At 41.2% G+C, this 72,089-nt stretch overlaps 2 protein-coding genes across 2 annotated transcripts; one reads left to right on the top strand and one right to left on the bottom strand.

Moving 5' to 3' along the window:
- Positions 1–16,266: 16,266 nt before the first annotated feature.
- lye (lymphocyte antigen-6, epidermis) lies at positions 16,267–62,670 on the bottom strand. The gene is made up of 3 exons (XM_079878109.1): positions 62,508–62,670; positions 19,109–19,219; positions 16,267–16,671 (listed from the first exon to the last, which is right to left on the bottom strand). The coding sequence occupies exons 1-3, from the start codon at positions 62,557–62,559 to the stop codon at positions 16,445–16,447; spliced, it is 390 nt and encodes a 129-aa protein (XP_079734235.1). The 5' UTR covers positions 62,560–62,670; the 3' UTR covers positions 16,267–16,444.
- LOC307162650 (uncharacterized protein) lies at positions 49,898–56,013 on the top strand. The gene is made up of 7 exons (XM_079878108.1): positions 49,898–54,438; positions 54,527–54,618; positions 54,763–54,867; positions 54,962–55,155; positions 55,260–55,424; positions 55,564–55,808; positions 55,897–56,013. Exons 1-7 carry the CDS (start codon positions 54,261–54,263, stop codon positions 55,935–55,937), a joined length of 1,020 nt encoding a protein of 339 aa, XP_079734234.1. The 5' UTR covers positions 49,898–54,260; the 3' UTR covers positions 55,938–56,013.
- Positions 62,671–72,089: the final 9,419 nt, after the last annotated feature.

The following is a 72,089-nucleotide window of genomic DNA, read 5'->3' as shown; positions in this document are numbered from 1 at the left end:
TGAGACCAAAATAGAACTTTTTGGTCATAATTCCACTAAACGTGTTTGGAGGAAGAAGAAGGATGAGTACCATCCCAAGAACACCATCCCTACTGTGAAGCATGGGGGTGGTAGCATCATGCTTTGGGGGTGTTTTTCTGCACATGGGACAGGGCGACTGCACTGTATTAAGGAGAGGATGACCGGGGCCATGTATTGCGAGATTTTGGGGAACAACCTCCTTCCCTCAGTTAGAGCATTGAAGATGGGTCGAGGCTGGGTCTTCCAACATGACAATGACCCGAAGCACACAGCCAGGATAACCAAGGAGTGGCTCTGTAAGAAGCATATCAAGGTTCTGGCGTGGCGTAGCCAGTCTCCAGACCTAAACCCAATAGAGAATCTTTGGAGGGAGCTCAAACTCCGTGTTTCTCAGCGACAGCCCAGAAACCTGACTGATCAAGAGAAGATCTGTGTGGAGGAGTGGGCCAAAATCCCTCCTGCAGTGTGTGCAAACCTGGTGAAAAACTACAGGAAACGTTTGACCTCTGTAATTGCAAACAAAGGCTACTGTACCAAATATTAACATTGATTTTCTCAGGTGTTCAAATACTTATTTGCAGCTGTATCATACAAATAAATTGTTAAAAAATCATACATTGTGATTTCTGCATTTTTTTTTTTTAGATTATGTCTCTCACAGTGGACATGCACCTACGATGACAATTTCAGACCCCTCCATGATTTCTAAGTGGGAGAACTTGCAAAATAGCAGGGTGTTCAAATACTTATTTTCCTCACTGTAATTGTATTTGTGAAAATGATTCAGTACTGAAACAGCATTTATCTTCTGCTTGTTTCTGCAGTTCGTATAGGCCTCTAAGACTATAAATTACTAAAAATTATTATTGAATAACTTGAATTTTGTTGACAATGTAAAAAAAAATTGACTTTACATACCATGAGTCGAACTCCCAGGCAGCCTGGATGAAAACCAGGAATCCTAACCGCTAGACCATATGGGAGGCAATAATACTCCCCCGGCACATTTGAAAGGCTGCACTGCACAGTACATTATAATGCAGGATCATACTTATGCCGAGCCACGGGAGAAGGAATCCTCATCGCCAAAAAGCTAAAATTTTATTTATCGGGATGTAAATAAATATCGGGATAGCTTTTCCCAGGTGGAAAGAGCTAATGAAGGAGAAAGAGGGACGCTGTAGGTGCCTGCTTTCTTCTCGACAGGTAAGTCAAAGGTATGGTCTAAATTACAAGCTTTTTTCATTGCTTGGTTGTGTAAATCATTATATAGCTGCCATAACAGTAGAACATGTATCGTTAAACTCAATGATGTGCTATTGGAAGCCATGTTGTCATAGCTTCTTGACACATTACCACTATCGTAGTTGCAACACGCATTTGAAAAAGCGAGGCGCTAGAGAGCACTATTCGTTTAAGTGCAAAATAGAATTTCACCGCTAGATGGGAGAAATTCTTTTGGGAGGACTAACTTGTAGGGTCTTTAACAAAAAACAAAAAGCCTCCACAATCGAAGAGGTCAAAGGGCATGCTTCCTGCTATAGATAGTATCATCAGTCAAGTCAAGTCATCTTCATTTATATAGCGCTTTTAACAATGTAGATTGCTTCAAAGCAGCTTTACAGAGATAAGCGTATAATTTAAGGTAACAGAGATTGTTTTGGCTTTATAGCAGAGTTAAGTTATTTCCATCTAAAGTTAGTTTTGATTGATTTGCTTCCGTCGCAACGATCATTTGTTATTAAATTAGGGGCCGCTAAGACGACACCATTCCCTCTACACAGACTTTAAACGCGAACCTGTGAGAAACGCTGATGGCGTTCACATGCGCATTTAGAATGGGTTCTATAGTTATGTGCGTTTGAATATACGCAGGTTTGGAATTCCCTACAAGCCAAGCCTAAACAAAGTACTTGTCTTTCCTTATAAATTTTGATACATTTTTAATTTCCTTATTTTATTTTGTTGCTTTGGGGAAGGAACGCGAAACGAATTTTTCCGACAACGCCTTATCTGTATAGTGGTAGTGGGATCCTCCATAGGGAGAGACTAGTTGGCACTTCAGCACTGCGTTGTCATCGGTTCAGGCGAAGGTCCTTCGTCAGATCTGGATACGGCCTGGATCCGGCAGGCTGCAGGAAAACCTCGGGATAAACACAGACACTAAAATTAGCGTAGATGCCATTCTTCTCATGATGTAACGAGTACATCAGGATTTTTGGGAAGTGTTCCCGGTTCCGGCTGACCTAATATATGCAGCCTAACATTAAATTATAGAAGTCTATAATGTATTATGTGAAAGCTAGGTCAAAGAGATGTGTCTTTAATCTGGCTTTGAACTGACAGAGTGTGTCTGCTTCCCGGACAATGTTAGGAAGACTGTTCCAGAGTTTTGGTGCTAAATAGGAAAAGGATCTACCGCCAGCAGTCGATTTTGATATTCTAGGTATTAGTAACTGGCCGGAATTTTGAGATCGCAATAGACGTGACGGACTATAATGCGTTAAGAGCTCGCTCAAGTACTGCGGAGCTAAACCACTTAGTGCTTTGTAAGTGATCAGCAATATTTTAAAATTGATGCGATGTTTAATAGGGAGCCAATGCAGTTTTGACAGAACTGGGCTAATATGGTCATACTTCCTGGTTCTGGTTAGAACTCGAGCTGCTGCGTTTTGGACCAGCTGTAGTTTGTTTATTAAGCGTGCAGGGCAACCACCCAGTAGGTTACAGTAGGTCACGACGAAGACTTAACAGAGCAGCCATAAAGTGTTAGACAGTATTCTAGGTTATTACGTGAGGAAGTTTTTTGTCCAATAATTAGAAACTCTGTTTTTTCAGAATTTAGAAGTAGGAAATTACGAGTCATCTAATTTTTTATATCCGCTATGCATTCCGTTAATTTTGTGAATTGATAAGTTTCGTTAGGTTTTGAATAAAAATATAGAGCTGAGTATTGTCAGCATAACAGTGAAAGCTAATGCCATGTTTCCTAATGATATCTCCTAATGGTAGCATGTACAGAGTGAACAGCAGCGGTCCTAGTACTGAGCCTTGTGGTACGCCATACTGAACTTGTGATCGATGAGACATCTCATCATTTACTGCTACAAACTGATAACGGTCAGATAAGTATGATTTAAACCATGCTAGTGCATTTCCCGTAATGCCAACATAATGTTCTAATCTATTTAAAAGAACGTTGTGGTCAATGGTGTCAAATGCAGCACTAAGATCGAGTAACACTAATAGCGAGACACAACCACGATCGGATGATAAGAGCAAATCATTTGTGACTCTAACGAGAGCTGTCTCAGTACTATGGTACGGTCTAAATCCGGACTGGAAATCCTCGCAGATATCATTTCTTTCAAGAAAGGAACACAGTTGTGAGGATACTGCCTTTTCTAATATCTTTGACAGAAAAGGTAGATTCGAGATCGGCCTGTAATTGACTAATTCTGTAGGATCAAGTTGCGTTTTTTTAACAAGCGGTTTAATCATAGCCAGCTTAAAGGTTTTTGGTACGTATCCTAGAGACAAAGATGAATTAATGATATTAAGAAGAGGATCTAGGACCTCTGGAAGCATCTCTTTCAGTAGCTTAGTTGGTATAGGGTCTAACATACATGTTGTAGATTTAGATGATTTAACGAGTTTAGTAAATTCTTCCTCTCCTATAGCAACGAATGAATCAAATTTTTCCTCAGGGAGACTACAATGCACTGCCTGATGCGATACTGTAGTAGACGGTTGCATAGTTATAATTTTGTCCCTGATATTATCAATCTTATAAGTGAAGAAGTTCATAAAATCATTACTGCTGTGTTGCTTGGAAACTTCGGTGCTTGAAGCTTTCTTTTTCGTTAGTTTAGCCACCGTTTCAAATAAATACCTAGGATTATGTTTATTTTCTTCTAATAGGGTTGAAAAATAAGCAGATCTAGCAGCTTTTAAAGCCTCTCTGTAAGTAATTGAGCTCTCCTTCCATGAAATGCGAAATACCTCTAGTTTTGTTTTCTTCCAGTTGCGCTCCATTTTTCTGGCTGCTCTCTTAAGGGCCCGAGTGTGCTCGTTGTACCACGGCGTTGGACTATTTTCTTTAATCTTCTTTAAGCGCAACGGAGCAACTGTGTCTAAAGTGCTGGAAAAGAGAGAGTTAAAAGTTTCTGTTGCAATATCTAGTTCTTCTAAGCTATCCGGGATGCTGAGATGATGAAACTGATCAGGAAGATTATTAATAAAGCAATCTTTAGTGGCAGAAGTGATAGGTCTCACATATTTGAAACACGGAGTCGGCTTTGCAGCCTTGGCTAAATGCAAATTACACGAGACTAGGTAATGATCTGAGATGTCATCGCTCTGCTGCAGAATTTCAACGGCATCAACATCTATTCCGTGTGATAATATTAGATCTAGAGTATGATTACGACGATGAGTAGGTCCTGACACGTGTTGTCTAACTCCAATTGAATTTACAATGTCTTTAAATGCCAATCCCAATGCATCTTTTTCATTATCGATGTGTATATTAAAATCACCAACAATTAGTACTTTATCTGCAGTCAATATTAATTCTGATAGAAAGTCCACAAATTCTTTGATAAAGTCTGTATGGTGCCCTGGTGGCCTGTATACAGTAGCCAGCATAAATCTCAATCGTGATTTATCGTTTACACTATATATTTTTACATTAAGCACCAATGCTTCAAAAGAATTATATTTAAAACTTGATTTCTTAGTGGTTTTGAAACTATTACTATAAATTACAGCAACACCACCCCCTTTGCGTTTCAGACGAGGCTCATGTTTATAACAGTAATCTTGCGGGGTTGATTCATTTAAAGTAATGTAATCGTTTGGTTTTAGCCAGGTTTCTGTCAAACACAGCACATCTAGGTTATTATCTGAAATCATATCGTTAACAACGAGTGCTTTAGAAGTAAGCGATCGAATATTCAGCAACCCAAGCTTTAGCATTTGCTCATCTGTAATATAGCTGTTTTTTATTTGTTGATCATCAATTAAATTTTTAACCTTAGATAGGTTTAAACGTTTTTTGGATTTCCAAATTCGGGGAACAGACACAGTCTCTATATGATGATAGCTAGGTGAAAGAGGCTCTATGTGATAGGATTTATCTGACCTTGGTGACGCGAGGCCGCTAAGCCCCCCCAAAGTCTATTCATGCGGCCACCAGACAGATTTTAAACACCGATTTACACTTCTACATATATTTTGAGTAGATAACCGAGAGTATATTCTCAGAAAAGGGATTCACCCTGTGTGTTTCCACACTGATTAAGGATAGTTCGGGAGATACAAGTAAAAATGATCTTATACGATCTTACACTTATACTTTGAATTAAGACGAGTAAAATTAAATATTCGCTCAAGACCAACTTTACTTATGCCGTGTCAGTGATTTTCCAAATGATAGTCTAAATAAGAGCAATGTGGAGTCCTCGGATTTCTTAAAAACAACACAACAACAAAACTTTGACAACATGTTGTATGGACAAAAGATCTAAGATGCCCAAGCACAGTTTTTCAACAATCTAACAAACGCTGTTTTGAACAAACGCTGTTTAGTAAAAATAATACATAAGTCTTCTTAGAAGATAAATAGAAGATATGATTTTAATAAAACTTTAAAGATTTGATTTAAACTTTTAAGGTTATGCTTTTAAATGAATTTAGTATAAACTCTGGATGTACTCTGGAAAGGTGTTAGCAGACTAGATTTACTGTGGCATTGTCCCCCAAGACTCATCTGGTCTGATACCCCTATTTCCTGAAGCTTCAGTTCACACTGTGGTTTATCTCTGAAGGATCTGGGGCTGTAAGGTGTTTTTGTTTATTTAACTAAAATTTTGTTTACATTTTTTAAATACATTTTAGTAGCATATGTTATTATTCATTGGTTATATATTTTATTAATAATAATTTAATTTAAAATAGAGATTAGTTCATTTTTTAGAACTGTGTGTGTGCGCAAAATGATATTAAATGATTTATTTATTTATTTCATTTTGAAAAAATGCAGTTTTCTGTGATGGTCGTGTTTAGGTGTACGGTACAAAATGCATTATGGCTATGCAAAGCCCCCACCATAAAAATTGAAACCCCGCATGGACAAAAAAATGCCGATTGAATCTTTTCATATAAATGAGATTTAAGACGACTAAGTACAGTTTTTCTACAATCTAAAGTTTTTTGAACAGACATTGTTTAATAACAATTATACTTTAGGTCACCGTTAAACAAAATCATTTATATCATACATAAGTCTTCTAAAAGATAAATAGAAGATATGAATGTATTCAAACTTTAAAGATTTTATTTAAACAGTCTTTTAATTTTAAAAGATCATATTTAAACTTTTACGATTATGCTTTGAAATAAATTCAGAAAGATGGCGACACGCTAATTTACCGGAACCTGTCACAGACACACGTACGCACACACACACACACACACACACACACACACATACCATTTGGCTGGTGCTTCATGAAATCTTCAGTCAGCAGACTTAGATGAATTTTATTTTTATCTAAAACTGAAATTTCAGTAGATTTTTATTTTTTTTATTTTTTTATATATACTTTTAAAGAACAGAATGTTCCCTTTCGAGGGAACTCGAACTGCGTCGGTGACGACACTAGGGGAACGCCCTTCAGCGTAGCACGTCTGAATTCATGAATGAAAACTAATCCAATCCTATTGGCGTTGCGTGATGACGTAGCGTGTGACGGCATAAACGGATGTGTACAAAAGCACGCCGGCACACAGAAATGTCAGCTTTTTGCTATTCAGCAAGCGCTCTGTGTGTGTGAAACAATTCTGTCCTATTTGGTGTTGTATGTCCTGTTAACTCTGCATTTCAATACAGAATCTAGTAACTCGGATCTCGCGTTTGCCGAGGCAGCGCGTTGATTACGAGTGTACTTTGCAATAAGATTCTGTGGCTGGGATCTCGCGTTTGTCGAGGCAACGCGTAGATTTAAGGTCTGCTTTGCAATACAGAATCTAGTAGCTCGGATCTCGCGTTTGCCGAGGCAGCGCGTTGATTACGAGTGTACTTTGCAATAAGATTCTGTGGCTGGGATCTCGCGTTTGTCGAGGCAACGCGTAGATTTAAGGTCTGCTTTGCAATACAGAATCTAGTAGCTCGGATCTCGCGTTTGCCGAGGCAGCGCGTTGATTACGAGTGTACTTTGCAATAAGATTCTGTGGCTGGGATCTCGCGTTTGTCGAGGCAGCGCGCAGATTTAAGGTCTGCTTTGCAATACAGAATCTAGTAGCTCGGATCTCGCGTTTGCTGAGGCAGCGCGTTGATTACGAGTCTACTTTGCAGTTTGCGATACGATTCTATGACTGACATCTCGCGTTTGCCGAGGCAGCGCGTAGATTGAATGTCTGCATTGCAATACAGAATCTAGTAGCTCATCTCGCGTTTGCCGAGGCGCGCGTTGATTACGAGTCTATTTGCAGTTTGCAATAAAGATTCTGTGTGGGTGCTATAGGCATGCAGTTAGTCCCTGAAGGGTGCTGGCTGTGTTCATTGAGAAATAACTCGCCGCACACAGTGCGTTTCGGGTGTCTCAGCCGCGCCTGTTGACTTTCTTCTCGAGAGATGAAAGCCAAATTTATTGTGAACGACTCGAATCTCGCGTTTGTTGAGACAGCGCGTTAAGGGTCTGCAATAAAAGGGACACACGCGATCTGAGAAATAATACTGTTTGGGTGCGAGGCATTCACAGTCAGCTCCTGAGGGTGCTGGCAGGCTGTTCATTGTGAAATAACTCGCCGCACACAGTCGTGCGTTTCGGGTGTTTCAGCCTCGCACCTGTTGACTTTCTTCTCGAGGGATGAAAGCCAATTTGTAACGGCTCGCGTTTGCCGAGAGCTTGCGGCCAGGCAGCGCTGGCGTCCGCACACCGAGAGTCGTTTTCGATTATTCCCTGTCGGTCCTCCGCTTCAGGGTATCGTCAAGGGCTCTCACAAGACACTTGACACCAACCCTTAGGGGCTGGTTCCCTTGCTGAATTTTGTCGAGGCATGGCAACGTCTCCCCAATATTTCTCCATGGGTCCTGCGCACTGTAGAAATAGGGTACAGGCTGCAGGTCCAGGCTGCCCACCAAAAAAGAGGTAAGTATCAACGGGGTGGTTTGGACTGCAGTAGACCCAGAGCAGGGTCTGGTGTTAGAACAGGAAGTTTACTCGCTGCTGGCAAAAGGGGCCATAGAGCATGTTCCCCCACCAGTCAGGGAGTCCGGATTCTACAGCCGGTACTTCATAGTTCCGAAGAAGGATGGAGGGTTGCGTCCACTTTTAGATCTGAGGCACTTGAATCGGTCTCTGAGGAGGTTCAGGTTCAAGATGCTCACTATTCCCATCATCGTGAGTCAAATTCAATCCGAGGATTGGTTTGTCACGATAGATCTAAAGGACGCCTACTTCCACATCTCCATCCTTCCATCTCACAGGAAGTTCCTGAGGTTTGCTTTCGGGGGCGAAGCTTACCAATATCGGGTTCTTCCGTTCCGCCTAGCACTTTCCCCTCGCACATTTACCAAGTGTATGGATGCAGCTCTAGCACCCCTGAGGCTCGAGGGCATCAGGGTGCTCAATTATATCGACGACTGGTTAATAATGGCCCAGTCGCGAGAGCTGGTGATTCGGCATCGAGATGTCGTCCTCGCCCGCATCCAGAGCCTGGGGTTAAGACTCAACACGAAGAAGAGCGTGTTGACACCAGCCCAGAGAACCACGTTCCTGGGAGTGGTGTGGGACTCAGTCACGATGCGGGCTCAGTTGTCTCCTGCTCGGATCGAGTATATCCTGACCACAGTGTCCAGGTTAAAGCTAGGCCAGGCCGTCACTGTCAAACACTTTCAGAGAGTGTTGGGTCTCATGGCAGCAGCGTCCAGCATGATACCTTCTGGCCTGCTACACATGAGAGCTTTACAGTGGTGGTTAAGAACCAAGGGGTTTTCCCGAGGGGAAACCCATTCCGCTTGATAAGGGTTACGCGCAGATGCCTTCGTTCCCTGTCAATTTGGAAGAAGCTTTGGTTCTTGTCCCAGGGTCCCAATTTGGGAGCGTTATGTCGCCGAGTATCTATTTCGACAGACGCCTCCCTCACGGGCTGGGGCGCGGTCATGGACGGCCGTTTTACGAGAGGCCTCTGGCAGGACCATCATTCCTCTTGGCACATAGATTGCCTAGAAATGTTGGCGGTGTTCCGGGCTCTGAGGAGCTTCCTGCCAGACCTCCATGGTCGCCATGTCCTTGTGAGAACCGACAACATGTCGGTGGTGTCTTATTTGAACCGCCAGGGAGGTCTGAGGTCGCGCCCTCTGTGCAGACTGGCGCATCAGATCCTCCTGTGGTCCCAGCGGAGACTATCGTCTCTCAGGGCGATGTATGTCCCGGGGGACCAGAATCAGGGAGCAGACGTCCTGTCGAGGCAGGGGCTGAGGCCCGGGGAGTGGAGACTCCATCCAGAGGTGGTGGAAGCCATGTGCGTGAGATTTGGCCCAGTGGAAGTGGATCTTTTCGCGTCTCAAGAGACGTCCCACTGTCCACTGTGGTTCTCTCTCAGGCATCCAGCTCCGCTGGGGCTGGACGCCATGATGCAGACGTGGCCGAGGCTGCGTCTGTACGCATTTCCCCCGATCGCTCTGCTCCCAGCAGTTCTGGAAAGGGTCCGTCGAGACGGAGTCAGTCTACTTTTAGTAGCCCCGTTTTGGCCGGCCCGAGTATGGTTTTCGGACATCATTTCACTCCTGGCAGGCCCGCCATGGCAGATCCCTCTGAGGAGGGACTTGCTGTCCCAGGCGGAGGGCTCAGTTCTCCACCCTCGACCCGAGCTGTGGAAACTGTGGGTCTGGCCCCTGAGGGGGCACAGTACCTAGAAGCCGGCCTGTCAGCTGGAGTGGTCGAAACCATATTAACTTCCAGAGCTCCCTCCACGAGGAAGTTATACGGCCTTAAGTGGAATGTATTTTCCGTTTGGTGCAGAGAGCGTGACTTGGACCCAGTTAACTGCCCAGTGGCTTCAGTACTGGAGTTTCTCCAAGACTGCTTTTCTGCCGGGCTTACCCCGTCCACACTCAAGGTTTATGTGGCTGCCATTGCGGCTTTCCACGCTCCTCTGAGTGATGGCCCGCTGGGGAGGCATCACTTGGTCGTACGCTTCCTACGTGGAGCCTGGAGGATGAGACCTGCGACTCGCACCAGAGTTCCCTCTTGGGACCTGGCTGTGGTTCTCGAAGGGCTGGCTGAGGCTCCCTTCGAACCACTGGAGTCGGCTGAGGCCAAGAACCTTTCGTTTAAGGTGGTCTTTTTGTTGGCCATTACTTCTCTGAGGAGGGTAGGAGATCTCCAGGCGCTCTCTATTTCCAATGGGTGCTTGGAGTTTGCTCCAGGCAACATTAAGGTCATCTTACATCCCAGGCCCGGCTATTTGCCCAAGGTGCCATCTAATATGGCACGGCCTATGGTTCTGCAGGCATTTCATCCTCCACCTCATGTGACGGCGGATGAGGAGAGACTTCATCTGCTCTGCCCTGTCAGAGCACTGCAGTGTTATATTCAGAGGTCCTCCTCATGGCGGAAGTCAGACCAGTTGCTGGTGTGTTTTGGGTCGCCCAAGAAGGGGCTTCCCGCCTCTAAACAGACCATCAGCAACTGGATTGTTCAGACTATTTCCCTGGCCTATCAGGTGCGCAAATTGCCTTCACCTATGGCCGTGAGAGCTCACTCCACCAGAGGCATGGCGTCCTCTAGAGCCCTCCTTTCAGGGGTTTCTATCCATGACATATGTGAGGCGGCTGGCTGGGCCACTCCGCACACATTCATGAGGTTTTACAGTCTGGACCTTCCCTCTACACCCGGTGCACGAGTGCTTTCGTCCTAAGTTGTGCCTGAAGACAGCTTCACACTAGGATGAGCGGGGTTCGTTGTGGTATAGTGGGTATCTCGTTCCCCTAGTGTCGTCACCGACGCAGTTCGAGTTCCCTCGAAAGGGAACGTCTCGGGTTACGTATGTAACCCTTGTTCCCTGAGAAAGGGAACGAGACACTGCGTCGGTTCGCCACACCTCACCCCGCCTGGAGCACTTGCTTCATAGCAAAAGCTGACATTTCTGTGTGCCGGCGTGCTTTTGTACACATCCGTTTATGCCGTCACACGCTACGTCATCACGCAACGCCAATAGGATTGGATTAGTTTTCATTCATGAATTCAGACGTGCTACGCTGAAGGGCGTTCCCCTAGTGTCGTCACCGACGCAGTGTCTCGTTCCCTTTCTCAGGGAACAAGGGTTACATACGTAACCCGAGACGTTTTTCAACTTTAGTTAAATTAGCAAGATAACCATTTTAATATATACCCTTATAAAGAACGGAATGTTTTATGTAATATGATTTTTATTCTTTTGTTTATCAAAAACAATTGAATCAATAAGATATTTATTTTATAAGCATTTCATTATATACTGTTATAAAGAACTGAATGGTTTTCAACTTTAGTTAAATTAGCAAGATAACTATTTTATTTTATATACTTATAGGCCTAAAGAACGGAATGTTTATGTAATTTGATTTTTTATTCTTTTGTTTATCTAAAACTGAATTAAATGGTTTCAGTAAATTTTTAGTAAGATATTATTGTATATTATTTGTGTGAAATATAAAACATGATTAGGGCAACTCTCTTTTTCTCACTTTCACTGTTACCTCAGGAATGTGGAGGGGATCATGTCAGAGGACGCACACACACACACACACACACACACACACACACACACACACACACACACAGGCACACTACTCTGGCTGGTGAGGCATTCAGGAAAAACAGTCTTTTTCTTCTCACTTTCCACAGGGGCCCACAATGGACCCTGGAATGCGGAGGAAATGCTGACACACATATCCTATATATAACAGCGCCTTCAAACTTTCTGTCATACAAACACCCGTCAAAATCACATGATCTAGGGCTAAAAAGGTTAAAATGCAAAATGCTTCAAAACACATGATCAAAGACTAGCTAGGTCAATAGGGCAAACCATAACAACATATGCCGGATAGACACCGGAAGGCCAACCTGTCAAAACACATGATCGAGGGATAGGAAGGGTCAATAGTCAAGTCAAGTCAAGTCATCTTCATTTATATAGCGCTTTTAACAATGTAGATTGTTTCAAAGCAGCTTTACAGAGATAAGCGTATAATTTAAGGTAACAGAGATTGTTTTGGCTTTATAGCAGAGTTAAGTTATTTTCCATCTAAAGTTAGTTTTGATTGATTTGCTTCCGTCGCAACGATCATTTGTTATTAAATTAGGGGCCGCTAAGACGACACCATTCCCTCTACACAGACTTTAAACGAGAACCTGTGAGAAACACTGATGGCGTTCACATGCGCATTTAGAATGGGTTCTATAGTTATGTGCGTTTGAATATACGCAGGTTTGGAATTCCCTACAAACCAAGCCTAAACAAAGTACTTGTCTTTCCTTATAAATTTTGATAAAGAATTTTATTTTATTTTGTTGATTTGGGGTAGGAACGCGAAACGAATTTTTCCGACAACGCCTTATCTGTATAGTGGTAGAGGGATCCTCCATAGGGAGAGACTAGTTGGCACTTCAGCACTGTGTTGTCATCGGTCCAGGCGAAGGTCCTTCGTCAGATCTGGATACGGCCTGGATCCGGCAGGCTGCAGGAAAACCTCGGGATAAACACAGACACTAAAATTAGCGTAGATGCCATTCTTCTCATGATGTAATGAGTACATCAGGATTTATGGGAAGTGTTCCCGGTTCCGGCTGACCTAATCTATGCAGCCTAACATTAAATTATAGAAGTCTATAATGTATTATGTGAATGCTAGGTCAAAGAGATGTGTCTTTAATCTGGCTTTGAACTGACAGAGTGTGTCTGCTTCCCGGACAATGGTAGGAAGACTGTTCCAGAGTTTTGGTGCTAAATAAGAAAAGGATCTACCGCCAGCAGTCGATTTTGATATTCTAGGTATTAGTAACTGGCCGGAATTTTGAGATCGCAATAGACGTGACGGACTATAATGCGTTAAGAGCTCGCTCAATTACTGCGGAGCTAAACCATTTAGTGCTTTGTAAGTAATCAGCAATATTTAAAAATTTATGCGATGTTTAATAGGGAGCCAATGCAGTTTTGACAGAACTGGGCTAATATGGTCATACTTCCTGGTTCTGGTAAGAACTCGAGCTGCTGCGTTTTGAACCAGCTGTAGTTTGTTTATTAAGCGTGCAGGGCAACCACCCAGTAGAGCATTACAATAATCTAGCCTTGAGGTCATGAACGCATTAACTAATTGTTCCGCATTTGTCAATGAGAGCATATGGCGTAATTTAGATATATTTTTAAGATGGAAAAATGCAGTTTTACAGATACTAGACACGTGACTTTCAAATGAAAGATTGGTATCAAAGAGCACACCCAGCTTCCTAACCGACGACGAAGACTTAACAGAGCAGCCATCGAGTGTTAGACAGTATTCTAGGTTATTACGTGAGGACGTTTTTTGTCCAATAATTAGAAACTCTGTTTTTTCAGAATTTAGAAGTAGGAAATTACGAGTCATCCAATTTTTTATATCCGCTATGCATTCCGTTAATTTTGTGAATTCATAAATTTTGTTAGGTTTTGAAGAAATATACAGCTGAGTATCGTCAGCATAACAGTGAAAGCTAATTCCATGTTTCCTAATGATATCTCCTAATGGTAGCATGTACAGAGTGAACAGCAGCGGTCCTAGTACTGAGCCTTGTGGTACGCCATACTGAACTTGTGATCGATGAGACATCTCATCATTTACTGCTACAAACTGATAACGGTCAGATAAGTATGATTTAAACCATGCTAGTGCATTTCCCGTAATGCCAACATAATGTTCTAATCTATTTAAAAGAACATTGTGGTCAATATCATCATTCACTTGACCCACTTCTCACTGTTCATCTCCACACTCGCTCTCCCCATGCAGACACCGCTTTACCCCCTACCACAGTGCATAAAATAACTAATTTTACATTCTGGCATTTACGTGCTGCCTGCTTCCGCCCTTGCCATGTTCACATTGCACATGGAGATTCAACAGATTGTCTAACTGAGAATTGTAGAAGATTTTGTAAGGATAAAAAAATAAAGACTTTTGCTTTCCTGTTCCAACCCACTCCATGGGCCATTTGGAGTTTCTGAAGGCAAAGAGGTGCTGAAAGTGATCAAGGCCTGTAGGCCAAGATGTGTGTACATTGCGTACATAAGCAAACCCTTATTGTCACACCTTTAGTATGGTGGGGGAAGTTGTAATCTTCTAATTGTCAGTTTGAATGTCTCACATTTGGGTTTCAGTTATGGCCATGGTTAAGGAAGGGATAAAAGAAGATTGTAACTGTCTTTTTCTTGGGGCACTCTATCTTTGCCTCCTCTTTTCTTTGTCTCTTCTTCTTTGGGGCTTTGCTCTTCCTCTCTACCTGAGCTCTGCCTTCCATTTCTCTTTCTCTCTACACTTTCTCCCTTTCTCACTATTTCTCTTGCTTTATATCTCTCAGGTAATATTCTACTTATACGCTGGGTACAATTAACTGTGTTTTATAGAATTGTATACATCTAATTTGTAACCAATTCAAGTGTAACTAAAACCAAATACTGTTATTAAACCTGTGCTAACTGTTTTGATTCAGTATTAACATTAACATGCTACCTATTGCAATACACTATTGTCACAGTTCTGTCACCCTTGTCTGGGTTTTCTCTTGGTTTAGTGACAGAGCTGTGACACTCCCGGTTTGTCATGTGTTTGTGTTAGTCTGGTCTGTTGTGAGCACATAGCTGTCATGTTATTTCCTTGTGCCATGTGCTCTCCAGTCAATTGTCAAACCCCACCCATCTTGTTATCTCGTTATTGTTTAATGTCCCTCACCTGCCTGCCTCGTTACCTTCCTTGTTTGTTCCCTATTTAGTCCCCCTGTGTTTGCAGTCCTGTGCTGGTTTGTTGTCTATGTTCCCTCGTGTTCTTCTTGATTCCTGCCTGAGTGCGCTCCTGTTTTTCCCCCCACGGGGTTGTTTTGATTGTAAAAGACTGCTTGCTAAAAGATCCTCACCTCTCCTTGTCCCTGCTACACCCATAACAGAACTGAGATGACTGCATCTGTTTATTGTGTTCCTCTTTGTAATGTATAAGCATTTAGTTCATTCTGTGATGACATCAGAAAGCAACGCCCGCACACACAGTGTACGTGTGTGAGTCACCTGTATGCAACCAGAGAATATGAGACATAAATAAAGTTTGAAAAGTGTTCTTACATCCATGTCTACTGGCATCCTTATAGACGGCTCTACAAATATGCATGTCAGAGTGATTACAACAGGGACTGACATTACACTCTTTTTAAATTAGTTTTAATGGAAGATCTATGTGTCCTGAAGGAACTGAAGTTTCACCATTTTGAAATGAAGGGATTTAATAAAAAGTACCTTATTATTATTATTATTAAAAGTAGTAGTAGTATTTTACTGATTGTCCAGCATCTCATTTGGCCACTCTGAAGCTCAGGAATGACACTGACATCAATAACAAAACGCAGTGAAACTAATTAAAGTGAAACTAATTTATTCCATATTTTATTGTCTTATATTTGCAGTGACAACACACATTTTGTTTTGACAGTTTGTTAAAGGAGGGCCCAGCACCTGATCCGTGCTAGCTGACATCATCACATGCGTGCTTGTGTTTCATTCTATGATGGCACCCCTACAAAAGATTTTTTTCCTCTTAATCCATGCTCTTTACACTCATTTATTCCAACGATATCAGCTTTACAAAAAACAAAAAAAACAAAACAAACAAACAAACAACTGAACAACACATGTTGACAGCGTTACAAATTTTATAAAAATAGAGATACAAGATAACATCCCCCCCCCACCCCCACCCCCACCCCAACATTTAAATGAAATGAGACATCAGGAGAAATAAAATCATAAAAATACTATTACTCAATATTACTCAAACTCCCCAAAGAAGAGTAAAGAAATTTGTTTGACTGCATGCAGACGTGTGTGTGTGTGTGTGTGTGTGTGTGTGTATATGTGTGTACCAATACAACCATGTGTACCTATGTACCAATATGTATTATATTGAAATGAATATCTGCCCGGTTTCTTTTTAGTAAAAGTATTTTAAGTAAGTTATTCGATGGTATGTTAAAATTATCACTACTGGCAATCAAGTAAAAACTTGAATTTATGATTGAAAGCTATTCAAATTCAAGTAGGTGACCCAATTTAAGTGTTAATTCTAATAATGCATTAAATTAAAACCTTAATTATTTCTTGTGTATGTGTGAGTGAGCTGATATTATCCTCCTCAAATGAGGATTTTGACCATGAACACAGAGGTGATGGCAGTGAAGGCCATGCTGACAGCAGAGAAGTGAAAGTGACCCAGAGCTGAGTTACACAGGTCAGTAGAACAGCATGTCTTCGTCATTTGGTATAGGCTTGAATTTGAGTTGGCCGGGAAATTCACCTGCTCAGTTTTATTGCATTGGGACACATCAAGACATCCTTTCATCTTGATATCCACTAAAGTAGCTGAAATTGAGATGCAAGAAAACACAGATTAAGCTTAAAAATATAGAACAGAAAAAATATATGCTAACATAAAAATGGTCTTCATATATAAATTACAACAATAAATTAATCAGTTTTAGAATATTAAATCTTATAATTTAAGGAGATGCAAAAATAATAACTGTTTAATGAAAATGTATGTCCTTAAAGTTTGGTTCCCCTTCAGTCGCTCGCGTTCGACGTAGTCGTACGTTATGATTACGTTAGGATCACGCTTAGGGAGCCTGTCATCTTCGAGTATTGAAAAAACGAGCCAATGCACATTATCGTGCGTGAATTACATCACACGCTCCGCCCTGCAGCCCGGATATAAATACGGAAGTGGATGCATGCTTCGGAGCCGATCGGATCATTTTGATGTCTCTGAAGAGTGTTGTTTTCTTCTGTGTTCTTCTGGAAGACTCTTCCAGTGCTGGTGTGTGACAGCGAGTGCAGCAGTGATCGCGAGCTACGGAAGCTCTCAACTGCTGTTTTAACAGCATTTCTTTGAGTGTTTTGTTGGTGGCCGGTTGAGGGCGGAAGTAGTGAGTGCTTCACTGTAAAGTGTTGCCGCAGTTGTTCCCCTGTGTGCTCCGGCACTGGTGACGGGTCCCATTTCCTGAAAGAGCAACACGGGTGTGTTTGCGTCTTTTTCAAGGTGCCATTCCATCCGTGCGCTTCTGGGTGCGGTAGGGCTCTGTCCCCCTCTGACGGTCACAATAGATGCATCCCGTGTTTGGGCTTACAACACGCTGAAGCAACTCTCGTGGATGATTCATCTTCTCATTGTGGGAATATGGTCATCTCGGTGTTGAGATCAAGACTTGCCTTCGTTAAACGCGAAGTCCCCACTCCTATGGGTTGGGTGATCTGAGGATTACGGTGAGGAGAAATCCGCCCGGCAAGGCCCCGTGGATCTCCTCTCTCACACCGCAGCCGGTGGAGCTCCCCGAGGAACGTGCTGGTCCCTCTGTAGTGGACCGACCGGCCGTTTCGTTCGGGCCCCTCCAGAGGACAGGATGTCCATCGCAGACCGTGAGCTCAGAGCTCCGCACTGCGACCTTGCCCTCCGGGGTACGAAGGATGCAGCTTGCGTGATCATTGTGGCAATGTCCACCTCAGTGGTCCAGGAGCACCATCTCTGGCTCAACCTGGCGGATATGAGGGATGCGGACAAGGTTTGATTCCTGGACTCGCCCATTTCTCAGGTTGGGCTATTCGGTGATGCAGTAGAAAACTTTGCCCAACAGGTCTCAGCTGTCCAGGAGCAGACGAAGGCCATCCGGCACATTCTGCCCCGGCGGCCCGCTGCTGCCTCCACCCATCTGCCCGGGTCAGATACTCTGCCTGCTCATCGCCGAGGGCATCTGTCTGCCTCCGCCTCGGCTCCCGCTGAGTCATCGCAGCAGTCTCCACCCAGGTCTCAACGTGGACCCGGTCGCAGACGGGGCGCCCCGCCTGCTCCAGGCGCTACCAAGCCAGGTGGTAAGCGCAAGCGCAAGCTCTTGGTTTAGTAGAGAGCTCTTGGAGATGGTCACCGATCCACTGGGCTGAACAAGTGTCTACTAAACACCAGCTCAGGGGCCAAGTATAAAGTGCATGCAGTAAAAAGGGGTTTGGGCGAACCTCCCACTGCATTGGCATTCATTGCCTCGAGTTGTTAGCAGTTCCCTTGCTTGATGCTGCTGCTCAGCAAGTTTGCACTGCCCAGTACAGCGACCCCTGTGTTTGGCTGGAGCCACCTCAGTGACATTCCATATGTTGTACTGCCCGCTAATTTCTCTCAGTCCATATGTGTATTCTCCACATGTTACCTCCCTTCGGGCAGGATGTGGCTTCCGCAGCGTTTGCCTTCCAATGAAAGGTAAAGCTTTCCTAGTGGTCCTGTGGAACAGCAGGGCCTGAGCCCTGTCCTATGTCCGCCTCAATATGCGGGAGGATCAAGAGGCTTTTGTCTAGGAACTAGAAGGTGGCAGCAATAGTGGCGTTTTAGTTGGGACCCCAATCAGTTGTAACATATGACTACGTCGAACATGAGTGACTGAAAGGGAATGTCTCGGTTACGTATGTAACCCTCGTTCCCTGAAGGAGGGAACGGAGACGTAGTCCCGTAGCCACAATTGCTGTACCCCCACTGACCTGGCTTCCGCTCGGCTCCTCAGCAAAAAACAACTGGTGCGTGCATCCACTTCCGTATTTATACCCGCGCTGCGGGGCGGAGCGTGTGATGCAATTCACGCACGCCAATGTGCATTGGCTCGTTTTTACAATACTCAAAGATGACAGGCTCCCTAGCGTGATACCAATCAGTCGTAACGTATGACTACGTCCCCTTTCATATGTAACCGAGACGTTTCTCATAACTTATGACCTAATTGGGAAAAGGGTGTTCAATGGCTTTTGCACAGCATAAACTTACCAGCTTTCCCTAATCCACTGAAGCACTGCTGACCAGAATCACATGTCGTTTTGGTTGTGAAGCAAAGACTCCAGACACCCACTTTACAGTCATAACACTGCAGGGCCTGACCTGAGAGAGAACAGATTCACACAAAAAAAAAATAATAATAATTAAGCTGTTAGTGACATGGTACCCCTCATGGAATTTATTAAAATCTTTTTTAAAAAGCATAAAGAATTGACCTGAAGAATTCACATAACAAGAAGAAATGCTTGAAAATTACTATAAAGCCCTGCTGTTCTGGTCTGGTTTCTTTAAAATACACATCCGTGTTAAATGATGTCATTTACGGCAACAGGGGGATGAAGAATTGCATGCACATAAACTTAAACATGCAATTGAAACACAAAGAGTTCATCTACAACAATAGTTTACCCAAATATATATATATATATATATATATATATATATATATATATATATACTTATTCTTATTCTTATTGTCTCCTTTTGTAACCCATGGATTGAGTGAGTGAGTAAATGTTGACAGAAATTGTATTTTTTTAATGAGATAACATGTTAAGGTTATATACTTTAATATCTGGAACACATACAAATTTACCCTTTGTATTAAACACACACGCACGCACGCACACACACACACACACACACACACACACGCACACAGAGAGAGAGAGAGAGAGAGAAACTAAATATGAAAAGAAAGAAAAGAAAATCTACACAGGCTGGTTTCGGTCACACCCTGGGTGGAAGTTAAAACCTTTCAGGGAAGTCTCCCCTCTTATCTACCACACCCAGCCACCCACCCACCCATGTTTATCTTCATATCTATGAGGGACCTAAACCTAACAAAAATGTACAAAAACAATACTATATTTATTAATAATTTTTACCTTTAAGTTTTTTAAATCTGATTTTAAAGCTAAATTCTGAATATAATGCTGTATCCAAACAATAGCTTATTAATAACCCTCATCCATACACACTTTCTCAAACTTACAAAATGAGTAGATACATATATCATATAGTGAATGATCCATGTTATATTTGAAATAGTTATTTTTAAGTTCTAATGCAGTCACAGTTCACTAACAGGGGTTTGAAACATTTATCAATTAAACAAAACCATTCAAGTAAATAAAAATAAACAAGATGAAGAGGCTTTTATTTTCTGAGCCATCAACCACCAATTTGTTACACAATGAGTTACTACAAACAGAGATAAATATGCACATATATCATTTCTCCAACATTCATGAAGATTCAAGTGTGCTTCAGATTTATTGTTTGTTTTTTTAAGATCTGGGCAAGCATAGACCTGATTGTAACATGTCAGATAATTACTGAGTTCTTCCCTCTTTTCTGTGAAATGTCTCTCTTTTCTTAAATCCCGGTTAAACCTGTTTTCCAGGCACATGATAATTTGATCTTCTTTAGAGCAGATTGTCTCACTGACAGTAGGGTGGGTGGAGGTTACAGAGAATATGTCTTTGATACCGAATGTTGTTTGATACTGTGCAAAATCAAATAGCCACTTGGTTACCAATAGTTGCTGAGACAATGTTGTCTCCTAAAGAATCCAAGTTTAAATATGGAAAATAAAAGCCATGGAAAATATGTTGGTGGTGAGATTTAAAGTTGCTTCAAATGGTTTCCACAATTACTCAGAGTTGTGTAATGGTGTAAAACGTTGCCTGGTTTGTCTGTAACAAATGCAGGCTAAAGATCGGGACTGATCCTCAACAAAACCGTAACCATACCGACGTGATGACTCCGATCTTCAATCAGATGGAACTGGATAATATTCTGATTGTTCCAATCCAATCTGACTGCTGACCTATAATGCTGCCTGAATCATAATCATACACTGTTCATTCGTTGACCAGAGGAGAACTGGCCCACAGACTGAGCCTAGTTTCTCCCAAGGTTTTTTTTCTCCATTCTGCCACCTGATGGAGTTTTGGTTCCTGCCACTGTTGCCTTTTTTCAGCTTTGTTGCTATAGGCTTTTGGCTTGTTTGGTTAGGGACATAAAATGCAACATTTAATTTAATATTCAAAAATAATATTGATCTCTCTGCATTGACGCCATTTTATGAGAACTGAACTGAGCTGGACGATGACATCACGTTTTTCTCCAGAATGGCTAGATACACAAATTAACTAAATTAATAACTTTTTTACAACAAAAATGAAACATCACTGAACTTACTAAAGCTGGACTGTGATGCTATTTTCTTCTGGAAACAAACTTTTGTTGCATTATTTTCCTGTTATCTCTGTAAAAGCTGCTTTGAAACAATCTGTATTGTAAAAAGCGCTATATAAATAAATGTGACTTGACTTGGCTAAAAGACAGTTAGACAACTGCAACAGAATGGCTCTGGAAAATTCTCTTTGGAAATTCTAAAATTCTGTTTACTGTTTATTCTGTTTTTCAACGGTGGTCTGCTATATTTCAAAAAGGCAGCCCATTTGTGCGGTCGTTGGCGTTATATGAGAAGGACATTCTGAATATAAGCCTACTGTAAAATTAGCTGTCTTAAAAAAATTAGCTGTCTCCCGGTGCTATTCGTATTGGAATTGTGTAATCACAGATTATGAACAGATGTTTTCAGAGGTGGACAAAATACACAACTTCCTTACTTGAGTGAAAGTAGATACTACGGGTCAAATATTACTCCGTTACAAGTAAAAGTTGTAAAGACCGATTTTTACTTAAGTAAAAGTACTTGTTTTTAAAAGTACTTAAGTATCAAAAGTAAATGTCAATGCATTTATTATTTTTGCATTGTTGTGAGTAACACTTACAATACCTTATGCCTCTGAATCTATGCCTGCCTACCCTCATATCAATATCAAATTTATTTCTACATTGGACAGACGTTGTATTGTAGTTGAAAACAAGGATATATTCCCATTGTGTTGTTGGGTTTTCATGTTTAATGGGAACTTTAGACATGATGATTTTTATACTGTACAAACTGTGTGATCCCCTAACTCTAATGTAACAGCTATGGGTAGGTCATCTACGGACATCTATGTTACGGACATATTATCATGGTAGCCTACAGTTCAGCCTATTATTAATTTGTATTTCCACTTCCCTTTTATCCAAGGAGACGGAACTATTTGCACTGTATTTATTAATGGGAAATACATCATGCTAAAATAATCTGTCAATAATCTGTCACTATACTGTGGCTCACATTATTGGGGTCACTTGCAAGTCGCAGCAGCACAAATTACGTGACCAGCAACATATTTCTGCTTCAAATATTGTGCGTAGTTAACAGTGAGTGGTGGTTTCAGACATTATTGTATTGGAACTATAGGCCTATTGGTTGGTTCCTGTATTGTTTCAGCGCCGCCCACGTGTGCAAATTAAATATCGAACCCATAAACCGATTTATAAACCACAAACGAAAAATGAAAAATCGAGCCAATATCTAATTTTTCGTTTTTCAAACTAAACTAAAAAACTTATAAACGAGCTGGTTTTCATTTCTCGTAATTCCATTCCAAACAGGAAATGAAATTATCAAAAAGTACGGACCTTATACAAACTTATGAGCTATAAAGAGAAATAACCATGGCTTTAAATGCATAGGCCTACGTTTTTTCTAACATCCTCTGAAATATGTGAAACTGTTGCAGATAAGATCAGAATGTATGTAATTCATGATTCATGTAAAGTCGCCCCAGTCTGCTGTTTGCGTGTGCAGGGGCGTAGAATTTAGTAGGGACGCTAGGGACGTGTCCCTACCAATATCCAATGACACTGATATGTCCCTAGCAATAATTTCGACCAAAACTTAAAAAACACAAGACACAACCGGACAACAGTGGTTATATATAAATATATTTTATGTATTAGGCTTATTTTATTTAATCAGGAAACATCTTATTTAGATTAAAATCTCTTACAAGAGCGTTCTAAGAAAAATGCGCAATTCATGGTACACAAACGGTTAATATATCGGAGTACCACCTGTTTAGCACATATCGCTAAACTGATTGGCTTTGTTTTTTCTTTCTAACTTGTGAGAGGCTCTTGTGTGAAGTGGCAATGCTCCTCAGAAGGAAACCTAGATGCGGTAAGCTAGGGAGAAATCAACAGTTCTGTGCAAAAAAATAAGTTTTTACTACTGTATAACAATCATGGGATAAATGGCAAACAATCGTTAGTTGCGTGTGTCTGTGTGTGTGTGTGTGAGAGAGAGAGAGAGAGAGAGAGAGAGAGAGATAGAGAGAGAGAGAGAGAGAGAGAGAGAGAGAGAGAGAGGCTTAACACAACTTTATTATTACATTAACTTTTTCCAAATACCAGATTTCCTATCTGATCATATAATACAAAAAATCACCTATAATAAATATACAATAAAAATATACACATATAACATTTATACTTCAAACATCTTTAAAATTTGAAATACAACATGTCATCCAAAACCTCACACAAAACTCCTTCCACGGACCATATTTCGGCGAACCTTTGAATATCATTAATCAATTTAAAATATGTATATTCAATTTTAATTCTAGCAGTCACCATGCCTTTAAAAGCATTTTCTGCATCTACTGTGCCTATACCTAATAACTTATTTTTTCGAGTCTTCCAAATTGCCATTTTGGCCATACCCAACAAAAGATTTAATAAGCATATTCTTCTTCTCTCATGAGATGTATATTTAGGACCACTTATAAAATCCTGATTGGAAAAAAACTTTACCAAAACCTTCAAACAAACTTTTTAAAATAATAAAAAGACTGCCTAACCTCACACAATTAATAAATAAGTGATCAACTGTCTCTTCAATTCCACAAAAAGGACATTCCCTCCCCACTGCTGGATTCAGGTGTGCCACGTGTCTGTTTGTAGCTATAGCACCATGAATAAGTCTCCACTGTAGGTCTGCTGTACGCTTCTCAATAGGAGGTTTGTACAGAGACCTCCAGGATCCTTTAAAGTCTGGTCCAAACACTTCTGTCCACCTCCCTGCTCGTACTCGTTTTAAAACAGTCTGATGGGTAACTTTAACACAAGTAAAGTAGATTGCTTTTTTAGTTGTTTCATGAAACTGTCCCATCTCCGGGGTCTTAAAAGTTAATATTGTGTCAGCATCTTCATAATTTTCTTTTGCAGCTGCGGATACACTAATAGATGGAAACTGATAGTTTCTCCTCCACTCTTGAGCTGGTTGAGTTTCTAGTGCCGCCCTGCAGGTTCCAGGCAAAGCCCTCTGCACCTCCTCCAACACCTGCTGCAGAAGACGGAGAGATCGAATACCCGTCTCACGCTGTAGTACTGCAGCCGTTTTCCATCCATTGAGGTCTCTCAGGTCTCCTATCCTCTTGAGTCCAGCTCCTGCCAGGCAGTTCATCAAGCTTCCCGATGACAGAGTTCTCGTTTGTATCAGTGGGTTATAAAACAATGGCTCTCCCATTATCCACTCCTTTGGTTCTGAAAGATCTCTGTTGATGTTAAAGTTATCAAGCCAGGCTCTCAGCATTGACTGATAAAACAGGGTTAAATTACTCAAGTCCAGCTCTTTAAGGCTCAGTAAAAACAATTGTTTCTCGTATCCAAGACCAGACGCTGTCCTTAAAATAGCACAAGCAACACGAATCCATCCCAGATCCTCTTCATACAATATTCGTTGTGCTGTTTGCAGTCTAAAAGTCATTATCCTGCTTCTGATGTCTATCAGAGCTTGTCCTCCTTCTTGTAACGGCAGATATAATGCGGATCCAGGAACCCAATGTTGCCCCGACCAAAAAAAATCCACAAATTTCTTCTGTATAGTTTTTATCAGTTCATTTGGAGGATCCAGAACATTTAGTCTGTGCCATAGCATGGAGGCGGCCAGGTTATTTGTAACCAAGACTCTACCCCTGTAGGATAGTTCAGGTAATAGCCAATTCCATTTAGACAACTTGGCTGACACCTTCTCCAGCATACCCTCCCAGTTTTTTTGTCTATAATTTTCTTTACCCAGAAATACTCCAAGAATTTTAATTCCCTCCGTATTCCACTGTAACCCCCCTGGAAGCTTAGGTGGCCCACCATTTTTCCAGGGACCCACAACAAAACCCTCGCTCTTTGCCCAATTCACTTTTGATGAGGAAGCTCTCTCATATAAAGCTAAACTTTTAGACAGTATCTGAATGTCCCCTTGTCCAGTAATAAATACAGTGACATCATCAGCGTAAGCTGAGACAGAAACACTTGAACCATTAAAATCCCCTGGTATATGAAAACCTGTCAAATTACTTCTCAGTTTAATAAGCAAGGGCTCAATAACTAAGCTATATAGTTGTCCGGAAATCGGACACCCCTGCCTAATTCCCCTCTTCACAGGTATTGGACAACTCAATCCCCCTCCAACCTTAAGCATTACTGAAGCCCCTCTATACAGTAATTTGATCCAAGAAATGAAAGTCTCCCCAAACCCAAATGCCTTCAAAACATTTAAAAGGTATTCATGACCCACACGGTCAAACGCTTTTTCTTGGTCAATCGATAAGAAACCAATATTAAAATCATCATTCATAGAAAGGTCCATAACATCTCTTATTAGAAATAAATTATCCATTATTGTACGTCCTGGGAATACAGTATGTTTGCTCATTCCTCACAATAATGCTCAAAAACTTCTTTAATCTATTTGCTAAACATTTAGACAAAATTTTGTAGTCTTGGCACATTAAAGAGACAGGGCGCCAGTTTTTCAACAACCCTAAATCACCAGTCTTTGGTAGAAGCGATAGTACTGCTCTTCGACAACTGCTGGGTAAAGTACCTTTTTGAAAACATTCACAGATTACATTGTAAAAGTCCTCTCCTATAATGTCCCAAAATGATTTATAAAATTCAGCAGGCAGACCATCTACTCCCGGGGAACGCCCTGTGGACAGTTGCTTTACGGCCTCTGAAAGTTCCTCATATGAAATTAATTTATCCAGGGTTTTTCTGTCCTCAGGTTTCAAAGTAGGCAGTCCTTTTAATAACTGATCCATACTCTCAGGATCACAGTCTTTTGATCCAAAAAGTTCAGCATAAAAGTCCACTGCGATTTTCCTCATTTCGATAGGATTTGAAGTTAAAGTGCCATTGTCCTTCCGAAGGTAAAGCATATTTTTTTTTTGTTTTACTACTTTACGTTCCAAGTTAAAAAAGAACTTTGTTGGAGCGTCCATTTCCTTAATGGAAGATATCCTTGCTCTGATTAAGGCACCTTTTGCTCTTTCCTCTAACAATATTTTCAACTCCAATCTCTTTTTCTTTAAATCCTTAGTCATACCCGAAACATTCAAATCAATTACACTTTCTATTTCATTAATATCCTTCTCCAAACTTTCAATATTTCTCTTTACAATCACAGTATTATTATAAGAAAACTGCTGACAAAAAATCTTAATTTGGACTTTCCCTACCTCCCACCATTGAATTACATTTTCAAAATGTTCTTTTTCTACTTTCCAACTCTCCCAAAAACATTTAAACTTTTCACAAAATAACTTATCCTGCACCAGTTTGACATTAAAATGCCAATAAGATTTTGAATATGACATGCTTTTAGTATTAAAATCAATAGTCACTATATGATGATCAGAAAAACCACAAGGAGATATACCAACATTCATGACTCTATTATTGTCTGATTTATTTACATATATTCTATCCAGTCGTGCTCCCTTCACAATAGAATCCAAAATTTTAACCCATGTGTATTGTTTTGTTAACTGATTCTTATTCCTCCACACATCATCCAGTTCTAGTTCTTGAGTTATCCTGAGGAGCATATTACTAGACTGTAAGTGAGGTTCTTGCCCATTCCTATCCAATACAAAATCAGTAGTACAATTCCAATCTCCTCCCATTATTACACACATTTTTCCATCATCATATTTTCTTATTGCAATGCTTAACTTTTCAAATAGTTCTACTCTTTGTGGACCTAAATTTGGAGCATATACATTAATGAAAAGAAATTTAAACTCTTTAATTTCTACTATTGCTATTAAAACTCTACCTTTTTCTAATTCAATAGTGGATAGGATCTTTAGATCCAAATGTTTGGAAAAGATAATCGCTACTCCTGCGCTTAAATTTGTTCCATGACTCAGAATACTTTCACCTTCCCACCATCTATACAATTCAATTTCATTTTGATTATCTGAATGTGTTTCCTGTAAAAACATAACATTGATGTCTTTCAGATGAACATATTCTGATATCACTGCTCTCTTATTCCTATCTCTCCCTCCATTAATGTTTAAAGATCCTATTCTCAAAATATCCATAAAGAGATATAAAGAGAGGGAAAAAAGAGGCAGAAAAAACAAATAGCACTGCAAAGACACCCTTGATGTGTATCTCATTTCGCAAAATCAATTTGATTTACTTTTAACTGGGGTTTTCCCCTTTCTAAGTTTAGTGAGAAACTTTTTCAAACGAAACCTCTTTCGAGTGTTCAGTTTTTCTTCTCCTACCCTCTTTTGCCAATAAAGAACTGAAAATTCAAATTTCTTTACATCTGGAAAGAAATTCTTCACATCAGCAACCTTTCCAAAAGTCTCATCCAAAAACGAATTTATCTCATCCAATGAGTAAATCTGATCGCAACCTATCTGAGAAATATCTGACAGATCCGAAGTATCAGATAGATTACCATCCTCCTCATCAGCAGCCTCATTTATTTCTTCTTCACCTAATTTTTGTATTTTTTCTTTAGGCTCACATGAATTTACCTCTCTGACACTTCTTTGATCCTCATTTCTTCCAGACTTGGTCACTACACAATCTCTGCTTATCTGACCTTCAATCCTAGAATCAACATTTGTTTCAAACAACTGTACTTCAACATCACCAGCGTCATCCATTTGTTCATTCTCAACAGACGATTCCTCGTCCTTCCTCACACTCTCAGTAGAGCCCTCCTCATCAATTCTTACTTTCTCAGTAGGAACTTCCTCATCATTCCTTACATTCTCAGCATTAACCACAACAAAATGCTCTTCATTTGGATCTATTTGCACAGCAGTAGGCCTATCACTTCCACTCGGGCCTGCCTCGGTTTTATTAGGACATGATAACCTTACGTGCCCGAAACCACCGCATTCAAAACATCGCATCTCACCTGCGCTCGCATATAACATGTACGATTTGCCTTCATACATGCATCGAAACGACACATTAAGAGTCTGCGAGTTCAAAAACATGAATACGTGCCGCCTAAACGACAGCACATGTTTCAAAGCTGCATTTTTGCAGCCAAGTGGAACCATTTTGATTCCACTAGCAAGTTTACCAAAACGCGAAAGCTCGCGCTCAATATCAGCATTAGAAATGAACGGCGGAACATTGGAAATGGTTACTTTACTTGTTGGTGTTGCTAACGGTTGAACATGAATAAAAGCACCACTTACCGAAATCCCGCTTTCGATCAGACGAGTCACTAGTTGTTCATCCTTGAGAAAAACCACCACCGCTTTGTTCATTCGTGACGCAGAAACAATGTTGTCGTGACCGACGCGATCAGCTACATCCAACAACACGTCTTCCACAGACTCGCCGGCGTTCGTGACACACCTGATACCGTGACGGAGTGACAGAGAGGACGCCTGCACATTCCCGTGCGACGCCATCTCCGTCCCCGACACGATCAAACTCGACTATTACACGTAGAAAAATCCGAGAATGTAAAACCAAACTAGTTTTGCGAAATTACATACAAAGAAATCTTCCCAATAGGCTCCCAAAACAATAGTTAAGAAACCGTGTTCAAATTTCCCTCTCACCGTGATCACCCTCCCACACACTTCCACTTCCCAGCATGCACTGAGAGAGAGAGAGAGAGAGAGAGAGATTGTGTATGCTTAAGTGTGTGTGTGTGTGTGTGTGTGTGTGTGTGTGAGTGTGTAACTACATTATAGGGACAAAATGTCCCTATGCACCACAAGGATGGCAATAAACAAAATACTTGTCCTTGTGGGGATTTTTATTTTTTTATTTTTGGAAAACAGCTGAAAATGTAAAAATGCCTAAAGTTTTCTCTGATAGGCAGGGTTAGTGTAGGGGGATATAATATACAGTTTGTATAGTTTTGTACAGTTTGTGTACAGTATAAAATCATTATGTCTGTAAAAAGTCCCCATAAAACATAAAAACACAACATTGCTTGGTCTTGTTGAAATGAGAGGAATGTTTGATGAAGTTGAAACCCAGTCTCATCAGCTGAAGCTGAAAGAAGTTTCAGTGCTCTTAGGAGACTGAAAACACGGCTCAGAACAATGGCACAAGTGACACTTAACAGTATTGCTGTGTGCCATGTCCAACAGGACAAACTGGACATTATTGATGTGAAACAAATATGCCAACAGTTCATTTCTGTTAAAGGGATAGTTCACCCAAAAATGAAAATTCTGTCATCATTGACTCACCCTCAAGTTGTTTCAAACCTGTATGAATTTCTTTCTTCTTCTGAACACAAAAGAAGATATTTTGAAGAATTTCGGTAACCAGTATTGAGCATTTTTTTCTACTATGGAAGTCAATGGGGTCCATCAACTGTCTGGTTACCGACATTCTTCAAAATATCTTCTTTTGTGTTAATATCTTCTTCATTTAATTTGTAAAGAATGTGGTGATATTTTTGCAAAGTATGTTTGCAAAAAAGAACACTGAATGTTTAAATCTATCTTAAATTAATTTTGTTTGAAAAATAATAACATGGAGTTGAAAAGTAATAACAATAGAATACAAATGTTTTTATGAATAAAAAAGGTTTGGGGCTGATTTGCTGTTTGCAGTATTGATTTGGAAATGAGGGGGGCCTTGGAGTAAAAAAGGTTGAGAACCACTCTGCTACAGTATATAGTTAATTTGCTGAATATATAATTTAATCTTTATGATAGTATATGTTTATTAATAATCAATGAAACAAATTATTATGGAATAAAATAAATGTTCTACTCCTTGGTGATTGAATTAGAAAATGGCTTTTCCAAACATTAACTTGGTAATTATAAAGTTACTAAGTAGACTATATTATTATTAAAAAGTCTTCTTCATGATGACTGGGCTGGAAAATAAGAGGAATGAAAAAAAAAAAAAAAAAAACTGCATCAATTTGTGAATTGAGAAGCACCGCTATCTCACAAAGAATTCGTACGAATTCGTAAAGACAACAAGATTTTTTTTTCCCAAGAATTGTGCAACTCGTAAAATATGTACGATTTAGCAAAAGTCGTACGAATTCATACGAGTCAAGACAAGTCAAGTCATCTTCATTTATATAGCGCTTTTAACAATGTAGGTTGTTTCAAAACAGAGATAAACGTATAATTTAAGGCAACAGAGATTGTTTTGGCTTTATAGCAGTTCTTTAATAAAGTTATTTTCCAGCTAAAGTTAGTTTTGATTGATTTGCTTCCGTCGCCACGATCATTTGTTATTAAATTAGGGGCCGCTAAGATGACACTATTCTCTCTACACAGACTTTAAACGCGAACCTGTGATAAACGCTGATGGCATTCACATGCGCATTAAGAATTGGTTCTATAGTTATGTGCATTTGAATAGTTCATACGAGTGAGATCGTATGAATTTGTACGGATTAGCCACATCGTAAAATTCGTTTTAAAAGTTAAAATTATATTATTGTGAATGCATGTTGTGACATCATATTAATTGAAAAACTCTATGGAGCATTTGTGCTTGAGGGGCGTGACAAGATTGCTGAGTGAGTAGACGCTTTCTACCGCGCTCTGCAAACGAAAGGTTTGGAAACGGTAAAACTCAATTTATTATCTCGCCAAGCACTAAATTTTGTTTTCATAAATACTACAGCACTCGTAAGACGAACTATTGAGCAATGCCGAACCAACGCGAAAGGAAAAGAGGCCAAAAGAGCGCCGGACAGAAGCCAAATCCAGATGATAGCAATGTTACTCTTAAGGCTGGCAATGCTCTAGTTGACAATTGTCACGATTATACTTCCCACTTCCCTGCCTCTCACCACTATGGAAGACTTCATGGAGGAATTTCCACTGCAGCCTATCACTCCCAGTAAGTCGCCAGCACCGAAGAAAATGATGTAGCCTACGCAGTCATGTCTTAAAAAGACAATTGACTTTGTGTGTGCAGAGATTAAGGAGGTAAAGAGCAAGTGTGTACACTCGAGGTGAAAATGGCAAAAGAAGAAAAACGAGTAGACACATGTCAGCAAAGGGTCTCGGAGTTAGAGAGATACTCCAGGAGATGGAACCTTAGACTTTACGGAGTTGAAGAGTCAGAAAAGGAAAACATATGAAAGAAGGCCAAGAAGGCAAAGAAGGTCTGTCAGGCTGTTCTGCCGGAGGAGAAAAACAGACTGGCTGACACTATCGACACCGTACATCGGCTCGGCACCAAGCGGCAGAATGACTACAAACCCAGAGGCATCATCATCCAGTTCATCGCACGTGTCTGCAGAGACGCCGTATGGAAAGCTGCCAATCACCGTACCTGTGCGACAACGGTTTAAGATTTGCGGAGGATCTCTCTAAAGAAGACAGAGAACGAAGGAGCAAACTATGGCCAGTTACAAAAAAAGCTCGAGAGGAGGGCAAACCAGCCTTCTTCATTGGAGGTTGCGGATTTATCAACGGATCAGAAGTCCCCCTGCCCACCTAAGAAACAGACTCTCCTGCTGCCTGTTAACACAATGACACCTACTGGTTTGATTTGCACTACATTCGGAGTTGATATTGTAATGTTATAGTTTTTGTTGTACTGTAACTAGGACTTTACAAAGATACTTTAATTTACTAAATCGCTGCCATTTCTATTATATGGTCTGCTTTTTAAGGCCATGTAATAACCGAGGCAGCTGATTAGGAGCGCTGTGCTTTTTAGTTGGCCGTAACTTTTTTTTTTTTTCTTTACCGTTATTTTTCTTATATGAAGCAGCACTTGGTCCCCTTATCTGGTAATACATTTCTAACTAACTGGTTATTGATCACTTTCTAGTTTATTCCTCGTTCGCGTTTGTTAATAACTTTGTCTTTATCTATTGTTTCTTTAAATGCCAGGGGACTAAGACAGATTTGTAAAAGGAAAGCCTTATTTTTATTTGCCAAACAACTTCAACAAATTTTTTTTTTTTTTTTTCAAGAAAGTCATTCCACATCTGCTGATGTCAATTTTTGGAAATCTCAATGGGGTAACGATATTTGGTTCTCTCAGGGCTCAGAGAGATCTGCTGGAGTAACCACGCTTAAAAATACTTTCTCAGGTGATGTCTTACACTCAAGTCTGTGACCGGAGGGTGGACAGGGAGACGACAGACAGGAGACTCCAGGATGGTATCACCGACCACGGCGAAGCAGGCTGAGGAGGTGGCCATGGCGGAGCAGGCTGTGCAGGCACCCTTGGGGCGGCCAGGGCGGAGATGACCATTCGGGCGGCCAGGGCGGAGATGGCTGTTCAGACGTTCCAGATGGACCAGGTGGTACAGGGGACCCTGTCGGCACGACCTCCATGGTCCCCTTAGAGGACGCACTGCCCCCCCCAAAAATTTTCTTGGGATAGTTAAGGGGTTTTGGCTCGGGGTTGGAGGAGGTCAGCGGTGAAGGTGATTCAGGACTGGACGAGACCAGCGGCGAAGGCGATTCAGGACTGGACGAGACCAGCGGCGAAGGAAGCTTTGGGCTGGGCAGGACCCGCGGCGAAGAGGGCTTAGGTTCAGGCGCGTTGGCGGCCATCTCTGCTGAGGGCTCAGGCGACGTGGCGGTGGCCATCTTGTCCGGAGACACTGGCTCGGGGGCGGCCATCTTGTCTGGAGACACTGGCTCGGGGGGCGGCCATCTTGTCCGGAGACACTGGCTCGGGGCGGCCATCTTGTCCGGAGACACTGGCTCGGCAGACGTGACGTGAACAGTCTCTGGATCGACAGACGTGACGTGAACAGTCTCTGGATCGGCAGACGTGACGTGAACAGTCTCTGGATCGGCAGGGCTGACGTGAAGAAGCTCAGACTCGGCAGGGATGACGTGAAGATGCTCAGCCTCGGCTGGGCAGACAATGTGCTCTGGTTCGGCTGGGCAGACGACAGGCACTGGTTCGACTGGGCAGACGACTGGCTCTGGCTCGACTGGGCAGACGACTGGCTCTGGCTCGACTGGGCAGACGACTGGTTCGGTGGGTTTGGTGGAACGTGGAGCAGACCTGCGAGCTCCCCAGACGGACATCAAAGCGAGGTCAAATAACTTGGACGTCAGGTCGGCACTATTAGAAACCAGTTTTCGGGCTCTGGGCCAGACGATCCCCGCGTCTGGTCTGGGACGAACACGGAGTTCCTGCTCAGTGGGTTTGACTGGGCTGATGAGGTGAAGATCGGGCTGGACGTGAAGATCGGGCTGGACATGGAGATCAGGCTGGACGTCTCCCACAGTGAGTGAGGAACCACACACCCACAACGTGCGGTCAATGAACTCCACGAATGTTAGGTGAATATAGTCCAACATCAGTATCTGGGCGAGAGGATCAAACCACTCAAACTGCAGCTTTAGATCCTCTTCACCCCAACTTACGTCCTGAAAGAGATCTAGGTAAAACTCAACATACTCCTCCAGAGTCCGATCGTCCTGGAAGAGCATAGTGGATTCCGTGGGGTTCTGCATTTTGTGGTCAAGCCTTCTGTCAGGATATAGGCAAGGAGACAGAGGTAAGTGAATCCAAACACAGCTTTATTCAAGGTGATAAGAGTGCAAGGTGAGTATTCACTGAGTTCAAGTGCAGATTCGGTGGAGATCACTCGGTGCGGAGCGGACAGCTTATAGTTTTATAGTGCTTGTTGATGAGGTTGCTGATGGTGAACAGGTGTGTGTGATAATTACTCAGGGGGGAGTGAGTGCAGGTGTGCAGGTGCGACAAAGAGGATCCTGGGTAATGTAGTGCAGAGACAGACGGTGAAGAAGGTGGTGAATGTGAAAAATACGTTGCAGTAGCATAGATCTTGACAATTCCTTGTTAAAGCATGAAAAGGTTAAGACTGAAATTATTATGTTAATTACTCTTTTTTACAACAAGACTAAAAAGGAAAAATCCCACAATATTAACTGGGAACTACTTAAGTTTGAGTCAGGAAAATTATTGAGACAGTATGGAACCTCTATTGCCAAAGCTAAAAGAGCAGAAGAAGATGAAGTCATAAGTAAAATTTCCTCATTTTATCAGAGACCCCCCCGAGGAAATTTCAGAGGAGGATAAACTACTTCTTTTACAACTCCAAAACAAACTAGAAAAATGCATTTCCGGAGGAACTGCAAAGTGTGCTTGCTCGGGTGCAGTGCACTAACGTTAGCAGGTAGTGGATAGATGCGAGATGCGAGAAAAAATGCGAGAATGTGAGAAAAAAGATGTCAAACTGTCTTTTATTTTCGAATTTAATTCCTAATTTTCAGTGCTGGACCGGCATTTACTGTCTTCCGCTGAGCCCTGGCCGTAGACAGATCATATGTTTTACCCTGTCAATGCAGTGGTCTGCGTTGCGCTGATCTTATTCACACTATCGAGTGTAGGTGCAGCTGTGGCGAGGGGGGCGTGGTTTTGCGAAGTCTGTAGCAGGAGAGAAAGGAGGGGGCCGATCGGTGAGTAAGTAGGTCAAGTGCAAAATGATGAACACCTGTGTCTGATTGCAGTGATTGGCGTGGAGAGACCGGATATAAGCCAGCGTTCGGGAGGAGGGGAGAGAGAGAGTTGGACTGAAACCTCACGGAACGTTATTGCCTGTTTGGAGTGGAAGTTGTCTTTTGTTTTGTATTTTTGTGTGAGCTGTGCGTGGCACGGTGAATGCGCTACGTGCACCCTTTTTGTTTATTTACTTTTGATTTACAATAAAGTGTGAGTGTTTCAGTCACGCCGACCCCTGTCTTCTTCCTTCCTTACCCATACGAACATTGAACCTCGTTACACTGGTGCCCGGGGGTCGGCGAACCCCTACCATCCGCTTCTCTCTCTCTCTCTCTTTCTAACCCCCCTCCTAAGCCCTCTCCCCTTCCCAGGTATCGGGGAAACCTTCCGCCGAGGCCAGCTCCAAGGTGGAGGACAGGGGGAACCGCGGAGCCGGTAGCTTCCCCCAGGCCTCTTCCCCGGGGAGGGGGCCCATCGAGGGGGGGATTCCCTCCACAGGCTGCGCTACCTCTCTCTCCACGCCAATCCCTTGACCCGCTTCCTGCCACTGGAGCGGCGGGGAAGCCCGGGCCGGCTTGTTGGCGCTGTGGGGACCCAGGTCATTTTATCGACCGGTGTCCGGTGATGGAGGTGGGGACGCTGATCCGGGTCCCCGACGCGCCGCAAGCTGCCCCTGATCAAGCTGGCCTGTACCAAATACCTGTGAGTATAAAGGGGGGTACTTTTCAGGCTCTGGTGGATTCAGGCTGTAACCAAACCTCTGTCCACCAAAGCCTGATTCAACCTAAAGCATTGGATAATGGCCGCATGGTTAAGGTACGGTGTGTGCACGGGGAAGTGGTGAATTATCCGTTAATGCCTGTGGATATTCAATTTAGGGGACAAAAGCATAGTGTGGAGGTGGCGATTAACCCGCACCTCCGGCATCCGCTGATTTTGGGGACAGATTGGCCAGCGTTTAATGAGTTATTGGGTCACTTATGTGCGGATGCTTCTTGGGTAAAAAAAGATAAGAGGAAGGTGGCGATTGCTCAGTTGGGAGAAGCTGATCCGGAACCTCTGGGTACTGGTTCAGGGGAACAGAGCGCACTGGAGAGAACCATCCTCACAGAGCGCGATGATTTTCCCCTGGAACAGTCCCAGGATGACACGCTCAAACATGCCTTTGATCAGGTTCGCTCTATCGACGGCCAGCTTCTCCACACAGACCAACCGCTCACCTATCCGTATTTTACAATCATAAAAGATAAGTTGTATCGGGTAACCCAAGATGCCCAATCAAAGCAGGATACAACTCAGTTGTTGGTACCTAAAAGCCGTCGGGAAATGCTTTTCCAGACGGCTCATTCTAATCCAATGGCAGGGCATTTAGGACAAACAGCGACACTTAACCGTCTCATGGCCCGTTTCTTTTGGCCGGGCATTCACGAGAATGTACGCAAGTGGTGTGCGTCTTGTCGTGAATGTCAGTTGGTGAATCCACCGGCCAACCCAAAAGCACCATTGTGCCCTATTCCGTTGATGCAGGTCCCCTTCGAACGAATTGGTATGGACCTCATCGGGCCATTAGAACGGTCAGCACGGGGACATCGCTTTGCTTTAGTCCTGGTGGACTACGCAACGCGATATCCTGAAGCAGTTCCGCTTCGCAATATTTCCGCAAATAGTGTGGCGAGCGCTCTGTTTCAACTAATCTCCCGGGTGGGAATCCCGAAAGAGATTCTCACCGATCAAGGCACGGCGTTTATGTCACGAACGATACGCGAACTTTACGGATTATTGGGCATTAAATCGATCCGGACCAGTGTCTATCACCCACAAACAGACGGGCTGGTCGAACGATTTAACCGCACTTTGAAATCCATGATTCGAAAGTTCGTACAAGAAGACGCCAAAAATTGGGATCGGTGGTTAGAACCCCTCTTGTTCGCTGTACGGGAGGTCCCGCAAGCCTCCACGGGGTTTTCCCCCTTCGAGCTTCTCTATGGGCGTCAGCCCCGCGGGGTGTTAGATGTCCTTAGGGAGACTTGGGAGGACGGACCTTCAGCTAGTAAAAATGAAATTCAGTATGTCCTGGACCTGAGAACAAAACTCCACACTTTGGGGCGGCTGTCACGGGAGAATTTGTTACAGGCTCAGGACAAGCAAAGTCGGCTGTACAACAGGGGGGCTAGACTGCGTCAATTCACACCGGGAGAGAAAGTGCTTGTATTACTTCCTACCTCTAGCTCAAAATTACTCGCAAAGTGGCAAGGACCTTTTGAGGTTACACGGCGAATTGGAGATCTCAACTATGAGGTAATACGAACAGATAGGGGCGGGGCACATCAAATTTACCACCTCAACCTGCTTAAAAAATGGTCTGAGGTGGAATCAGTGATGCTGGCGATGGTGGTGAGCGGAGAGGAGGATCTCGGTCCAGAGGCGAATGTCAAAACGAAATCTCTCGCCCTGGCCGCTGGGGGAGACCACCTCTCACCATCCCAGCTCACTGATGTGCATAATTTACAAGCAGATTTTGCTGATGTGTTCTCGCCCCTGCCTGGTCGGACGGACCTCATTCAGCACCACGTTGAGACAGAGCCGGGCGTGGTGGTTCGCAGCCGGCCGTATCGACTGCCAGAGCACAAAAAGAAAGTTGTGCAAAGCGAATTAGAGTCGATGCTAGAGTTGGGAGTAATAGAAGAATCTAACAGTGACTGGGCGAGCCCGATAGTTTTAGTTCCTAAAACGGACGGCTCGATCCGGTTCTGTGTAGATTACAGGAAGGTGAATGCTGTGTCGAAGTTCGACGCTTATCCAATGCCAAGGGTGGACGAATTGCTTGATCGGCTGGGTACTGCTCGATTTTATTCGACATTGGACTTAACCAAGGGATATTGGCAGATCCCCTTATCTCCATTATCCAAAGAAAAAACAGCTTTCACCACGCCGTTTGGGTTACACCAATTTGTCACTCTTCCTTTCGGGTTGTTCGGGGCTCCGGCAACGTTTCAGCGTCTAATGGACAGGATTCTCCGACCGCACGCTGCATATGCCGCTGCCTACTTGGATGATATCATCATCTATAGTGGTGACTGGCAGCGTCATATGCAGCAGGTGCGGGCTGTCCTGAAGACGCTGAGACGAGCTGGGCTCACGGCCAACCCGAAGAAGTGTGCAATTGGGCGGGTGGAAGTAAGATATCTGGGCTTCCACTTGGGTCATGGACAAGTGCGTCCCCAAATTGATAAGACAGCAGCGGTTGCGACTTGTCCGAGACCCAAGACCAAAAAGGAGGTTAGACAGTTCCTGGGGCTGGCGGGTTATTACAGAAGGTTTGTGCCTAATTATTCGGACCTCGCCAGCCCGCTGACTGATCTAACTAAAAAGGAGGTACCAGATACGGTCCAATGGACGGAGCAGTGTCAGCGGGCTTTTACCCAGATAAAGGCTGCTTTATGTGGCGGACCGCTCTTACATGCCCCTGACTTTTCTCTCCCTTTCATCCTACAGACCGACGCGTCGGACAGAGGGATGGGCGCGGTCCTGTCTCAGGAGGTGGAGGGTGAGGAGCGGCCGGTGCTGTACATCAGTCGGAAGCTCTCTAAGAGAGAGACGGTGTACAGCACCATAGAAATGGAGTGTTTGGCCATCAGATGGGCCGTTCTCACCCTCCGCTACTACCTCTTGGGACGGGAGTTCACCCTCTGTTCGGACCACGCTCCCCTACAGTGGCTCCACCGCATGAAGGATACCAACGCGCGGATCACTCGTTGGTATCTCGCTTTACAGCCTTTTAAGTTCAAGGTGATCCACAGGCCGGGTGTACAGATGGTTGTGGCTGACTTCCTCTCCAGGAGGAGGGGGGGGGAGGCTGCAGGCCGGATGGCTCCCCGGCCTGAGTCGGGTGGTGGGGGTATGTGGCGAGGGGGGCGTGGTTTTGCGAAGTCTGTAGCAGGAGAGAAAGGAGGGGGCCGATCGGTGAGTAAGTAGGTCAAGTGCAAAATGATGAACACCTGTGTCTGATTGCAGTGATTGGCGTGGAGAGACCGGATATAAGCCAGCGTTCGGGAGGAGGGGAGAGAGAGAGTTGGACTGAAACCTCACGGAACGTTATTGCCTGTTTGGAGTGGAAGTTGTCTTTTGTTTTGTATTTTTGTGTGAGCTGTGCGTGGCACGGTGAATGCGCTACGTGCGCCCTTTTTGTTTATTTACTTTTGATTTACAATAAAGTGTGAGTGTTTCAGTCACGCCGACCCCTGTCTTCTTCCTTCCTTACCCATACGAACATTGAACCTCGTTACAGCAGCATTCTAACATTGAGTCATAATGAGCTGTTTGTGAAGAAATTATTCGCTTCCAAATTATGTCATTTTTATCACGAAATTGAAACATTAAAAAACAATTTGCTCTTTATGGTGTGCGAGTGATAGAGCGCGGCAGCAACGAACCATCAGCTTGCAGCGTAACAACATTGAATGCTCGGCCGGACAGCTGATCATAGCTGTACCTACAGGGCGCCTTATTATTTTCCATCTCCATAAATATATCTAGTAGTAAAGCTAATGCAAGGGCTAGAAATCTATTAATCTTTTGCTGATACTTCCTTAGCTGTGTCTGAAACCGCTCACTCGTTCACTCGTTCACTAATCCCGTATAGTGAATGGCAGTTGAGTGCACTACATCAGCAAAGAATTCGGACGCTGACATAATTATCACGCGCCAGAGAGCTCAGACAATTTGTCATAAACATTACCTACCCATCTTTAATATTTCCTTTTTTTGGCTGTATGAATTGTATGTAACAATTGTATGTATGTATTTTTCACGTTTATTGCGTTATTTGATTAAAAAAAAGATAATAAAAACACTTGCTTGTCATATTTATTTACTTTTTACATTTATATGTGAAAATAAAAGAGAACAAAACACTACACAACACATTTGTTTATTCAAATATAGATATAACGGTATATATAAATAAATAACCAGGCGTCTGGTCTTATAAATGATTGTTTTCTAACTCGCGTGCACCGTTGCCATGGTGACATTTTTGTTTATTTTTCATTCGCGCTCTATCACCTTATTGTGTTGGATTGTGGGAAATAGTGTCTCAGCAAGTGTACATCGTATGTACACTCGAATTCAGAGAGGATTGTGGGTAAAAGTAGTGAAGAATGTAGGGAATGATGTCGTTCACTCAGAATTCGGACACCACTACAAAATGGCCGACACCCTAAATAGTGCACTATATAGTGGATAGGGAGCGATTTCAGACACAGCTCGTCATCATGGAGAGTGCAGTTCATGGTTGCATAGCAACGACAGACGCCACAGGAGAACAAGCGCTTGTGGAAAGGAGACAGCGGCGCGCTCGCGCTTTCCACTTGTTTTTACACATCTAATGTGCGTTCCATTCGACAGGGTCCATATGCAGTGTTCACTGCTCCCCTACTCCATGAGCAGAGCCGGCTCTCCCTATAAGCGAACTAAGCAGCTGCTTAGGGCCCCGACGCCACTAGGGGGCCCCCTAACTACAGATGGTACTCGCCGGTGTCGCCGCGGTTTAACAGTCAACCAACCATGTAAAATTGTTTTCTTCCCTGGACTTGGAAATTTGACCGCAAAAATGAAATCGGGTGCAGAAAAAAGGAGAAAAAAATCCCATTATAGCAGAGCTACTACTCTAACGAAATCCACATTTAAGAAGTTTTTACTGTAGAATTATTTTTGCATTAATTTTTGAACTTGGCACATTACACAATGCACAAAGAGCGGCCTATTGCATTTTCTGCACAATTCGCGACGCTGTTTCTCGGCAACCAGACGGTGCGTTAAAGTGGACATTATCCCATTATAGTAGAGGCACTATAACGAAATCCACATTTTAAGCAGTTTTAACTGTAGAATTATTTTTGTATGAACTACATGTAATGTGCAACAATGACTCTGTAAAATGTAAAAAGTGTTACCTAGAGTTTTTATTAGATTTATGTAGCCTATATATTTTATAACTAAACATTTTATAACATATACACATTTGGCTAATGATTGTTCGCTGAAGTAGTGTTTTTGTAGTTGGAATATATATAAAAATAAATACCAACTCAAACTAGAATCTTTTGCTGAATTTTTAATCTCTTTGATACATCAATATAGAAGAATATGTTTAAATCACTTTAGAAGGAAGCAAAGAAATTAGCCTACTGGTCCAACTTCTCCCTCTTTTTAAAGTGTGGAAAAGGGAAAAGATCGAGACTCCGGCAACACCTGTAGTAGGCCTATATGCAACAACTTTATTGAAGATTTTTTTATACTAAAGGTTTAAATCTGTAATCTTTACTTTTACTGTTTCAGTGAGTGTACTTTAATAAGCAGTAAAGTAATTGTGGGCAATCATGTTAAAAGAGGTACAGATGAAATGTGTAAGGGTTAGATTGTATACAGTTGCTGGTTTGCGGTGGCAATACTCCATTATTCACTGCAAGGCAGGGCCCCAAAATGATCCTGCTTAGGGCCCCCAGATTTACAGAGCCGGCCCTGTCCATGAGCACGGTATATCAGTTGAAGTGGACTTCACTGACAATAACCGCTCATTTGAAACGCCCTGCAAATGTCATCAAAGAAAGTCAACGACGGAGTCGCGCAGATTATGATATAACATAAATATATAACTACATTCATATTTTCATTTTTATTATTATATTATATATTTACAATTATATTGCACTATTTTACAACTACCTAAAATAAAATCACTTTACTTCACAAACTAGCTAAGCTGGCTGCATTCACTGAGGTAAATTATAATCATCAAAAATAGTATATGTAATATTCACAACAATAACCGTTAAAAATACTGTCATTTGTATAACAATGGCGAAATGTATGAATACTTACACACATACGTAAACTCCTCCATCGTTAGTTATGACCGTTCTGACTGGTGATGACGTGGTGCGCGAAATGACAGTTGGGTCAGAGAATGTCTGGTTGGGTGATCATCGCTCTCCACTTCCTGTGAAGTGATGTATCGATGTCGTTATTCCCTATGCCGTGCGCAGTGCCCTTCGAACTGAACATGTTCGCTCCCTTCGGATTAGAATCTAACTTAAGATGGCGGAAAACCCTGTGAAGTCCACTTCGCAGTCCACTTATGGTCAAATGGAACGCACCTGTTGATTGTTTGAGCATGTGACTGCGCGTTTCTCCTTGTTTTCTATTGTTATGCGCAGCATATTTCCCGTGCGCACAAACACAGCCACAGACAATGAATTGTTTGTTCGGTTAGCGAAGAAGAGCATGATGTATTTTGTATAAAGTTTTTTTTTTTTGTTATTAACTGCTTTGAGAACTGGAAATGCACAATTCATGCATACAAATCTGTATATATTAATAAATACAGATGATGATTAAATTAGACCAATGCAAAAAACGAAATTCATGCCTGCATTTATTAAGACAAACCTAGTAAAAACGAATGCAGTATATTACACTGACTTGGCAGCTCTGTGAAATGTAATACAACAGTGCCACCTACTGTCTAAATGCATTAACATTAAAAGTGTGAGGAAACTCTTGCATAGACATAGGTAAATGGGTTTGTCTATTAGCCTGAAATAAAAAAATAAAAACAAAAATTCAGATCTTGTGCTTCCTCACATTGGAGCCCCGAGTTCATGTATAAAGTTTGGTTTCGATACGTGACAGAGTTCCTGAGATATGGACGACTTCCTGTTTGGCGACTACGCCGCTGATTTCGTTTGGCTGTGACGGGCAAACGCTTCCAAAAATCAAAAATCCTTCTAGTAACTTTTGTGAGGATTGCTCCAAGGATCATGTACGTCCAGTTTAGTGAAGTTCGGACCAAATTTGTGACCTGTGAAACTTTAGTTTAGCTTTCTGTTCAATCCAATATTGCGGACAAACGACATGGACTCGTGATGTCATCTTCGCAAGCAACTTACACCGGTACTGACCGTACGTTTTAAAGTTGGAACGGTGTCTCTGTCTCAAAGGGCCTAGGCGCAGGAGCTGGCCAAAATTTTTCTCCCGGGAATAAGAAGAAGAAGAAGAAGAAGAAGAAGAAGAAGAAAACTTAAGAAGAACAATAAGTGTGCTGCTTTCAGCAAGCACACTTAATAATAATAATAAGAAGAAAACTTAAGAAGAACAATAAGTGTGCTGCTTTCAGCAAGCACACTTAATAATAACTAGAAAAATGCATTTCCGGAGGAACTGCAAAGTGTGCTTGCTCGGGTGCAGTGCACTAACTTTAGCAGGTAGTGGATAGATGCGAGATGCGAGAAAAAATGCGAGAATGCGAGAAAAAAGATGTCAAACTGTCTTTTATTTTCGAATTGAATTTCTCAATCAGTGCTGGACCGGCATTTTCTGTCTTCCGCTGAGCCCTGGCCGTAGACAGATCATATGTTTTACCCTGTCAATGCAGTGGTCTGCGTTGCGCTGATCTTATTCACACTATCGAGTGTAGGTGCAGCATTCTAACATTGAGTCATAATGAGCTGTTTGTGAAGAAATTATCCGCTTCCAAATTATGTCATTTTAATCACGAAATTGAAACATTAAAAAACAATTTGCTCTTTATGGTGTGCGAGTGATAGAGCGCGGCAGCAACGAACCATCAGCTTGCAGCGTAACAACATTGAATGCTCGGCCGAAAAGCTGATCATAGCTTGGACGCTGACATAATTATCACGCGCCAGAGAGCTCGGACAATTTGTCATAAACATTACCTACCCATCTTTAATATTTCCTTTTTTTGGCTGTATGAATTGTATGTAACAATTGTATGTATGTATTTTTCACGTTTATTGCGTTATTTGATAAAAAAAAAAAAAGATAATAAAAACACTTGCTTGTCATATTTATTTACTTTTTACATTTATATGTGAAAATAAAAGAGAACAAAACACTACACAACACATTTGATTTTTCAAATATAGATATAACGGTATATATAAATAAATAACCAGGCGTCTGGTCTTATAAATGATTGTTTTCTAACTCGCGTGCACCGTTGCCATGGTGACATTTTTGTTTATTTTTCATTCGCGCTCTATCGCCTTATTGTGTTGGATTGTGGGAAATAGTGTCTCAGCAAGTGTACATCGTATGTACACTTGAATTCAGAGAGGATTGGGTAAAAGTAGTGAAGAATGGAGGGAATGATGTCGTTCACTCAGAATTCGGACACCTCTACAAAATGGCCGACACCCTAAATAGTGCACTATATAGTGGATAGGGAGCGATTTCAGACACAGCTCTTGTCATCATGGAGAGTGCAGTTCATGGTTGCATAGCAACGACAGACGCTACAGGAGAACAAGCGCTTGTGGAAAGGAGACAGCGGCGCGCTCGCGCTTTCCACTTGTTTTTACACATCTAATGTGCGTTCCATTCGACAGGGTCCATATGCAGTGTTCACTGCTCCTCTGCTCCCTGAGCACGGTATATCAGTTGAAGTGGACTTCACTGACTATAACCGCTCTTTTGAAACGCCCTGCAAATGTCATCAAAGAAAGTCAACGACGGAGTCGCGCAGATTATGATATAACAAATATATATGACTACATTCATATTTTAATTTTTATTATTATATTATATATTTACAATTATATTGCACTATTTTACAACTGCCTAAAATAAAATCACTTTACTTCACAAACTAGCTAAGCTGGCTGCATTCACTGAGGTAAATTATAATCATCAAAAATAGTATATGTAATATTCACAACAATAACCGTTAAAAATACTGTCATTTGTATAACAATGGCGAAATGTATGAATACTTACACACATACGTAAACTCCTCCATCGTTAGTTATGACCGTTCTGACTGGTGATGACGTGGTGCGCGAAATGACAGTTGGGTGATCATGGCTCTCCACTTCCTGTGAAGTGATGTATCGATGTTCCCTTATTCCCTATGCCGTGCGCAGTGCCCTTCGAACTGAACATGTTCGCTCCCTTCGGATTAGAATCTAACTTAAGATGGCGGAAAACCCTGTGAAGTCCACTTCGCAGTCCACTTATGGTCAAATGGAACGCACCTGTTGATTGTTTGAGCATGTGACTGCGCGTTTCTCCTTGTTTTCTATTGTTATGCGCAGCATATTTCCCGTGCGCACAAACACAGCCACAGACAATGAATTGTTTGTTCGGTTAGAGAAGAAGAGCATGATGTATTTTGTATAAAGTTTTTTTTTAATTTTTTTTTTATTAACTGCTTTGAGAACTGGAAATGCACAAATCTGTATATATTAATAAATACAGATGATTAAATTAGACCAATGCAAAAAACGAAATTCATGCCTGCATTTATTAAGACAAACCTAGTAAAAACGAATGCAGTATATACACTGACTTGGCAGCTCTGTGAAATGTAATACAACAGTGCCACCTACTGTCTAAATGCATTAACATTAAAAGTGTGAGGTGAACTCTTGCATAGACATAGGTAAATGGGTTTGTCTATTAGCCTGAAATAAAACATTTAAAAACAAAATTCAGATCTTGTGCTTCCTCACATTGGAGTCCTGAGTTCATGTATAAAGTTTGGTTTCGATACGTGACAGAGTTCCTGAGATATGGACGACTTCCTGTTTGGCGACTACGCCGCCGATTTCGTTTGGCTGTGACGGGCAAACTCTTCCGAAAATCAAAAATCCTTCTAGTAACTTTTGTGAGGCTTGGTCCAAGGATCATGTACGTCCAGTTTCGTGAAGTTCGGACCAAATTTGTGACCTGTGAAACTTTAGTTTAGCTTTCTGTTCAATCCAATATTGCGGACAAACGACATGGACTCGTGATGTCATCTTCGCGAGCAACTTACAGCGGTACTGACCGTACGATTTTAAAGTTGGAACGGTGTCTCTGTCTCAAAGGGCCTAGGCGCCGGAGCTGGCCAAATAGCTGGGGGGGGGGGGTTGCCAAATAATGTAAAAATTTTTATTTTTTTTTTATTTTTTTTATCTTGTACATCTTCACATTGGAGTCTCGAGTTAATGTACAAAGTTTGGTTTCGATACGTGACAGCGTTCCTGAAACATGAACTACTTCCTGTTTTGGCGACTACGCCGCTGATTTCGTTTGGCTGTGACGGGCAAACGCTTCTGAAAATCAAAAATCCTTCTAGTAACTTTTGTGAGGCTTGGTCCAAGGATCATGTACGTCCAGTTTCGTGAAGTTCGGACCAAATTTGTGACCTGTGAAACTTTAGTTTCGCTTTCTGTTCAATCCACTATGGCGGACAAACGACATGGACTCGTGATGTCATCTTCGCGAGCAACTTACACCGGTACTGACCGAACGTTTTAAAGTTGGAACGGTGTCTCTGTCTCAAAGGGCCTAGGCCCAGGAGCTGGCCAAAATTTTTCTCCCAGGAATAATAAGAAGAAGAAGAAGAAGAAGAAAACTTAAGAAGAACAATAAGTGTGCTGCTTTCAGCAAGCACACTTAATAAGAAGAAAACTTAAGAAGAACAATAAGTGTGCTGCTTTCAGCGAGCACACTTAATAATAAGAAGAAAACTTAAGAAGAACAATAAGTGTGCTGCTTTCAGCAAGCACACTTAATTAGATGAATTATATCAACAAAAAGCAGAGGGAGCCTTTGTAAGGTCTAGGAAGAGATGGCTGGAGGAGGGGGAGCAACATTCTGCTTACTTTTTCCGTCTTGAAAGATACCGATCTAAATTCCATCTATAATATAAATATTAATGGGGTCGTTACTGATGACGCTAAATTAATTTCAGATTATTGTTCAAAATTTTATAGCAATTTATACAGCTCAAAATATAATAAAGAAGTTACGTCTCTTTTTCTTAACTATGTAAATAAGGTAAGAAAGATTGATGTGGCAGACAAAGATTATTGTGACACCCCTTTTATATTGGCAGAGGTCACTGATTCAATTGCTCTATTTAAAAACAATAAATCCCCCGGCACTGACGGTTTAACTGCAGAATTTTACAAAGCGTTCTCAGATCACTTAGCCCCATTTTTACTACAGGTTTTTATGGAGATTATAGAGAATGACACCTAGCCTCTCTCAAGGGCTGGTCACATTGATTCCCAAGCCTAGAAAAGATGCACTTTTTATTGACAGCTGGAGACCCATTTGTCTGCTAAATAATGATTACAAAATTATGGCATCAATATTTGCCAGGAGAATTAAAGAAACTCTTGACACAACTATAGATGAGACACAGTCAGGCTTTATGAGGAACAGGCACATCTCTAACAATATTAGACTAGTATTAGATATTCTTGCCTACTCTGATTTGATATCTGAAGATGGCTTCATCCTCTTCTTAGATTTCTATAAGGCTTTTGATACAATAGAACACCAATTTATTTTAGAGAAATTTGGTTTTGGGGACTTTTTCTGCAAAGCAATTAAAACCTTATATGTTAATGGAAATAGCTCTATCAAACTGAAAAATGGAACTTCCCCTAGATTTAATCTGGAACGGGGCATTCGTCAGGGATGCCCGATTTCCCCTTATCTGTTTTTACTTTGTACACAAATTCTCACAACTCATGTTGGTAACAGTGCTAAACAAGGAATTTCTATTGCGGGTAGGGATATCTTCATCAGTCAGCTTGTTGACGACACTACAATCTTTTTAAAAAATGCTAGCCAGATACCTGTCGCCATTCAAGTAATTAACCAGTTCTCAGAGGCCTCTGGTCTATACCTTAATATTAATAAATGTGAACTTAAAGCTTAAGTTCCCTTAAAGCTATAGGGTAGGTAATCCTGTTCAGAAACATTTTTTTTTTATACTGGGTGAAATGGTCCTTCCATTCTGATAGTAGTCAATACATTATGTGTTCAGAAAAAGGAATGAAAAAAATCTGACCTCTGTAGCAGCTGTAGGACAGTAAAAACTCTGACCAATCACTGCCATTCGGTGCGAATGTAAAGAACCAATCAGATGCCTTCATGTCTCGTGCCCGAGCACCACTGCGTGCACAGCCCTGCGTGCACTAATCACATGTCACCGTTTCCGGAAACATTTAGCTCACTACACCGAGTAAGCAGGAGTTTGCGGCACAATGGCAGATAAAATGCAGCCAAAACTACCAATACCAGCTTTGCTTGTAACTACTCGCCCTGACAAAAAGGCTAAAAAAAGAAAGTCTGAGGCAGAAAAGGCTGCAACGAAACTGGCACTTGATAAAGCCAGAGGACAAACTCGGGTCAACATTGGTTCAGCATTTGAACGGTGGAGACAACTAAGGAAGCTGAAGGGCCTAAAAAGCGATGCCGAGGTTGCGGTCTTTCTGCTGGACAGGTAATTATTTGTTTATATACAGTTTAGCTGACTTTTAGGACATGACATTTTGAACATATTGCACAGCCATAGTCGCAAGTGTTTCTGCATTATAATTGTGATAATGTGCTGAAGTACTCGGCTTTCCTGTGACCTGCAGCTGACTCCAAATGTGGATGCGCGTTCATGTTTGTGGGGGGGCGTAGCTTTGGACGGAGCACTGACAGGAGGGGACGGAGCTTAGAAGAGGTGCCACTTTCAAATCTGGCTAGCTCTCCAACATTACCTACTATAGCTTTAAAAGATTGTAATATACAAACTATTTGCAACATTCCGATCAAGGAAGAAGTTACATATACTTGGGTATTATTATCTCGAAAGATCAGAAAATGAGATTAAATTTCTCTCCAATCATTAAAAAAACTCAGAACAAATTGAACCAGTGGTTGCAAAGGGACTTATCTCTAAAAGGCAGAGTGTTGCTTACCAAGGCTGAAGGGATATCCCGGCTTACATATGCAGCTCTCTCTTTACACCTGGACAGTAAAATTTGTAAAGACATTGATAGAATGCTTTTTGACTTCATCTGGAAAAATCGTACCCATTATATCAAAAAAAGTGTTGTTATGAATAATCAGTGTTGGGAAAGTTCACTTTCTACATGAACTAGTTCAAAGTTCAGTTCACAAATTTTAAAATGAACTAGTTAAGTTCATAGTTCATACTCAAAAAATTTTGAACTAAGTTCACAATTCCAAAAATGAACTAGTTCATTCCATAAAACTCGTTTAAATGATCATGACGCCAACATGCTGCTTTTTGTTTTGATTTGCAACGATGAGACGTTCATGAACAATCCGTTCGTTGCGTCTGTCACGTGACGAATGAACGAAAGACTCGGAAGGTAAAGTAATTATTTATGATCCCTGTAAACGATTTTTTGACTGTATTATAATAATTTCTTAATTCAGAATATGATCAAGATTGCGTAGGTGGATGTGTTCGGGGAATTTGCCAGTTAATGGTATAACATTTAAAGCCCCTTAAATGAACGAAATGACTCGAAAAAAGATTCGTTAATTTTGATGAACGAGATCGAACAAGAGAGTTAGACACTGGTGGCTGGTGTTGCCAGATTGGGTGTTTTTCGGCTACATATTAACCCTTTCATGCATGAATTATGATAACCTCAGTCAGGATTTTTTTCCTATGTGTTTTTATTGCTCTTAGGGCATGAAAAACAAGAATTGATTTTTATTTTATTTTTTTAATACATTTTTCAAAGAGATCTTCAGATGTCCACTTGAGTGGACAGCATGCGGTTAGTTTAAACTGAAGATATACTGTATTAAATATAAGACAATAATCAAACAGATAAAGTATGTGAATTTAACAAACTAATCAATACAATTATATCAAATCATGTGAAAAATATAAAATATATACAAAAAATAGAAATGCAAAATATTGCAAAGGCTTCATACAACTTCATACAAGTTGCACTTCGCGTATCTTTGATATCAAAACATGAGGACGTGATTCCATCAGAATTTTCTACAGCCTGTCAAGGTACAACTGTGGAAACCACTCAGATGTTCCCTCCAGTGCACCAGAGTATGGATATTTACCCTTATTAGCTGATAATTCTGATTATGTTCAAGATGGACATGCACATTTCTATCATAGCCCTCCTCTGAGAAAACCTAGCGATACGTTTTTTCAGTCTCATCTGAAATGATCAGTGTTGGGGGTAATGCATTACAAGTAACATGCATAACGCATTCAGATTACTTTTTTGATGTTACAAGTAAAGTAATGTGTTACAAGTAACATGCATTACCTAATCAGATTACTTTTTTATCTAACAAGTAATTAACTACAAGTAATGTGCATTACCTAATCAGATTACTTTTTGATGTAACGAGTAAAGAAACGCATTACAAGTAACATGCATTACGTAATCAGATTACTTTTTGATGTTATGAGTAAAGAAACGCATTACAATAACGCATATTACATAATCAGATTACTTTTTGATGTTATGAGTAAGGAAACGCATTACAAATAACATGCATTATGTAATCAGATTACTTTTTGATGTTATGAGTAAAGAAACGCATTACAAGTAACATGCATTTCGTAATCAGATTACTTTTTGATGTTATGAGTAAAAAAACGCATTACAATAACGTGCATTATGAAATCAGATTACTTTTTGATCTAACAAGTAAAGTAGCCTAATGCATTACAAGTGTCATACATTGTGTAATCACATGACTTTTTTTGATGTCAATGAAAATTACATTCTAATAATACAAATACATTTATTTACAGTAAAAAAAATCACTGCAGATTAAGTTTTTAAGTTTTAAGTTTCAAAAACAATATTCACATTATAATTATGAATTGTAGCTGAAATATAGCAATTGATGCATGACGTCCACTACAGTGGACATGTGATTAATCAGAGTTTTCTCTCAATCTAAAACCAAAACTTGGAAAATTTTACTGTGATATGACTCATTAGATATTGCTTGATGCTGCAATATTTTTTTTTACCTACAAGAATCTTCTAGGATAGAAGGAATGGGTGGATATTCCGGAGCAACTTGGCATGTCTGACTGACCCTTGGCCATCTTGGTTTGGAGGGGGAAAAAATCGAAACACAACGGCTTGCCACTTGGTTGCAATTTATAGGATGATGCACCAGGGTCCAATGAAGAGGCTGATGTGCAACTTTGCCATAAAAACCCGTGCAAATTCAAGAAAATGCTTTTTTAATAGCTGTCCACTGTAGTGACCTCTATGCGTGAAAGGGTTAAGGCCTGTTTACGGTGTGTTTTAGCCGGGTTTTCGCCTGGAAGGCTCTATAGAAATCTGGCACCCTATTGAACGAAGTTAAACTGAGAGAGTGTGCCGTTCACAGACACCAGAATGAACGAGTTCACAGTATCGTTCATCAGGCAGTAATACAGTACGTTCAGTTCACGTTCGCCCAAAATATGAACGAGTTCATGAACAATGAATGATATCGTTCAATGAACGCGTTCAGGCACAACACTGTGAATAATTATGAATCTTTTGGGCTCAACTTTTTGGACTTCAATACCCTAAATAATACCTTTAAGATTAATTGGGCTAAGCATTTTCTTAAAAACCCTGTCTCGATTTGGAGACAATCATGCTTTTTAGGTATACTGGCAGACTTCCACTTACTTCTGTCTCCCTCCCCGATGTGGCTGAATCACTAGTTGGAAAAATCAGTTTTTCCCAACTTCCTCAAAACAATAAGAACATTTGCATTATTTCAGAAATAAATTGCTTCTATTCCAAATGTTACTTTTTATTGAAACCGATTTGTAAATGATATTGACTGGAAAAAGGTTTGGATGATTACTCACAGATACTTGATAGTAAACAAGGTGAAAGAAGTGTCGTTCAGAATAATTCACAGATATTACCCTGCTAATCATTACATGGTTAAAGGGACAATAAGTAACTTTTTAGGTATTTTATTATCTAAAATCAATATTTTTTTTCATAAATATGTCCTCAATGGTGTACAAATACCTCGGCCAATTATCTGACTTATCCTTATAAATGAAGAATTTATTGTCTTTACATACATGGGACGGGTAGGTTCACGGAGGCTTCCATGTAGTTCCGCCATCTTGCAAAACTATAATAGCAGATAGGGACAAAAAGTACTAAGCAAACGCGTTTCCACAACGCGTTTTCGTTCAGAGCCTGCCAGCAGAAACGCAGGTGCAGAGCAGTAGAGAGGCGCTTGAAACTGCACCGGCAAGTTTAAAAGTCTGGATTGCATTGTTATTATGGACCATACATATGCCGCGCCACAGGAGAAGAAAACATCGTCGCCAAAAAAGTCAAAAATAGAACGTAAAAGGAAACGTGACCGTAGATTACAGAAAACAAGAGTAAATGTCGGGGGAGCTTTTTCCAGGTGGAAAGAGCTAATGCTGGAGAAAGATTTCACAAGAGACGCTGAAGTGGCCTGTTTTCTTCTCGACAGGTAAGTCAGTGTTACAATCTTAATTACATTCTTTGTTATTTGTTTGGTTGTTATTATATAGTTAGACGAACATTTATAGTTAAAAGTTAAACAGGCTATTTGATGAATAGCAGCTATTGAGTAAAGTAGCGAAGGTGCTAAAAACAAGGTTTGTAAGTTTTACTTTTTGTAACCTAGAAATTCTATAGAAATATTTTAATAGAGCATATGATTTTTCTTGCATTGTTTGCACACCTAAGGCTACCAAATTAATGTTATCTGACATTTTCTGTTATTTATCACTTATACTGTGTCCTCGCATCAATACAGACGCATACAGTAATTCAGTATGTATGTATCTTACGCGTATATAGTGTTATTTGTGAACATGTAGAAGAGGGTCAACAACTGCTGGAGTCAATTTGCTTTTTTTGTATGATTAATTGGTCAATCAACCTTGATCTGATTTTCCCATCTGATTTGTCCAGTTATGAGAGTACCCTTTTGATTAGGAACACATCAACCCCCCTCAAGGCAAAACGTTCTCAAGTGGCAAATGCTCCAGCATTGTCAAGCATTTCCAGTGGAACAGATAGGTAAGTCATTCCATGGAAATTATTCTGTAATTGTTCAGGTTTCATATAAAACTTGTATCTACCTATATCTCATAGTGTGTTATCATTATTTATTGTAGAGATGAACATATGAGTGCACCGGAAATTGAAACCCTTGAGCAGAGGTAACCCATAAATCTTTTTATTTTATTTTTTAGTTCTTTAGTCTGTGTCCCTTCTCAATTGCATGTTTTCATCTGATACATGTTTTAAATGATCCTTTATTCTCTTTAGTATGCATGACATGAGTAGTGTTGAAGAGGAGTTGAACGAAAATGCCTTCAATGACCCCATGTAAGTGGGCTTATATTCTATTCTATCTTTTGATTTTTAGTGAATTGATTGTATTCATTCCATTTTTTTTATCTTACAGGATTGATTGGGAAGAAGAGGGACCCTCACTTCATGGTAACCCGGACGACAGCTCTGATGAGGAATACCTTCCAACCATTTCATTGCGGTGAGTTATTTTTTACTACTTTTTACTTTGTTTATGTGTTGAGTTTTTACATTTTAAAAAGATTCAGTGCTATTTTGAAATGTTTTTGTATTCTTTTAGTTCACACTGATGTTGCGGGTGATAAATAAGATCATGGTTATATGGCAACAAATTATAGAAATAATTTAATTTTTCTGTGTATGATTCTTGATTTTCTGCTTTTCCAGAATGGGTGGTGCACTGAAGGGAGCACAGGTAATTGATAATCTGCCAACTATTGGGATTGATGAAACTGTGCACGATCTGCCTGCCCCTGAAGTTCCTCTTGATGAACCCTTGAGTCACGAGCTGACAATTTTGCCAGGCCCTCAGAAGGTCCTCAGTGAGGATGACATTGTTGGCGTCAGAGCAGCAGTGCTCTATGAGAACTGCTTGAGGCAGCTTGTCACATTTTTAACTCTGCCCGTGAACAGATGCACTGGTGTCTTGAGGACTGGTTTGGTGTGTGACAGTGTTGCCCCCTTTTCAACAAACATCGCCATCAGGGGCACTGCAATGAGTGTTGAATGGGTAAGCCTTTCACATCACATCAAAATGTATGGTAACAGACAGCACTGTATATGCCTTATGAATTTATACGGCTACCCTTATCTTACCAGATCTGCCCCAATGGACACTGCCTATGCCGGTGGAACTCACAGCCTGTGTTGAAGTTTGGCATGCAGGCCGGGGACTTTCTTCTTTCCACAAACATTTTACTCTCTGGAAACAACTACACTAAAGTTGCTCTCCTATTTAAATTCATGAACATGCGAATGGTAAACCCTAGCACACACTACACCATCCAGGAAACCTACTGTGTTGACCCTATTCAAGATTTCTGGGAAGAGAAGAGGTCTGAGGCCATCAGCCGACTAAAAGGGAAAGATGTTGTGCACCTAGGTGTGTTTATTTTTATATTTGACCTTCTTCTACATAAAAAGTTATGGTACTATTCAATTAAACTAATTTGGCAATCATCTATCATACAGTTGTTGTATTTTTAAATTACCTTTTTTTTTCTTTAGGTGACGGCAGAAATGACTCACCAGGGCATTCTGCCCAATACTGTAGCTACACAACCATGGAGCTTGACTCTAAGGAAATCATCCATGTGGCCACTGTAGACAAGCGGCAGACCAACTGGAACTCCAATATCATGGAGAAGGAGGGTTTTATCCAGACAGTGGACCAGCTTACCAAAGAGATAAAGGTAGTTGAGTTCTGCACGGATGCTCATGTCCAGATTGGAGCCCTTTTGAGTAAGTGGTCAGATTATAAAATGTTTGAATACAAATATTTAATTGCTGATTGAGACACTTGTGACTCAAATTATTACATACTTCACAGACCCAGACAAAGGCAGATATAAGGATCTGAGAATTCACCACAGCCTGGACATGTGGCATGGTGCCAAAAATCTGTGCAAAAAAATAGCAACTGTAAGTTATAACACTAATCTAATTTCATTAATAATGAATTGTACCTTCCTGCATGTCGATGGAATAATTTTGTTATGTTACATCTCCATCAAAATATTTACAAGGAATAACTTCCATTGTTTGTGTTTTATTAATCACCATAAGGCAGGAAAGGTGAAAGGACAGTCTCTTCTCCTTCACTGGCTGAGGGATATAGTAAACCATTTCTGGTGGTGCTGCAAGACAGCAGAAACATTTCAGCAGTTTCTTGTAAGAAAAATAAATGGTAAATGGTAATAATGCCATGATTCAAATACTTGTGATATGATAATGTTTTTGTGTTTATTTGTTTTACTTTCCTCAGGCACTTTGGATTGGAGTTCTGCATCATGTTTGCAACAATCACACCTGGGAAACGGGAAGCTGCCAACACGATCACCTTGAAGACACTCAGGGTAAAGAGTGGATTGAGAGAGATTCCAAGAGCCATAAAGCGCTAGTGGAGATCGTCCTCAACAAGCGCTGGCAGAAGGATGTCCACAAGTATCTGCGCTTCAGGTAAAGTGTGGGGACATGACATTTAAAAAGAAATGTAACAGTGCCACAAGTCATGTGTGGGTGGGTGTTTTTAGGGTCAAATATTTTTTTTTTTTTTTTTTCAGATCGACAGCACATCTGGAGTCATTTCAAAACCACATTCTAATGTATGCCAGCAAGCGCCAGGCCTTCACTCCCCGAGTGTATGACACAAGAGTTGTGCTCGCAGCACTGGACTACAATTTTCACCGCGAACGGCCAACATACAGAACGGCTGAGGGCCATCAAGTGTATGTCAAACTCTCATCAAAATTTGTTTTAATTCAAATAATTGCATATTCACAATATAAATGATGTATTCACAAGTATGACGGTTTACTTCACAGAATGACTAAATGACTTGTAATAATTGTCTTTTGTGAATTTTAGTTACAGAAAGAAGTACAATAAAAATGCGAGGAGATACAGCCTTTACGCCATGAAGTGTCAAAAATCATATGATTACATCACCGAGTTACAAGCACGCATCTTGCAAGGAAGAGTCAAAAGCGGAGTTGGGATGCCGCGAAAGAGGTCCCTAAGAGCAGATGACCCAAGGCGTCTTGGTGTTGTGCCACCGATACCGCCACCACTGACATCAGAGTTGGTAAATACACAGGTCAGCAGAGGTCTGGGTAAGTGTCAAACATCTACTTGCCCTTATTGTAGCCCATTAACTTAGCCTCAAACTGATACTGAATTTTGTGCACATGTCTTTCACAGGACCAGCCTTCCATGCTGTTTCCAACTTGGAGACAGATTGAGATGTTGTTTTGCTGATATTTGAGTTGTAAATGCATAATCATAATTCATTGTAAATAAATATATATTTGTGTTTTCAAACAAACTTCATTTCAATCTTTTTTTGTATCAAAAAGTTTTTGCACATAATTTTGAGTTTTTTTCTCTATCCCTACTGTAGAACAAATACAGCACAGAGTCCATTGAAAAATGTTTTATTGTTTAAAATAAAGTTTGAGGTCCACAGAACTTCAAAGAATACAAAATATAAAAATCGATATAACTATTTACAATATTTACAAAAATGTTATTAGATACCGGGAATGTAGCCGGTGTATTGTCCCTGAGGGTCTGGGAATTTTTCCCTAATCCTGCAAACACAGCAGCTGGGAATGACTCTCCTGTTCCCCTGTCCTAATGAGCCATGCTGCCAGAAAATAAAGTGTCTGTAAGCTGCATGTCTGTATTCGCGGTTGTCATCACCAGGCTCCCTTACATTACCAAAAGCAGTGAGATCCTCCCGGTACTGCCTATGTATCCGCAGATATCCCTCATCCAGGCAGTATTGTGTAAAATGAGGAAGGAGGCTCACACAGTGGGCAGGGTCTTGTCCACAGCATTTCCTCTCTCTGTCGGTCGGCATGTCTCTGCAGTGGCTACAGGTACACCAAGGTACCCCCGGAACCTCCGCAGATGTTGGAGCACCATGTCTTTGCTGATGCTCCATCAATATATCAAACACCAGACCCGGCTGCCTATCTAACAGTCTACCTGTGAGGCGTATGTGATCGTCAAGGCTCATATCCTGCAGAAGTCTCTGAAGAAATGAAAGGAAATAAGATAGGGTTAGTCCATTAGATATACATGTAGGTATTAAATAGACCTATATTGTCACAAGGCTGAAAAAAATGTTTTGCAATATATTGCATTGCAGGGATCTCATGTATCAATGTTGACAAAATAAAATTTTATTTGTGTGCAAAATAAATCAGTGCTCTCTGTAACATTTTACCCATACACAAAATAAATATATTTGAAATATATTTTCAGGATATATTTTGGAATATATGCAAATATTTGAAATTGGCCCAATAAATATATTTCATACTTATATTTCATTTATTTTTGTTATATTTCAGAATATATTTCAATGTATTTTTTTCTGTATGGGTCCCCAAAAGTGTCAAAAATATATGTGGCATATATTCCAAATACATTGAAATATATTCTGAAATATAACAAAAATATATGAAATATAAGTATGAAATATATTTATTGGGCCAATTTCAAATATTTGCATATATTCCAAAATATATCCTGAAAATATATTTCAAATATATATATCTTTTGTGTATGGGTATATAGCTCTCCTTTTTCAAAAACAATCCATTAGCTCAAGTTGTGAATATTTTGCTACGTGCATAGAACTGTACAAACAATGAAAATTCATTGCTATTGCTAGACATAAATTGTACAAACCTCGGTCGCTTCTCTTCTCTGCCTTTGTAAACTTTCAATTCTATCAAGATCGTCTCTCGTAGCTGCCGGGCATCTTTGTCGTCGTGGTATTGACTCTCGCTCTCCTCCTCTTCCTCGTCGTCCAACTCCTCGTCTAGATCCCACTGATCCACTGCCTCTCTGTCCTCTCCCTCTACCTCTACCTCTACCTCTACCTCTTCCTCTCCCTATTGTTGAATCATCTGATGATGATATCTAACAATGCACATAATTCAGAAAATATACCGAATAAAGAAGGCATAACTCTTAATTACAGTATTTCATGTTTTTCACAGTCAGTAATTCATACTGTAACATTCGTTTGTTTGTTGTCATGTTGCAGTTTGTTTGAAATAACACACCTGTTCACCTGAAGGAAAACTCGACGAAGTGCTATTAGAAGACATCCTGTCAAAGCTTTTTGGTACATATCGCCTACCGTAGATGCAACGCGCATTTGAAAACGCGAGGCGCTGGAGAGCAAAATTAGTTTGATTGCAAAATACAAATTCACCACTAGATGGGAGTAATTCCTACTTACTGCCCCTTTAAATTTAAAAGAGACATCAATACAAACTGTTCTTTTTGTGAAGACCACCCAGAAACTGTTTTGCACCTCTTTTGGTTTTGCTCACACACCAGAACATTTTGGCAAAACTTCAGCAGATTTATCATTGACCATATTTATAAAGACTTTACCTTATTGTGGATGAATGTTGTATTTTGCTTTTATAGAAGTCAAAGTAAAGAAAGATGTACTACATTATAAATGTATTAATTCTTTTGGCAAAATTTCACATTCATAAGTGTAAATTCAGCGCTAAAAAACCTAATTTTGTAATTTTTCTCCATGAAGTTATACTTTATATTACTGATTTCTGGCTCCAACAACAAAAAGGCAGTTAAAACTGTCAACATATGGTCCTCTTTCTCTTTGTAATGGCCCATAAGCTTCCCCTGGCAATATTGTATTGTACTCTATTTATGTGCTATAATTTTGTATGTTGTTAAGTACATTTTGGTTAGTCACCTGTGATTTGTACTTTTTTTTGCAAAAAAAAACAAAAACATTTGTGCTTTTGAAAATTCAGTTGTCACTGTAGGATTGCACTGGCAATAATAAAAATAACACTTCTTAGAATACAGGATACAAAAACACGTAGAACAGAACAACCAATATAATCAAGATGAGAACGAACAATGAACTGAGCAAACTCAGGTTTAAAATAAATAAAGTCAGGTTAATCAACAAAATTGAGAACAGGTGCAAATGAACTAAACAAGCGCAAAACCCACCCAAAACATTAAACCCAGCTTACCTGTGACAGTATTAAGCTGGTCATGCAATATCAACATGTCACCCCTTAATGTGTCAAACAATTTATTGAGGAATTTGAGACACAAATTACTGGGTGCACCTGCAGCTACAAAAATGTACTATTTTTATAAATAAACTATTTTTCATAAACATACATACTGATAGTTTAGAAAAGAATGTAATGTAATATAAATAACACACTTAAATAGCTTCAAAGTAATTTGTGTTATTGGCTTGGAGTGTAGATAATCGTTATTTCTAAAAGCTAACTTGATTGTAATTTGTAATTTTAAGTTATTAAATAAAATAATATGTTAATGATATACATATTATTACTTTACATTTTAAATATACTTAAAAGTTTTTTTTTTTGACAAGATGTAGTTTCTAAAATATTTCCCAACATGGTTTCAAAACAGTTTGGATGGTTTGATGAATCTTCACCATCCGACAATTGAACCAACATTGCCCCCACATAACTTTAGATGTTATTTTTAACCCATATTCTCAGGTTGTGCTACAAATATCCCTCAGTTTGTCTGTATGATCTGTACATTTTCCATCATATTCTATTTTTATCCATCATGAAAATAATGCATCGCTTGGTATGTTAATGTGACAATATAACAAATGACGTATTACTCCTCAAATCCTCACTCACATCTTGTTCCCATTTTGTAATATTGATCTGCCTGCTTTGACAACAACGTATGAGAACTGAACTGAGCATCAAAATGATCCTCGTCCACACAGATCCGCGTAAACGACTAAAATGCTGTATTATGCATTCCAGACAAGTAGTTGGCATTGTCACTTTGTAAAGAACGACTACTCGCCTGTGCACATATGCATTCAAACGCGCATGCCTATAGACCAGTGGTTCTCAAACCTGTCCTGGAGTACCACCAGCCCTGCACATTTTGTATGTAAACAATGTTTGATAGCAACAGCTTTTCTCTGCCCAAATCATGCAATAAATCTGACATATGCAAATAGTCAACAGATCAAATATTCACATATCCTTGTGATCTCCCAGATGAAGGTTAATTAGTAAGTAACCATCAGTTTAATGTTTAGCAGTTTGCGAATGACACATAATTGTATTCTTATTTAGTTACTTGGTGTTTGGTAACGAAGGACCAACTTTTTGAATTAGCAACACTGACTCAATGGGCCCTATACACCCGGCGCAATGTGCAAATGTTTTTTGCTATAGTTTCAGCCTGACGCAGTTATCATTTTCACGTCCTGTGCCACATTGTTTAAATAGTAAATGCATTTGTGCCCATTTGTGCGCCCATGGGTTTGCTGGACTGAAACAGTTTGCAAATGACACATAATTGTATCCTTGGATCATGATGGTCTGAAAACGAGGTGTGTTCAGGCGCATTGTTGGTGCGTTGCTATTTTGAGGCAACTAAAATAGACTGCGCCATTGACCAACAAAAACCTGGTCTAAAGTCAATAGGGGCTGTTGCACCGGAGGAACCTTTTCATAGTTCCTAGAACTATTGGCGGAAGTACCCAGATTTTGTCGTGTTCGCACCGCAGGAACTAGGAATGATTTTAGTTCTAACAAACTAATTTAGCATCTCCTACTTAAGAGTAGGGTCTAAACCAGGACAACAGGAACTACCAGTGACGTTAATACATGCTGATTGGCCGAACGCACGCGAAACACCAGCACCCGCCATTTTAAAAAAAGCTGTGTAAACACACAGATTACAGCCTATATATTTCCCTCACACACTAACTCTATGAACATGGAAAACAGTGATAGATGGGCCTCTTAACCTTTACGCTGAGGACCAAACAGAACATGATTATGTATTTCTGCTCAACTACACGCCCTAAGTGCACTTGTGCTGTGCACTTTAGACCATGCGCTTATATCGTTAAAATAGGGCCCATAGACAAACAAGTCATTCATAAGAGGACAACTGATGGCACCTGTATTCATAGCAACTAGTTTCTAACTAATTAATCATTTGATTGTTAATATAAATATAATAATAAATTATCTGTCGGCAGTCATTCATGCTTTATTATTATTATTATTATTTTCGTGCACAACCGATGAACTTAACATAGGCTGAAAGTAGCAAGCTAACGTTAACTGTGAGGCTGCTGCTCGGTAAAATAGTTTTCAAGAAAAACATTTAAGTTGGAAAACTATTTCTACTAAAAAGAACACCAAAATTTAACATGAACTATTAAAAATAATAGAAATTCATGTAAAAAAATTATGGAAAGCTGGCAACCAGCACGTTTCTTACCTTGACCCCCTTCTTCCATATGGATCAATATCCTGTTCTCATTTCAACAGGTCTGGGCAAACTACTGAGTAGGCACCAATCAGAGGCCACATTTTTATGATGTCATCATGTAGACTTCTTACAAAGAATTTTACGGTATTTTAAAACTACAAAATACAAAACACTAAAGTATTTTGATACAAAATATGAAGCCATTTTCATCAACCCTATCAAATACAAATGACAAAATACTATTTTATATTTGAAATACGTATTTGAAATACATGTATCATAAATACTGCCCATCTCTATATATTATATAGTTATATTTAATATATCTGTTATATTAACACTCATCTGAGCTTTTGGAGTTATTTGTGGTCTGCTGCAGGTAATTTGTTAATACTTTAATACTTTTCAGTTTTGATGTTTAATGGTTGAGGAGAATAATCACCTCATTGTACCCAATTCTGATTTCTTGCTGACTTAAAAGATTAACATTAAACAGCAAAAAATATCTTCTCTATTTACCTCGCTGTTAAAAGTAAAGGTTCTTTATTGGCATCTATGGTTCTATGAAGAACCTTTAATAATATCCATGGAATTTTTCCAGTGCACAAACTTTTTTTAGAGGAAAAAAGTTCTTCAGATTATTAATGATCTTCACACAAAGAAAAAAAATATATTTTTAGAACTGTTCTTTGATGAACCCAAAATGGTTCTTCTATGGCATTGCTATGAAATCAGATTTATTGTTGCCACCTTCCGAGTTCTTTTCAGTCACACTTCAGTCAAGAAAATGAGTAGGCCTATAGGCACCAAAATCAAAACAATAAAGTGAGATTACATAATCTAACATGATCCAAGTTTTGAAAGCTATACAGAAACAATGTGCTCTTTTCTATATTCTCTCTGTAAAACATAAATTAACTTCCACTCTATACAAAATAATAACAGAGATATGACAGATCCTTGATCAGATTCAGAACAGTGGTCCAAAGCAAACACCCAAACTGACAGGTTCTGACAAGTTTGGGTGTAAACTGGTCTCTCTGCCTCAAGCTAACCTGTCTCTTTCTCTCCCTCAAAAACAAGCACACATCGACAAATGGACAAGAACAGGCTAAACCAGACTTTACAATAGGCTACTTTCTATCAACATGTTACAAACTTAATTATCTAGCTACTTATAGAACATAAAAAGTTCTAAAATTCCTAAATTCTAAAAGTTTTTTTTTTTTTTGGAAGCTTGGTGTAGACTAAAATCACTGAAAGCAATATTAGGCTAGGCTACTCATAAGAATGACTCATAAACCACAGGCTTCTAAATTTATTATGTTCGTGACTCACGGATTCCCATATGCACAATTACTGAATTGAAGTGGAATGAAAGTAGCCTAGCTCATTCGTCACTAAAATAAAACAACCATAAATAACCTATCAAATAATCTACTGCGATTATATAGTTGTGCTATTAGAAGCCAGATTAACAACGTGGAAAAAAAAAGAAAAAAAAACCTTACCCATTGCGAAATACAGAACGACTGCAAAGAAGCCACAAGTGAGTTTGTTCATGTTTCTTGCTGTAGCTGAGTTCAAGTAGAAGAAGACCGTTAAACTCTAGTCACACTGATGTGAACAGCAGAGATCCGCTATATTTATAGATCCACACCCATGGCACCGCCCGTACTGAACAGTTTTGCAGCAACCTGCATCAAGGGCGCGGTGTACAATACATTATTTTGTTGTCAAAAACAAACTCCCAAACATTCCATTTTAGTTGCGTGAATGTCGAAAGGAGCAACGTTACTTTTCTATCAGCTTTAATAAAAAATTTACATCGAGTGACGATTGATTGGTGTTTAGGCAGCCGCTGCTCGTCTGTAAGGCAGGTGATGTAGTGGGTTTCCGTCCCGTAAAATACAGGATCTCCTCGTATTTAAGTTGAAGGTAAAACGATGCGTCCCGTATAAAATCAATATTGGACACGATTTGCTCCTGTACCCGCCGAGAACAGCTTTATCTTGGCCAATCCTTCGGGAATTTGCCGCTGGCGCTTAGATAGTGGTAAAATACGAGATAACATTTTGGATATCAAATGGGCAACCTTTGGCCTTATTAATTTACTTGTTCCAGAGCAAATACATTTGGCTAACTGCAAAATTAAGCTTCCTAATTTTATATGTTTATTTAAAGGGGTCGTGAACTTAATTGTTTTATTGTTTTATGTTAGTATGATTTTTACATCAAAAAGTGTCATTGTTCTGCCCCCACTTTGTGTTGCATTAGAGACATCTAGTGGTGTAAAGTTGTATTGCATTTGATTTTTTTATTATTTTAGTCCCTCCTCTCTTGCCGTTGTTTTCCTGTCTGCTTCTGACTCTAGTCAATTGAGAGGACATGCAGCAGTTACTCTTTCTCTTTGCCTTTGATAGTTTTTGAAGGTCAAAGTCTGTAAGTATTTCTGTAGGAAGTATATCTACTTTGCTATAGTCTTTGTGTATTGTCCGTTTTAGCATAATATGTATGTTGTATTAATAGATGCTAATCGCGATTAGCATTTATCCATAGACACTCATGTTAAAGTTAGCTTAAATGCTTACTAGTCCTGCAAGTCTCATTATAATGGCTAATTTTTCTTATGGGATAGCTATATATGTTAGATTTGAGTTGCATATTCATGTATATGTATATATGGGCAGTTTGTAATGCCATATTGTTATGTTTCTACAGTTTTACAAAATTGGAAAGATCCTTACTAAAGGCCTCTCTCTACTCCGGTTTCCTGGGTCTTTATTTCATGGATCTTATGTTAGCTATCTGCTACGCTAACCTGTCAAAGCAAGAGCAGAATAGTCATAATTTAGAAATAAAAGCGTTTTCCTACCCTGATTTTCACCCTCTGATTTGAACAAGTATTAAGTCTCTGCAGGACAGTAATAAGAGTTGCCAGATCAGTGGGCGAGGCCATTAACAGAGGGGCGTTTTTAACCGCTTTACCTGATTTCCCCATGTCACAGTGAGGGTAGGGTTTAGGGGTGTGGTCGGGTGAAGGGCATAATTTTAATTGCATGATTTATAAACACCCACCAGTTTGAAAACACCCACAAATTTAGAAACGGCCACTTTTGTTCCGCAGAGACCCACCCTTCATCCCAATGTCCATACTATTCATCCTAAATAGTATGTGTGATTAGAATAAGTGTGTCCCAAAGCATAGTATGTTGAAAAGAGTATGTCAAAAGTCTCCGGATGGTCTATTATTTCCGGTAGATTTTCGATTGTGAAAAAGTGTTATATACCTACAAAACATGGCAGATATGGGCAACCGACAGTGAGAGATTTAGATAAAGGTTTGAATGACTAATCAAAGTTTAACCTGATAAAAAATATATTTAATGTTATCCATGTTATATTCATATATTAGAAAATTAAATTAAATGTGGAGGATTTTAACTGTGACAAAATGATTGACAGGCCAGTTTACTGTGACAGGATGCAACAGAGAGCAACCATTAAAGGTGCCCTAGAATGTGAAATTGAATTTAACTTGCCATAGTTAAATAACAATAGTTTAGTACATGGACATGACATACAGTGAGTTTCAAACACCATTGTTTTCTCCTTCTTGTTTAAATCTCGTTTTTGAAAAACACTCCTGAAAAACGGGCGAATCTCCACATAACACCAACTGTGACGTAACCGATGGGATCATTAATATGTACGCCTCCAAAATTTGCATAAGCCAAGCCCTTTCAGAGCTACGGTGCTACACGGAACTGCGCTGCGCAGGTGAAGAATCAAGCGAGCATCGTAGGGCAAATGGCTGATCTTGGACATAGATGTTATGTACCAGGCTGTGCAGGGGATGTGACGACTTTTCATACACTTCCCACAGAAAAGCAATGTCAACAGGCGTGGCTGATGTTCATCTATAATCAGGGTTCGAATTATGATTTAATCTTTGTGGGGGTCTCTTTAAAAAAAAAAAAAGTAGCCTATGAGCAGGGGCGGTGTAGCTTAATAATGTAATATAAAAATATAAAAATTTGTAAATATAATACAAATTTAATTAAAAAAAAAAAGCGTTGGTAACACAATTCAGTTTAAATAGTACATTTGGTTTAATTTGTCGTAATTTGTCTAATATGTTGTTAGTTGTGAGAATTTTCACGCGAGTAAGTAAACAGCTCCGACATACAGTAATTAAGCGTGTACTTAAGTGGTCCAGTGGTAGAACTTTTGTCAAGCGTGTCAGAGGTTCTGGGTTCGAATCCACAGTCGTATAGGTTTTTCTTTTTATCAAATCCGATTATGTTTATCAGTGGTTGTATATCAGGCAGAGACACGTTTGTGTGCATTTTGTTTTGTAATTTCACTGGAACGAATAGAGAGTCTCCACAACGGATTGAATCGCGCGTCCGAGTGAAGAATGCGCGAGCCACAAACAAACACAGTATCCGCGCCACTGATCGCAGCGGCAATGAGCACTTTGATCACTTGATTTAAGCATAAGGATGTAGTGTGTTGACGATCCGAGATCCCGTGAGATCCATGTGTTTGGCATCTTGTCCTATCTTTTAAGTCATGCTAGTCTGAAGGAAAAAGTGCTTTATTTGTAATTTAAAATAATGGTGCTGATGATTTTTAGAGACCCCCACAGGTGTATGATTTTACTGCTTTCATGGGAGCTCATCCTCTCTCTATGGGATTCTATGCATTCTACAAACAACCGCTTGTTCCTCAAACTCTGCATCGTCGTCTGAAACCGGCTCAAACATATACGGTTGTACACCGAGTCTCTCCATTTGCACGTCGGACCTGTTTGCTGTGACTCTCTGAGCTTTTGTAATGAGCCCGCAGTGAAAGCCAATCAGAGCAGAACTCCTCATTACTATTCATGACCCTTCCAAATAAGGTAAAAACAGACCATTTCATTCTAGGGCCAATTTATAGGGTTGGAAATTGACCTGTAAAACCTTTTCTGGACATTTTAAATGGCTTTTTAAGCAACATACCCTCTATGTAGATATCAGGGACAAAATTAAAATATTATTTCAACACATTCTAGGGCACCTTTAAAGAAACAAATTCTAAAACGCCATTTTAGACGTATAGAGGCTTGAGCCATTGATAGCAGAGTAATGCATTTATTAATGCAGTAATTAGAGAGAGAGAGAGAGAGAGAGAAATTAAGCATTTAAATTTAATTAAGCATCCAAAGTTGTGAATTTAACTAAATGTGCAAAATTTAAATACCGCATAAAACATTTGCGAATAAAGCATGCAGCGTTTCCATTCAGTGAGCTGCAGAGAACAAAAATCGTCACCTCTTAATAAACTGGCTATAAATAGCAGAAAAAAAAAAAAAAAAAAGGAAGTTACTGCAGTAGGAGAAGGCATTGTATATAGGATAATAATTTTCGCATAATAAATTACTTGCGCCTCAGAGCGCGCAGACAAAACACAATAAACCCGGTCATGTTATTGTGATGGATTTTTTTAATGAATAAAATAGTAAACTGTATATCATAACTCTAACATCTAACATTCTAACATATAAACCTTACTTTCCTTTTTTAGGCCTAACAATTCTTGGTTACACTTTATTTTAAGGTGTCATTGTTACAGTGTAATTATATATTTAAGTACTGAGTAATATTAAGCAACTACATGTACTTACTATAGGGTTAGGGTTGGATTAGGATTTGGTTGAGGGTTAGTTGCATGTAATTATACATAATTTATATATATATATATATATATTATATATTTATATATTACTGTTATTACTATGGTAAGTACATGTAACATATGTAACAAGGACACTGTAAAATAAAGTGTTACCCAATTCTTACACTCTGAAACACAATGTACTAAGATGTTCTGTTTTTTGGCTAAATGTATGTGTCTCCATTTTGTCAAAAACTCATAACTTTGGTTGTGTGAGTGTAAAAATAACAAATATGGGAAATGAAACTAGACAAATGTCTAAACTTGAAACCTTGTGATTAAAGTAATCAAGAAAACAGAGTTTGCCTGGTAACAAGAGGGCTTGTTTATGAGAACCAAACAAATTGTAGGGAAATAATGTAATGTATCATGTAATTTTTGCCGTTTCCCCTTTTCTATAAAAACTGTTGTATTCGTGTTCGCTGGTGGGATTCTCAATGGAATTTGTCTGAGATCCTCTGGCCATGCTTCTTCTTGGGAGATTCTCTGGAGAACTGCTCTGAGATCCCCCGGCTGTGATTAAAGCATTTAAAGGTCATTTGCTGAAGTCTGTTTGTCGATTATTGCTGTGCAGTAAGTAAGCTAGTTAGGGGGACAAGTTAGTTAGGTGACTTGGCCGACGTCGACTGTAGACGCGCTAGAGAATAAATATTATTGAACGGGAAGTCAACTGTAAAGAGACCCAAAGAAACAAACATCGACTGTAGACGTTAGGGGACATAGATTGTAGACGAGACCCAGGGAACGTCGATTGTGGACAAGACCTAGATAGACTAAACGTCTACTGTAGACATTAGGGGACGTCGATTGTAGATGAGACCCAGGTACGTAGTTAGGTTTAGGGAAAAATCTACCACATTATCTTGCATTCGAAGGCGAATGTCAGCTGTTTGGGAACGCAGTCAAGTGAGACAGTTTTGGGAGGTAGCCTAATTAGGCTATACCAAACCATTTTGATTACAGATTTTGCTCAGGCATTTCAAAATGACCAAAACATTATTTCAGATGCTGTGCAACGAGATTGGTCCGCTGGTTGATCCAGTTATGGCATCCCATCGCAGAGTCTTTTTTTGCATGTCTTTTTTGATGCACATCCATTAATTTATTCGGTAAATGTGTTTCCATCATAGTTTATACTAATGTTTTCTTTTTGGATAAAAATTTATCAGACTCAATTGAGTGCATTAGTTTTTTATGTGCATTTTTAGAATTTTTGCGCATCTTGGTGTTTCATCCAGTGTTTTTTATGTGATATCCCAAAACGCACATAAAAATAGGTGGATGAAAACATAGCTTTGTCTCTCAACAAGTGTTCGGCACCAGCTCTACTAATAGCGAAACTGTAACTTTATCTGCTCAGTTATTACCTCGCTAGTGAGAAATGTCATGTAGCTTTTAAGTTGTTTAACTATTTTACTGATAAAATCGTCAGATCAGCGTGCGAGTGTGTGTCCGTAGCCTACTTTTATGCGTGTGTGTTTGAGGGAGAGATAGTGGGAGAAAGAGAGTAGACCATATGTGCTTTTATATAACTAATAAATGCATAATACACAATAAAACATAATTTTCTGGATAAAAACATGGAAATAATTTCTCATTTTTATCCTATATTGTTAACTATATTTATTTGCTTGGTCAGTGTCGTTGTGGGTTTTTGGCTATATTGCTGTTGTTAGGGGAGAGCTGGGACGTTTGAAACGCGGGACGGATGAAACACTGAGATTTCCTTGAAAACCACTAACGTCATGAACATCAAATTTCGTCATCACGTACAGCACGCAATGCCTACCAGACCCGCAAAAACATTTCTTCTTTACGTCATGCCGTTTTAATGTTAGAGCCAGAAAGCTGTTTTTGAGTGCGGTTAGTGAATTCTTTCGTGCAGTACTTTTTTTTTGACTGTCAAGTTGTATTTACTGTTCCCTTTCGTTGTCACTCCGAGTTACGTCGGATGACGATGAATGGGGTTTCGCTTAGAAATTCTATCACCTTCGAGTATATAAAACGAGCCAATGGCAAAGAAATGTACCCCTCATCCGTACCCCGATCTACTGGCTCCACGAGAGCTGGTACTTCGGCTGGCTGGTAGCCAGGGTGACCTGAGGGTTACGGTGTGGAACAAAGCGCCGACAATTCCACGCTCCACACCGTCCTCTAGCGCCGTGCAACCCGCTAGCGCTTTGAATGAACCCGCTGTACAGTCCTCTGACTTGCCGCGGGTCTCATTCGGCGCTCCAGAGGAAGATGTGATGTCGATCGCTGTATCACAAGGTGGGCAGGAGTCCTTGGGAAGTGAGGATTCGGCTGTGCTGCCACCTTCGGGTGTGCCAGCATTGCCCGAGTCTGATCCCGAGATGACGGCCATGCTTTCCCGGGCAGCCGCGGCCATTGGTCTTGAGTGGTCCCCGCCACCCGCTCCAGTGCGGTCGCGGCTGGACGATTGGTTTTTGGGTGCCGCCGCTGATCCTCGTCAGCGCGCGACCCCAATGCCTTTTTTCCCGGATGTGCATGAGGAGGTCACGAGGTCCTGGAAGGCACCCTTGTCTTCCCGTGATCGCTCGGCGACCTCCTCCGCCTTGCCTCCTCTCGATCAGGTGGCCGCCAAAGGGTACACTGGGGGGGTTCCCCAGGTTGAACGCTCTGTTGCGATGCAACTGTGTCCTCAGAGTGCTTCTTCCCGCGGTGACCCAAAGCACCCCTCCAAAGCCTGTAGGTTCTCCTCCACCCTTGTGGCGAAGGCCTATAGAGCTGCGGCGCTGGCGGCCTCCTCACTGCATGCCATGGCGACACTCCAGGTCTACCAGGCCCAGATGTTGCGTGACATGCACGAGGGGAGGACTGACCCAGGGCTCTTTGATGAGCTGCGTGCCGCCACCGACCTTGCTCTCCGAGCGACGAAGGTGACCGCACGCTCCCTGGGTCAGGTGATGTCCACTTGCGTGGTCCAGGAGAGACATCTGTGGCTCAACCTGGCCGATATGCGTGAGGCCGAGCGAACCCGGTTCCTCGACACTCCCATATCCCAGGCTGGCCTCTTCGGCGGGGCGGTTGAGGACTTTGCCCAGCAGTTCTCGACCGCCCAGAAGCAGACTGAGGCTCTCAAACACGTCCTGCCCCGACGGCCCCAGCAGCAGCCTCCATCTGGGTCGCGTCGTGGAGGACGCCACAGGAAGGTGCCACAGCCCTCTCCCGCCCCGTGCCCCGCTAAACGCCAGGCCAAGCGGCGTTCCTGAGACGGGCTGCTCAGAGATGGCGCAGAGTTCTTTTCAGGAGACGGTAGCAGGGCCGCTCCTTCCCCCGGTGGAGGGCCGGGGGAGAATCCTTGGTTTTCCCCACCCCGCTGCTCGTCCCACGACGGGCAGCACCCTAAAGTGGTTAAAGAACTCACTCTCCCATCTCTGAGCACACAGAGTGTCCGGATGACAGTGCGCGCCGCTCACGAGCCTCGCCACTCTCGTTCCCCTCTGTCTCCAGTTCCCTGCCAGAGCACGCCCCCGTGGGACGCTGGTCCTCCCCTGGCCTCCTCTGGCAGGACGCGGCTAATGACCGTGCCCCTGCACCGGGCCGCTATGCCACCCACGCCTGGGCCGGTCATTCCGCCTCGCTGCACCACCGAGGGTACGTCTATGGTCCGCATGACCCCGCTGGTACAGTTCCTGGAAGCCTGGTTAGAGCTTCCCAGGCTGTCCCGCTGGGTCGCGAGGACCATCAGGCTCGGCTACGCGATTCAGTTCACGCGGTCTCCTCCCCGCTTCAGGGGAGTCCGCTTCACTTTGGTCGGTGGCAATGCCCCGGTTATGAGAGCGGAGGTCGCTACCTTACTGGTGAAGGGTGCGATCGAGACTGTCCCTCCAGCCGAAATGAGGTCCGGCTTTTACAGCCCCTACTTCATTGTACCGAAGAAATCCGGTGGGTTACGACCAATCCTCGACTTGCGCGTCTTGAACCGCTCCCTTCACAGGATGCCGTTCAAGATGCTCACGGCCAAACGCATTTTCGAGTGCATACGGCCGCAGGATTGGTTTGCAGCGATCGACCTGAAGGACGCCTACTTCCATGTCTCCATTCTTCCTCGACACAGACCGTTTCTACAGTTTGCTTTCGAGGGGCAGGCATACCAGTACGCGGTTCTCCCTTTCAGGCTAGCCCTGTCTCCTCGCGTCTTCACGAAGGTCGTCGAGGCAGCCCTTGTTCCCCTTCGGGAACACGGGGTTCGCATCCTGAACTATCTCGACGACTGGCTGATCCTAGCTCACTCTCGAGACCAGGTTTGCGAACACAGGGACCTAGTGCTCCGGCACCTAGCTCGTCTGGGCCTTCGGGTCAACTGGGAGAAGAGCAAACTCTGCCCCGTGCAGAGGATCTCTTTTCTCGGTATGGAGATCGACTCGGTCGCCATGTGCGCGCAGCTTACGAGCGAGCACGCGCAGTCACTGCTGACTTGCCTTCGTCAGTTCGAGGGCAAGAGTGTGGTTCCACTGAAACTATTTCAGAGGCTCCTGGGGCATATGGCATCCGCAGCCGCAGTCACGCCGCTCGGGTTGCTTCATATGAGACCACTTCAGCTTTGGCTTCGCGATCGAGTCCCGAGGTGGGCATGGCATCACGGCACGCTCCGAGTCCCAGTGACTCCGACCTGCCGTCAGACCTTCACCCCGTGGTCGAACCTCAGTTTTCTTCGGGCCAGAGTGCCCTTGGAACGAGTTTCCAGGCATGTTGTTGTATCAACCGAAGAAATCCGGTGGGTTACGACCAATCCTCGACTTGCGCGTCTTGAACCGCTCCCTTCACAGGATGCCGTTCAAGATGCTCACGGCCAAACGCTGAACGACTGCTTTCGCGAACGACGCGCGAAGACGCGAACGACGCGAAAGAAAGATGGCGAAAGACGCGAAAGAACTGAACGACGCGAAAGAAAGATGGCGGCCAAGGGAATGAGTGGTTGGTTAGGCTCCACTCTCCTAGCTAAAGTTTTGCAAATTATTTTATTTTTTCATCTCATTAGATCTTTTAATGAGGCAAAAAAGTGTTCCACTATAAAGGGTAATCGTAAACAACTGATTTGTTTATTGATCAGTGGTTGCATGGTGCTGGTATTAATTTACTATCGCTCAAGGTTGGAAACAAAGCAAACTTCATCACCCAAATTGCGATTACAGTCAACAACGGAACAAATCAAGTTGTATTGTTATGGATACGGCCATTACATTTTATATCGGAGGTTTGGACAGAAATCATTGGGACATTACTACAAAATGAAGCTCACTAAACAAAACATGGACAAGTGCAAGCGCTCTAAGTTGCACATTTTGATTACCTTGCTGCTGTTGGCTGGCGATGTTCATTTGAATCCTGGACCTAATATGGTTACA

This window comes from Squalius cephalus (assembly GCF_949319135.1).
Source record: "Squalius cephalus genome assembly, chromosome: 8".
Classification (NCBI taxonomy): domain Eukaryota; kingdom Metazoa; phylum Chordata; class Actinopteri; order Cypriniformes; family Leuciscidae; genus Squalius; species Squalius cephalus.
This window is presented reverse-complemented; position numbering and strand designations above follow the sequence as displayed.

Bases quoted from the DNA above. Each gene is read 5' to 3' on its own strand.
- LOC307162650 (XM_079878108.1), top strand. From the start codon at position 54,261: ATGGAGCTTGACTCTAAGGAAATCATCCATGTGGCCACTGTAGACAAG. The intron at 54,439-54,526 runs GTAAGTGGTCAG...CATACTTCACAG, and splicing joins CCAGATTGGAGCCCTTTTGA to ACCCAGACAAAGGCAGATAT. The intron at 55,425-55,563 runs GTATGTCAAACT...TGTGAATTTTAG, and splicing joins ACGGCTGAGGGCCATCAAGT to TTACAGAAAGAAGTACAATA.
- lye (XM_079878109.1), bottom strand. From the start codon at position 62,559: ATGAACAAACTCACTTGTGGCTTCTTTGCAGTCGTTCTGTATTTCGCA. The intron at 19,220-62,507 runs GTAAGGTTTTTT...GTTCTCTCTCAG, and splicing joins CGTTCTGTATTTCGCAATGG to GTCAGGCCCTGCAGTGTTAT. The intron at 16,672-19,108 runs GTAAGTTTATGC...TCTCAATTTCAG, and splicing joins CAGTGGATTAGGGAAAGCTG to CTACTTTAGTGGATATCAAG.